Source organism: Rhinolophus ferrumequinum, chromosome 22 (assembly GCF_004115265.2).
Source record: "Rhinolophus ferrumequinum isolate MPI-CBG mRhiFer1 chromosome 22, mRhiFer1_v1.p, whole genome shotgun sequence".
Classification (NCBI taxonomy): Eukaryota; Metazoa; Chordata; class Mammalia; order Chiroptera; family Rhinolophidae; genus Rhinolophus; species Rhinolophus ferrumequinum.
Genome location: NC_046305.1, coordinates 45,785,672 through 45,857,578, shown reverse-complemented (window position 1 = coordinate 45,857,578; position 71,907 = coordinate 45,785,672). Strand labels below are relative to the sequence as shown.

General features: G+C 47.8%; 1 protein-coding gene across 1 annotated transcript; it reads left to right on the top strand.

Annotated features, from left to right (window-relative positions):
• The first annotated feature begins 19,753 nt into the window (after positions 1-19,753).
• On the top strand, positions 19,754-70,992 carry NGF (nerve growth factor). The gene is made up of 3 exons (XM_033093056.1): positions 19,754-19,811; positions 63,319-63,442; positions 70,099-70,992. The coding sequence occupies exon 3, from the start codon at positions 70,111-70,113 to the stop codon at positions 70,834-70,836; it is 726 nt and encodes a 241-aa protein (XP_032948947.1). The 5' UTR covers positions 19,754-19,811; positions 63,319-63,442; positions 70,099-70,110; the 3' UTR covers positions 70,837-70,992.
• The last annotated feature ends 915 nt before the right edge of the window (positions 70,993-71,907 follow it).

The window sequence follows — 71,907 nt, the reverse complement described above, 5'->3', positions numbered from 1 at the left end:
ATTCTGTGAGGCAGAAAGGAAATGACTAGGCTCCACAGACCATTCAGCTCATTGAAGACAGGGACTATTTTGTTCATCATTGGAACCTAAACACTTAATATGCTGCCTGGTACAAAGCAGATACTCAGCTAAACACTTGCTCAATAAAGGAATGGATGGATGGATGGATGTGGATGGATGGAGGGAGGGTGGACAAATGGATGAAATTTGCCTCCATTTTCAAGATGGATTTAATTCCCCATTCTATTTACTAGTGTGTGGCTTTATCCAAGTTTCTAAAACCTTATTTTCCCCACCTGAAAAATAGCACTAATGATATCGTTTCTGCCACAATAAGAAAAAGAAAAACAGTCTTGCTCAGTGTCATGGTTTTGGGAATAGAGCCAAGGCTTGAGCTAGGATCTCCTGATTCCTAGACCACTGTTTGTCCCATTGTGTTATGGTGGAAGGAGGAAGGAAACTATGTGTGTTTATATGTCAGGCTCTGTAGTAGAAACTTTAAAATCCTCATAAAAGCTCTAGCGATAAGTAGTACTATTATTTATTATTCCCAATTCACAGAGAAGTGAAGTGACTTGTCAAACGTTTGTTTCACAGTGGAGTTGGGACTGGAACCCAGGTCTATCTGACTTCAAACTCCAATTTCTTCACCACCTGCCAAATTTTCTTTTTAGCTTACACCAAGTCCATGATTGGAGGCCGCCCAGGTTCCCCCTCCTCCCTGGAAACAAGACTGGCAATGGCTTCCAGAGACTCTAAAACTGCAGTGGGGGCAGACACCTGAGGGACTGCCACAGCTTTAATTACTGACCAATATATACAAACAACCCTGCAAAGTCGGAATATTTTGGCCAAAAACGTGGCTGTCCACTACCACACTCTAGATCATCAAACTGCTCTCGGTTGCCCAGATTTTTTTTTATTCCAGACAGTCTGGAAACACAGCAGGTAATGGTAACGTTTTATGAGACTGGTGCTATGGAACCATTTATGGCCCAAAATAAACTCAAAGTATATGGAGATTTATTATGGAATTCACAGTGTAGGAAAAACCTGGAAGAAAATGAAGAGAGAGCTTAGTCTAAATCTTGTCATACACTTTTTTATGAGAGTAATGGGTTGCATTACTTTCCAGCCAGGAAGCAGGTATACAGAGAAACTTAGGATCTACAACTTGATTCTGAATGTTCCAGTATGGGGCACACCTGTGCGCAGGTGGAGGAGAAATAGTTTTAATCCTGGAACTAATGGAAACTCTTAATGGGCGGGGCTTGAACATGTCTGTCTACAAGATGTATTTCTCCATCAGTTAAGGCTTAGCTATAAGTGACAAAGAACCCAGCCTAAATTAGTGTAAAGCAATATATTAATTTATAGGTCTACATAACTTACAAGTCTACAGGCAGGTTGTTATAGAATAAATGTTTGGGTCCTCCCCAGATTCTGTGTTGAAACCCTACTCCAAATACTTGTGATGGTATTTGGAGGTGGAGCCTTTGGGATAATTAAGTTTAGATGAGGTCTTGAGGGTGGGGTCCACAGGTGGGATTAGTGCCCTTATAAGTGGAGACCAGAGAGCGAGCTTGTTCTCTCCCTCCCTCCTTCCTTCTCCCCTCTCACTTTTTCCTCCCCCCAGCCTCCTACCCCCATTTGAGAAGCTAGCAAGAAGGCAGCCATATGCAAGCCAGGAAGAGAGCTCTCACCAGAAGCCAACTATGACGTGAGAAATAAAATTCTGTTCTTTAAGCCACCTAATCTGTGGTATTTTGTGACAACAGCCCAAGCTGGGAAGACAGGGGTCTAGCTTCAGGCATGGCTGGCTACAGGTGTTCAGAGATGTCCTTATCATCTTGTTTCTCTCTCCCAGTATCGCACTTCTCCTTAGTCTCATATTGCTCCATTCTCAGGAAAGCTCATGCGCCAGTGAAATAAAAATGGCTCTCAGGTTCAAGTTGGGAGGGCAGCCTAGATGGAGGCATATCCTTTGGTCCCAGAATCCCCAGCTAAATGCCATGATATTTCGTCGGCTCTGTGCCCACTCCCGAACCAATCTCTCTGGTCAGAGAATGTGACCTGCTAAGTGCCTTTGGCCCAGGCCACACGTTTCACCCTGATTCTGCAGTGTGGCCCCGCTTTAAGGACCCTGAATGACGAAGGGGCTATGGATGCTGAAGATACAAAGAACACATCTGACCACAGTAAGTGAGTGGAGCCTGGGTGGGGGCCGGGCTACATCTCAAAAACAAGCCCCTAGAACAAGAAGAAAGCAACACAGCAAGCGAGAAGAAAAAACCAGCAAACAAAAGGTTGATTTGTCTCAGTAACCTTGTACACTGAATTTATGAATAGGCCATAAAATATGTTAACCCAAATAATAAATTAAAAGGTAGAGTTTGTTCAGGTGAAAACTCATACCTTATGTAATTTAAGCTGCAAAAGCTACTACACAGGATTCTGCAAAAAGATGGGTTTGTCATATAGAAATGTTTTCTATTTAAATAAGCACAGGTGTGCCTTACTGTCCACTATGTGTTCATTCCTGAAATAATGTGTATAAGCTGAATTGGAGACCAATGGACTGTGTTTTCAAATTTGGGGCACTAAGCGGCCTGGCAAAATGCATTTATGGTGTGAAAAGCCTCCCTTATTTTCTCTATAAGTTTGGGTTGTAATCTATTGGCCTTTTGTAAAGTGAGGCCTTGGTAGTATCCTTAAAACACACACACACACACACACACACACACACACACAACTTCAAACTCCATACACCACATAGCAGTACCTGCAGAAAGAGCTTAAAATTTTTTCCCAACAATCTTTTTCCATATGAGTCCATCCTTGTAGGACTAAATGTCTTTAAATTCACCTCCCCAAACAGACTATGTTCCTCCATGGATAACAAATGCCATAAATAAATGGCCCTTCAGTGATTTGACAGCAGAAAGACGCCAGGAGCCAATTCTCCACAAGCCAACAATCAGAATTCTGGTTCGGTAGTGTTTCCACTGCATCAAAGGTCAGGCCCCCATGTAGCTCGGTGGCACCAATTAGCACACAGTCCAGTCTCACTGGCAGCACCCACCCCACACTGGGAGACAGATGCCAAAGTCAGATGTTCTGTGTGAATTGTTCTGATTCGTTGATTTGGAAATGTTATTTGAACTGTTGGTAAGAGCTGATATTTAATCGGCACTAGAACTAAAGTTGTGCTTATTAGGAATTGTCTCTTGCATAGGCTGGGAACTCAGAGGCTTCCTCCAGCCAGGGGCATGCAAGGCAGTCTTTTAAGAACCATCTCGTCCACCTAAAAAGCTCTAGGATTTATGAATACGATCCTGACATAAACATCTAAAAGTAGGACAGCAAGGGAAAAGAGGACATATTTTCGGCCTTTGTATAATAAGAGTCTTCTTTTCAAGCGTAAAAGGGGGGAGGGGCAGCTTGCCAAGGACATACGAGGGCTTGTTCATCCTGTTTCACCACCCCCTGCACCTTCTCAGGCAGGCAGCAGAGAGCATCTGTCCTGGAAGAAGAAGGTACCTCTCCTCCTAGTGTGGTTTCCAGGGGCATTTGGGCCTCATGACCCCAAGGAGCGTCTCCCCCAGGTACTCTCCTGACACCAAAGCTTTCCACAGCAGTCACACTGTTGGTTTCCCAAGTTCAAAGGCAACTGTTCTGGGAAATGCTGGTTTAAATCCATTAACACATACCTTAGTGGTGTCAGAGCCTTGCCTGAGAGGCAGGATATCAGACATTTATTTGGGGACCTACCTCATTGAATCCTCCAAGTAACTTTATGGACAGGCAGACTATCATTCGTACCATTTTACAGATGACAAAATGGACATTTAAAAAAATTCAGGAACTTGCCTGGGCCTCCTAGGATTTTCAGAAGCGAAGGGTTGAGAGTGGATAGAAAAGTCTGAGCACAGGTAAACTTTATCTGCTTCACAATTGTTCCAAGGGCCAAGCCCCCAAACAAGTTACAGCACAGCTCTGTCTGTTTTCCCAGTAAGAAAACAGGGGCCAGACCAGGCACGGGGTCGGGTGAGGGCAGGAGTCCCCAAAAAGGAAGGTACAAGCAATGCACCCATCTGAGCAAACACATCCATCATCATTTTCCGGAAAGAAAGGATCCGAGTGATTCTCCCTTCTTATCTTCTGTCAATCATGAACATGTGCCCATCCCACTGATGGTTCACACTTGGGGCCTGAAGACTGAGATAACCGTAGCTGCGAACAGGAAAGAGCTTCCCCACAGGCCTCTCTCAGAATCAGATATGGGCCACAGGAGTCAAGCCCAGAATGAAGAACTACGATACCTGATACTTTCTCTGCATCTCCCTCACCACGCGACTCCTCAAAGACTGCCAGATGTAATATATTCAAAAAACATGCAACACCGTCAGTATCTACTCTTTGCTTTGTAATCCTAAGCTGGTTCTACCGCAGAAAGCCCCAGTGCATCCTGTGATGGGACAAACCAGGAAATGGCTGATTTTGCTCTGCGTTCCCTCAGGCAGCTGACCCACCTGGGAAGGTCTGAGATACTAGAAAGCGATACCACGTCCAAGACTCCACATGCTTCTTATTAAGATATTTCGAGTCTGTGCTGTTAAATTAAGTTTGTCCAATTACAAGAAAAAATTAGGCTCTGATAACTCTCTTGGCAATTTCCTACACTTCGGGGATCAAAATTCTCTCCAACATACTGGAGAGAATGTGAACAGTGTGACTTTTACTTAGTGGGTTTCTGAATCTGTCGACTCATTCATTTAACCAACCTATACTGAGCACCTACTGTATGCCTGGCCCAGTGACAGTGGCTGGAACTTCGGAGTTCCCCACCGGAGACAAATTAGGATAATGGCAAGTGACCAATTTGCAAGAGGAACAGAATGTCCGTCACCATGGGAGCAGAGTGCAGTGAAAGCCACACCTGAGGCTGATTGGGTGCTGGAGTGTTTGCCATTAGAGAGCAGACTCAGGTTCAAACTGCAGCAGGACGCCTCCTGATAAAATGAATCCATGCCACCCATCACACATCACCAAGGAAGTGGCAAGTGTTTCAGGGACCCTGAGCCTGTGCAGTCCGGCCTGGCAGAGGGAGCTGGCCCTCTGCAGTGCTCCCCATGCTAAGGCCTGGGGACCCAGAGGGTAATGGAGGGGACAGAGTAGAGTGGGTGCCTGCCAGCTTGCACAATGTCAGTCATTCAAGCAGTCACTCACTCATATTTATACTGTGCCAATTGTTACCAGACACTGCTGTGGGGGCCAGGGCTGAAAAAGGACAAAACTCACTGCTCTATGGAATTGACAGCCTACGGCAGCCAACCAGACAAAAAGAAGAATAGCAAATGTCACTACTGTGTGCCAGTCCCTATTCTAAGTGCTTTACATATTTTGTCTTCACCACCACCCTATGAGGTAGGCACCATTAATAAACCCAATTTACAGACAAGGAAACTGAGGCACAGAGAGGTCACCTGGAGGAGTCATGGATTAGAACCCATGCTTCCAACAATTACACTCTGCCGCAAAACAAATGTCAGTCACATATTAGGTTAGGAGGTGATATGTTCAGTAGGAATGAAAACTAGGAAGCAGGCTAGAAAGTGCGGGGGTGTCTGTGTGGGAGAGGGTGGTTTGTATTTTTGATTACGGTGGTCAGGTATACGTACTACAAGTCCACTCAGTTCTGACACCATCTACCCAGAGGTTGCGACAGATTCCATAGGTTAAGAGTTCAGTCCTACAGGTAACCCTGCCACACTTCAAACGCTAAGAGCAAATCCAGGTTGTCACCTGAGCTTCTGGCCGACCAGCTACAGATTAAAGATTTCAAGGACCCCTTTCTTGGGTTTGATACATTTGCTAGAGTGGCTCACAGAATTCACAGACTATTTTACCTACTGGATCACCAGCTTATTGTAAAAGCATATAACTCAGGAATAGCCAGATGGAAGAGGCGCACCAGGCAAGGTATGGGAAAAGTGTGCAGAGCATACATGCTCTCGGAGCGCGCCACTCTGCCCGGATCTCTGAGTGTTTGCCAACTAGGCAGCTCTTTGAGCCTGGCCTTTTGGGTTTTTATGGAGGCTTCATTATATAAACGTGGTGGATGAAATCATTGGCCACTGGCAATCAATTCAAACTCCAGCCCCTCTCTCTTCCTCAGAGGTCAGGGGACTGAACGCTCCACCCCTCTAATCACAAGGTGGGCTCCTCCATCAAGGGTACCCCATCCTTAGGTGGGGGCCCAAAGTCACCTCATTAATATAACAAAAGACACGTTTACTGCTCTTATCACAGGAAATTCCAAGGGTTTTAGGAGCTCTGTGCCAGAAATGGGTTGAAGACCAAATAGATTTATTATAAATCACAATATCACAAGGGACCAGCCTGGAATATGAAGCAGCTAGAGGGGAGGGAAGCGGAAAGTAGAACGAGATGAGACAAAGAGCTAAGGGGGTTGGGAAGTCATAGCAGGACGCTGGGCGGTGTGATGAGGACCTGGGATAGGTTCTGCGTGAGACAGGGAGCTGTGGCCACCATTATGCTTTCTGTGAAATATTCCCCTCTGGCCACTTCATTGGATTGCCCTTCCCTGTCCCTTTGAAACTACGTGTGGCCATGTGACTTCTCAGTCCACAAAAAGGAGCCCGCTGTGATGTGGTCGCTTTTAGGCAGAAGCTTCAAATGAGAAACAAGCTTTGCTGGGTTAGGCCACTGAGATTTCGGTGGTGTTTGGTACCTCAGCAGAATCTAGCCCAAACTCACTGATACAGATTCCAAGACAGGGTTTGGGAAAGGGGGCTTTTGGCACCATCATTCTGGCAGCAGCTGGTGTTCAGACAAAAGAGAGAGGCAAAACTGGAAGCAGAGAGAGCAGGTAATAGTATTGCTGTAATCTAAGTAAGAGATGAAGGTGATGGCCTACTGATTATGGGTAATGCTGGAGATCATGGAAAGGGATCAGATTGTAGATACATGAAGCTGAATCACTAAGATTTTCTAATGAATTGGACATTGCATGGAAAAGAAAAGAGTCAAAGGCGACCCCAAGGTTTTGGCATGGGCAACTAGATGAATGAAAAAGTTCTCAACCCTCCAAACCAACACCTCCATGTAACACACACACACACACACACACACACACACACACACACACACTTCAAAACAAAGACAGCACTCTTTTTCATTTAGCAGGCAGAATACCTGAAATTTCACCATGACAGAGTCATTCCTCTTAGAGAAGCGTTGCCCTTTTCAGGCAGCTAATTTCACAATGGAAATGCCCACTAGCGTGATTGCTTAAGGTGAAGGGATTTATTTTAGCAACTTGCAATTCAAAGACAGCCTTGAAATCATCTCGTCAAGCCTCTTGTTTCGTTTGAAGAAACCGAGGTCCAGAGAGGTAAGGGATCTTGCCCAAGGTCATGTAGAAAATTAGAGTCGAGCTGAGATCCAAACAGGACTCCTGCCTCCCAGGGCATTGCTGTCTCCTCTGCCTCTGGTCCAGTCTGGGCAGCAGGCTCCTGGCTGTGGATGGGCCTTAGAGGAGATGCAGGCAGGAGAGCGGGGGAGCCATGTAAAGGAGCTTTGCCTCCTTCACTATTTTCTATGAGCCAGACATGAGCAGGGCTCCAGTGCGTGTTCCTTCCAGGTTGCAAATCCTTCCATCACATTAACCTTGACTTTGCTTGTCCTGAGCCAAAGACCAAACCCAAGAAGAAAAACTATTTTAAAAAGTGAATAAAATACAGTTCAACTGTGTGTGTGTGTGTGTGTGTGTTTGACACTACCAAGCATGGAGCACATTCAAGTCCCTTCTTCCCTCTGTCTTATTTGGTGTTTTCCTGCCCTGCCAGCTTTGTGCCATTCTTCTTGTAAAGCACTCTTTGAGCTGCTCCCTATGGGTCGGGCACAGCTAAAAACAGCACCAACACGCCTCTTCATATCCTAGCACACCAACCAGAATCGTTTGTATTATGCATTTTTCTGTCATGCCTCCAATTTACAAAGCTCCTGACTGTAATTTTTATTAGATTTTTATTATTGGTTGTACCTTCTAAAAAAGCTATTTGAAACATTTAACACTGAAACCCCTCTCTGACTTTTGCAAATCTTGAACAACGGCCATTTGTAGTGACTTTTGTCTTAGGTAGTTAGTGATCAGAAATTTCCTGTGAGCGGCAGAGTGGAAAGTGGCAACAAGGAGGTTTAGACCTGCATCTCCTCTTCTAAGAAGAAGGCAAAGAACAACCGGAAGAGAAAAACATTGCAAAAGAGATTCACGGTCCCAGAGGCCAAATAGCAACTTTCACAGCCAATGGTAGCCAAGGGACAGCTTGTAATGTTTACCAGGCCCTAGTATTGGAAAAATGTGTAGAATAAACTGAAATCATGTTAGCTTTTCCTTCTGAACTTTAAATGAATATTTTGCATTATACAAAAGTGCCAAAAAGTATACCAAAGCCTATAAAAATGTTAACCAAGACAGAGTGTTTCTAATGATTTTGCTTTCATTGGAAAAGAAGTGTCCCCATAAAAAGGCATAATCCCTGCCTCATTCCTCTGTTGAGAGATCTGCAAATATTGTCTTTGATGTACTGGGTCAACCTCCCTTTCTTCCAATGCAAAGTAATTTTGTCTTTCCCTACACATGTGCGAGGAGTTTGGAAAGATGGTTAACTCCATACCTGGAACAATGTGACACTGTGCACTGGTTTTGGACACGGGGCCTGTTTCATTTATTAATAGCCTTCTAAATTCCATTAATGATGATGCCATATGGGCTGTCTTCATTTTAGCCCCATTTATACATTATTCCACCCTAACAGATCCCAGCTGTTCTGAAGAGTGGTGTTCACGTCTCATTACAACAAAGATTTCTCTGTAACAAATGATCTCCAACAATGGCCCATTTCTTGGAATAATTTTCCTTGATTCACATTGACGACTATTACTGAAGACAAGGTCTTCCAGGTACTGTGGGTATTCTGATCTGCGGCTGCAGAGATGAGAAAGGCTACACAGGTGATCGCGGAGGGCTCAATGTTTGAAACGATGAAGTTCCAAGACAACGAGACAATTGTGGTTCTCCCTGGAACTTGATTCTGATGGGATCTCATCGAGAATTCCAAGTCGGGATGGTAATTTTACCCAATGGGAATTTTAGGTAATGTTTTTCTTCGTTTCTGCAGCTCTTTGGTCGGGGGCCTGACAGCTCCTAGGTTCTGTCACAGAAATGAAGTCCCTCTGCCATGCCTCTGTGACAACCCCAATCCCAGCAATCAGGTCTGACATTGACACCATATAGCTGAGTGGGGACTTATGTGCACCAAGGCACACGTCAGATGCAGAGCCGAAGACCGGGGCAGCAGAATGGCTGGCTCTTCTTTTCATCTCAGTCCAGTGGAGAGACATCAAATGCAAGGGCTTTTCTTCTCAGGCCTCTTGTGCAGGCTTTTTTTTTTTTTCCCCTCACCACAAAATGCTTTTCTTTTCTAAAAAAAAAAATGAACTTGTTGCTCCAACCAGGGCTTGGTATCTGGCTCTGGGTCCAGAACTTGAGGGTAATGGTTGAAACTGAAATGTGTTTCTGGATTCTGCGGTTTCAATGTGGTGACTCTTTCCAAACCAGGGGAGGCCCTCTGCAAAATTGTCAAGCAGGCAAAGTCAGCCTCTCCCTATCTCTCATCACCCCTAACTTTACCTGAGCAGGAGGAGATGCATCTGTGGAGTCGAACAATGAGCCCCACGGAGCCCAAAGTGCGTTACCTACGTCGTCATGTTTGCACCTCTCCCCCAGGTTCCATTACTTATGTCTCTTGTTTAAACGTCTTCCCCAGGTCCCATGTGCATTGCTGACGGGGCCTTTCCTCCTCTGAGAAATCTGTCGCTCAGAGAGGTTAAGTAAGTTGCCAAAGGTCACACAGGTAGTAAATGGCTGAGGCAGGTTGAACTCAAACTTAGGATAAAGGGACTTTGAAGACCACAGGCCCAATCTCTAAGCCTATACAGCCTCATTCTTTATGCCGCAAAATACAAAGGCTTTCTAAAACAGGCAAAGAAGAACGTTTCTTGGAAAAATGTATCCCTAGGCTTCAGCTGAGGAATTCTCAGTCCTCCCATCACATCGTATGAGGCCAGGATGCCCTCCCTCCATGGGCTGCGACTCAAGCTCTTTGCTGGGGACGTTGCCATCGGAGGCAGCAGGGCGTACACCTGCCAGGCCGCCAGAGAAGCCTGTCTGTCAGGAAACCGTCTTCCCCTAGTGTACTTCCTTCTTAATGAAAATAACATTTTGAAAGTAAAATTATACACAGTGTAGAATAAACAGTACAACAATAGCTGTGATTAATCTGTCAGCGATTGTATAATGTGCTGCTAATAGGAAGAAATAAACTCCTGCTGAAGAGCAAATTCATCTCGGCACATGGGGAACTTTTAAAATTAGCATGCCGATAAATGGATCTGCATCCTGGAAAAAAAACGCTGCAGGCTGGCAGAGTGAGGGAGGAAAGACAGCCTGAGGACATCCCAGTGCCCAGAAGAGCTGGAGGCCTGAAGAAGAGCTCCGGTCCTCAGCCTTGCCTCCCACTGTCCCCAAGTGTCTGGAGACCCCTCTTTCTCTATCCTTGCGATGGTCACTCCAGCCTCTCTCGGTCCACCCATGTACTGCTCAGGCCATGACAGGGCACTGGGCGGGGGGTGCCGTGGGGGAAGGGAGGCACTCAGTTTTGTGTTGAGCGCCCCTAAACAGAGCCCCTCCAACGCCTTGCCGCTGGCATCATTTTAACTGACACGTGTTGGGCTTCATAAGCCAAGGAACTGGAATTAGGAGCCCGGGTCTTTCGGGTGCTAAAGCTTGGGATTTTTGTTTGTTTTGTTTGTTTGTTTCCTCTGGGAAAGGTATAAGCTAAGAAAAAATATATGATTATGCATGTTTTACTTACATCCACAGAAAGGCGAATAAAGAATTGACGAGCACGGGTGTAAACACGCAGTTGAACAACAATTAAGAATGGGGTACCTACTGTATGCAGGTATGGTGTTAGGGGCTGGGGATGCCGTAGCCCCTGTCACCTCGGAGGAAAGCTTGCTGGGGAGAGAGGACGCCAAACAAGCAGACAGGCCTTTGTCAGAGGGGACGATGGGGCCACAGAGGAGGCCTTGACCCAGACTTGGGCAGTCGGGCGGCTGCCGCCGGAAGTCACATCAGCACTGAGGCCTCAGAGATGAGATGGGGTCAACTTAACGAAGGGGACACAGAGCAGGGAAAATACCCCAGAAAGAGGCCAGAGCATGTGCAAAGGCCCTGAGACACGAGAGAGCATAATGCATGGAAGTCCAAACAATTTGTGAACAAATGAGAAAAGATCCCAGGGGCCCCCACAGGCCCTGTGTTTCCCTAAATACTTCCTTCACTCAATTTAACAGTTAGTTCTTCCGTATTTTGAGTCAGCCCACTGAAATGCAGACAGCCCTGAGAGAACCAATGGATCTCAGTTCATTTCATCTCAGAGCCAGCAGATATCCCAGACCATTTCCTGAGAGTAGGATTTGAGGCCCGAGGGTGATCATAGTTCCCTGAGAGGGACACCGTTTTTGCCAGACTCACAGTTGGGCCGAAGGTAAGACATGCTTGAACAAAGGCTCTTGTCAAAATATTGGTATCTGCAGGGGGTATGAGTATCTCCTATCTGCTACACCTGCGCCCTCACCACCTGTAGTTCTGCACCGAGGAGACACACCTCTGGGACCTGAGAGGGGTCCCAGCAGCTCCCTGCTGGTCCCAAACTGCAGCTTCCCTAACAGGAATGCAGCCCGGGCTGAGTGAGGCCAAAGGATCAGAACCACAGTCTCAGTGGAATTAAACTAGCCAGCATACCTGAGTGGCATACTGTCTTCTTGGCGTCGACCAGACTAACACAAAATGATTTTAGAGACCTACGACTGGGCTGTTTAACAGTTTTCCCCAAATATTGGTAAGGTGTAGTAATGAAGGCATGGCTTTGTCGGCCAACAGACTCAGTTATTTGCTAGTTGTGTGACCTCAGCCTGCTTCTTCAGACTCTCTGAGCTTCAATTCCTTGATTCATATAATACACACTTATTGAGGACCTGCTATACTCCAGGTGTTGACAGGTACTAGGAACTTAAAGTTCCCAGGATTTCAGTTTAGTGGGAGAGTAGACTGCAGCCTGTAGTATGAATGAAATAGGATATGGATCTATATTCTCTTTTGCATTTCCGCCCCTCTCCGCATTCTGCCAGAGGCGTGTGGTTTTCATAGGAGACCTTTGGACTGTTGCAGTTGGAATGCACAGAGAAAAGAAAGAGTCAATATTCAGCTTTCCACTTCCCAAAGAGTAGTTTGGAGCCCAGACCAAGGCAATGGTTTGGAAAGCCAGGCATTCTCAGGAGAAAAAAAAAAAGGGTTTCCTGAATTCTTTAAGCTCCCATTAAAATAGCAAGAGCCAGGCTTGGAGGACCTGATTAGAGTCTCATTAGAAGGCTGGGGTAGACAGAGCTCGGGATGTACCAGAGAGGAAAGGAAGAGGAAAACGCATTCCCCTTCTGTCCCCGACAGGAGACTAGGATTCGGAGAGGTAGCATAAGCCAGGTGACAACTAGCAGGGGTCCTTGATATCCCTCCCTCTTGGGCCTGCACCTGAAGGTGGGGGGAGGGGCATAATTTAAACAAGTAGGAGGAGAGAACCAGAGAAAGCTGGCGGGGCGACCTGTTTCCTGGGCTCAGGCCTCTCGGAGATGGCCCACAGTTGGCTGGGTGCCAATATGGCGCAAGAAAGAGAGTATGACAGCGAGAAGTGGAGTCCTGTGCAGAGACTTGGAGACCGTGCCCCCGGATCCCTTCAGCCCACGTGCAGCGTGTAGAGCTCTCTGGCCCTAACAGCTTTCCTGACCTCAGACTTTAGGGGTGCATACATGCCCTCGAATGTTCTAGAGGCCCCCACAAAAGCCTAAACTGAAGGTCTCTGCTTCCCAGCCCACCACTCTGGCTCTACTTTCAGACACCCCATCTCCGTCGTCGGTACCACCCTTTACCTGTCAGGCACATCGGGAGTCCAGGGGACCTCCAGGAGTCCCCTTCCTCTCCATCATCCCCCCCATCCAGCTATTGACCCGTCTTGACACGTTTACCCCCTGAATTTATTTTGACTGTGTCTCCTCCCTACGCTGAGCTCCCAGTGCCCCTCTCAGGCTGTCATGATCGTTGTTCACTTGGATGCAAACTTTATGTTTCAATCCAAGTAAAGCAACCTGGGAGGAGACAGTGGAAGACTCGGGGGCATCAGGCTAAGACTGCGTAACATAAGGGGTCGGGGCCCCTGCCCAGATCCCCTCAGACCCCATAGTACTGCACGCTGCTGGCTTTTTTCTGCCAGCACCTGGTGGCCTTCTCTGGTGGCAGGAGTGTGTTCAACAGGTATAGGAGGCAGACTACTAGTGGTGGGGGATTATTCTCCCCACCCCCTAAAGAGTCTTCAGCCAATTTTGAAAGGGAATTTGTGGACAAAACCCCCCAGCTCCCTCACTTCCCACGAGATAGACACTGAGGAGTGACCATCCGCCTGGAGGGGCTGAATGACGATCGAACTCAGGTAGTTTCCCTGCACTAGGTCCTACCCTCCGTAATCCAGGCCCTCTTTGACCTCGCCCGTGACGGCTCCAGCTAGATCTCCTGCCACTTCCTGGCCCATTAATTTTGAACTGCCTTCGAGCACGCACCACGCTGTTTCTCTCTTGCACGCTTGGTTCAAGCTGTTCCCTCTGTCTGAAACGATGCCCTTCCCAACATTCTTTCCTGGGTCTTACTCATGCTTCAAAGCTTAACTATGGCAATAAATACCTCATTTACAAACATTTATCAAGCATTTGCTCTGTGCAACACAGAGTTGGACAGAAGCACCTAGAAAGGGTATCCAGTCTTGATTTGGGGGATCAGAGAAAGCACCCCATCAGAAGTGGCATCTAAGATTCAAAGAGAAGAATGTCAAAGGAAGAGGGATGCGCCAGATTGAGAGGGACGGAGGAAGGAGGGTGGTACTTTTTGAGGCACTAGAAATGGCACAGAGAGCCCAGAGGTGCCAACACAGCTTGTTTAATGGGGAAAAAAATGACCAAGGCTGGAGCTAGAGCAAAGAAAACAGAGTAGCCAGAGGGGAAAACGAAGGGGTATGAGGGGCCAGATGACACGGGGCTGCATAAGTCACCTTAAGGGATATGGAACTTGTGCTGGTGCCAGGGACAGCAGTGAGGAGACCCAGCAGCTGCACGCGGGGCACGTGCTCCATCCCGAGCTTACTTTTTGGGATACGTCTCATCAGTTGATCTGTCTGCTTCCCCATTGGATAGCAAATTCCTATGTGGCAGGAAACATGTCTTCTTGCTCCCGTTTCCTTGTACCTAACACAGATCCTGCCCAGGACTGTAACCGGGGCCTGGAGTTGGACAGAAAGCCACCCAGGATGCGGCAGAGCCCACCGAGCCCAGACTCCTCCAGAGAAGCCTTGCCAAGGAAGGCGTGAGGCTCCTGCCCACCTCAGCACCACAGAACCCTAATTGTTCCACACGGTACCCAGTGACAGGAAAGAGCCGCTGTGATGCTCTACGGGCAGAATTTGATCATTGTGAACCTTGAGCCAGCGGTATCTCTGGGATGGGCCCAAGAAGAAAGCCCCATGCCAGGGGCAGTGCGAGCCATGGAGGGAGGACCTGGAGGAAGATTCTAGAATGGCAGCAGGGCTGTGGAGCCTCATGAGGAGCACTGAGGATTTGTTCTAGTGCTGGAGGAGGGGAGAAACACAGAGGTGTCTGAAGACAGCACCCATGAAGACCTGACCTGGGCTGTCCGCGTGGTGGCCGGGGGCCATTGGAGGCCTTTGTGGGGACAGAGTTAGACCAGTCTGGAAGTTGGAGGCTCGCCGCTGTTTGGGTCAGGAGAGCAGAGGCTACACCAAAACGCCAGGAGGCCGGCTCCATGCCCCTTGCACCCAGGAGCTTGGCGCCTGCAGCACCAGTGCCGGTTTCTGAATCCGTCTCATCCTCCTTTCCAAACCATGCTCACTGAAATCACAATTTGTTTTTTATGGGCCTGGCCTATAATATGCACTAAATAAATGTTTATTAAATGGGTGAAGTCACTTCATAGAATTTAGGTTGCACATGACTAGAGGCTGTTTCGCTCCCTTGAGGAACACCTAATACCTCCAAGAGGACTGGCATATTGCAGGGGCTCAGCCATCGTGTATTTAACACCATTCGTGATATCCTTGTAAGTAATTACCGTTATTATGGCTGCAAGAGGACAGCTCTTCCTCCCAAGGTCACACCACCTTAGCGGATAGATGGAGTAGGTGAGCTACATCTTTCTACTTCCAAGCAGTTGGCGTTCCTGGGCTGCGGTGCCCCCGCTGGAGAAGAGCTGAACTGCGCTGGGCCCAAGGAGATACCTGAGCTGTCCCAGGGCTGAGATCTAAGGGCTGCTGCCGGCTGAGCCACGACCAAGGGCTTTGGATGGAGGCCCTGAGGGTCGGAGGTGAGATGGCAGCACCGTCCTTGCTAGCACCCACGCAGGCCGCGGTCCGAAACAAGAACCCAGGTAGCACTTTGCACATATGAACTCTCCAACTGTTAGTGACTGAAGGAGCAGGTGTGGGGTCAGAGCTGAAGCGAGGGGATCAGTATGGTAGGAGGGATGGCCTGGGAGGCTGAGAGTGGAGAAGAATGTCGCGCCCCAGGACTGAGCCATGGGAGGCACAGGCATTCGAGGGCCGACGGAGAAATCAGAGCGGTAGATGGCAAACCAGGAAGAGCACAGTCACAGAAACTCGAAAGGAAAGTGTTCCATGCAGGAGGTCCTCGGGGAGGAGGCTGAGGACCGGCAAAGTCTGATGAACTGCGCGGAAAGAAGGAGAAGGTACGGTGTTTGACAGCCAGTGCTCCACTGGCGTGGTTCAAATCTCTACCGGCCATTTCATGGGCTATGAGTGACTTACGCTGAGCAAGAGACTTACCTCGTAGGGCTTCAGCTTCCTTATTAATAAGTGGGTGATACCTACTTATAGGGCCCATAAAAATGCCTTGCCCAGGACCCCAAAACAAGGAAAGCAGCCAATAAATGCTACGATTGTTCTGTTGGTGGCAGTGTTGTTATTGCAACTGGTGACCTTTAAGAAGAAAATATCAGGTCAGTGGGGAGAAGGGGTGGGGAGGGGAAGAAGATGGGAACCAGACCGCAGGAAGTTGAGAGGAGCCAAAGAACAGGTGGGTCACTTTGCTGAGGCATTTAGTGGTGCAAGAAGTTGCGAGTCCAGAGACTGGGTGTCAGGAGGGCTAGCAGTTTCCTTAGGAGAGACAGGCAAGTGAATGCAGACAAGCCAAAGGGAGATGGAGAAACTGAAGTTATCAGAGAGAGGGTGAAAGCCAGGAGCAGCTCCCGGGAGGAGGCAGGGATGGCCCCCAAGAGGAGGAGGGGAGCCCAGCCGTTGCCATCCCCAGTGTTCTCTGCACCCTGGTCTGTCTTTGCTCCTTTACCAGTCTCCCCACTAAGGCCAGGGCCCAGAGGTTTTTCCCTCAGCCTCTTTCAGAGAGTGTGAGAGAAAGCAGACTCGCCTAGAAATCAAGAGGCCTGAGTTCTGGCCTGACCCGGCCCATTTATACTCAGCTAAGACCCCGTCCTTCCTGAGCCCTGAGTCCTCCTCCATAACTGAGGTGGCTGGAGTGATGTTCTCGGTGATTCTGTAACCATGCCATCACACTAAGCATTATAAAACATTTCCTCTTCTAAAGGTGTTCTCCACTCTGATGAGAAAGAAGGGGGAAGCAAGTCTTTGAGCTGACGCTATCACTTCCTCCCGCAATTGGGACAATATTTCTGTTTGGCACATATTGCCAGCAGATCCAGCAATGCCATCCGTACTGGCAGATCTCGGCCGAGCCTCCTGGTGTTTTAAATAGCACATGTACTTTGCCTTGCCCTTCTGGGATGAAGCAAGAGAGAGGCAGGAGCTTTGTGCCAGGCTGAGTGTTGCTGTGGACGAGGCACTCAGTGGCTGCAAACTTCTGAATCCTCAGAAATAACAACAATTACTGTGCACACACTACACTCTCCTCCACGGCAGCAAATACATCAGCTGCTGGTTATTTTGATACCCGGGTGAAAAAGCTCTTTCGAGAAAATCTAGTACAAAAAAACATTCTTATCCTCTACTTGTCTGCACCATTCCTTCTGCCCGCTGCCCTCTCAGCTGCTTTCCATTCCTATAAATGTAACTGGTCCAGGCTTTAAAGTCCTTCTCTCAGTGACCCAGGAGAAGGAAGTGGAAGAGGCAAGAGAAGAAACGCTGACTATGGTCTCTGTGTCAAGGCCAGTCTGACCTGGAACCTACTGGAAACCAATTCAGTGTGGATGGGTGTTATCTGACAGCCGCAAATGTCTCTGACTGTTGTAGGATTCAACAAGCATTTACTGAGCACCTACTGTGTGCCAGACTCTGTGCTAGGACCTGGGGAGACTGTGATACACATGGCCGGGCCTAAAAATCCAGTCCCCATCAAAATGTGAATTCTCTGAGAACAGGTAGGTACCTCAGCCATCTCACAGCGCCTGGCAGGCACATAGTAGGCACTCATAATTAATCTTTGGAGTATTTGTTTGTTGCTTACACGTTCTTATTTACTCAAGATCCTTTAAGTTCAGGGACAGAAACAGAGCTAGACAAGGATGGAAAGGAGCTCTTATTAAACCAACATGTGCCATCAGAATATGATGAAGAATTGGGGGGGGTGGCATCTAGCCTTACATTCTGCTTACATCATTTTTACATTTCCCTCTTACACACCACATAAAACAAATAAACAAACAAACAAAACAAAACCACAAGTCCGCCAAATCCTTTTGTCCTTCTGGGTGACGCCACAAGAACACATGCAAAGGTTCTGCATGCAACTACCAAATTTGATTCTAAAATTTTCAACTTTATCCCTAACTTCTCAGGCAGCTATTTTGTAAAGGCTTAGGGCTGGTGCTTTCAAACAAGTTTATACACGACATGATTGATGAATGAATTTGCCCTATTGTATGGAAATTCCTTTGTTTAATTGACAACGATAAATGTCCTAATGGATAGCCCTGACTCTGGCGCTAAGTCTGCAGAAAAGGCCATCTATGGTGGGCCCAGCAGCTAGCACTCTCCTCCAAAGTGTGTTCATCCAACCTGTTTGTACAACTCAGAACAACTCAGAAGTGGACAAGCCCTCCCTGGGAGATGAAGAGGCCACACGAAGGCTAAAGCTGACTTCCAATTCTGGGGATTTCTTCCTACCTCATCCTTCTCACAGCAGACAGCTATGCAAAGCAGCAGGGCAAAGGTGAAAAGACCACCAAGTGGACACCTCAGGCCAATCTGTGTAAAGGGAGCTGGAAATGCCGAAGAAGGGCTTCAGCTCGCCAGTGCCTCCCCTGGGGCGCGGGGGTGGGGCAAAGGGCCACCCTTGGACTTAAAACAGGAACCCCTCCCTGTACCTCATTAAATCAGGGCGCCTGAATTGTGCTGGCATGTCTTCACCAACAAAGGGATTCAGTGCCCTCCCCTCCCGTGCCCCATCCCTTCCTCCCATGTGGCACCAGGGACAGGGTAGGGGCTCAGCAGACGGTTTACTCAGGGAAGAAGTGTAGACTGAGTTTAACACCAGGGAAAGTGGGTGTGAATTTTGAAAGACGTGTGAACCCCCAGAACATTATTATAATTAATGACGCACATTTGCTGAAAAATCTGGCTTCAGGGGTATTTCTGCTACCGTGGGGCTGAGGTGGGAAGGGCAGGCAAGCTTCCCTGTCAGCCTCTGAATCCATGGAACACAAGAAATGCTGGAGGGCCCGGCCAGCCAGGAGGTCACACCTCCCTTAAAGTCTGCAGCATGCGGATAAAGAGGAATTGGGGCAGGTCCTGGGGTGGCCAAGGAGTCTTGCTGTCTGGGTCAGTTTAGAGTCACAGATCCCTTGCAAAGCTGATAAAAGCTGCTGACCCTCTACCCAGAAAAATGCACGCAATGCACACAGATGTACAGATTTACCTACAATTTCAGGGACCCCAGGAAACTTCCAGAACTTAAGTTAAAGCCCTGAGTCCAGGTCCAGACGCCTAACGCCTCTGTCTCTGTCCCCACGCCAGACTTGCCCCTGCCCAGGGGCCTTCTAGATGGTTCTGGCTCTCAGAGCCGCAGCTCTGCCTCCTATCAGAGGAGCGCCAGCACCTGCGTCTTCCAGGGCTCCCCTGGGTGCTCGCTTCTTCAGGGGTGACAGGAAGCATCCCAGGCGAAAAGTTCCCTTGGCCTTTCTCTCTAGGCTGTGAGGGGCAGCCATGCCTAAAGCACGGGAGAGTCGTGCTGGGAGGACGGGGTGGGGACGGGGTGGGGTGGGGGGGGGTAGGGAAAGGGGACACAGATAGCGGTGCCCCAGAAAATCCCTGCCTGTGCTGGGCTCGCACAGTCCCTCCGACCTGTGTGGTTCCCTTTGACTTCTGGGGCTTTGAACCCTTCCCTGACTGGGGAGACTCAGCCCTCCTGGGAGCTGATCGCTAATCCCCAGGACCCCCGACAGCCGGGCACCTCAGTCCAGCACCAGCAGGTGTGGGCCTGGGGCGGGCCGTGCCCGGGGCAGACTGAAGTGAGGAGGAGTCCGGGAGGAGGGGCTAAGAATTCCAGAAGCCAGTGTTGAAGCCGTTCGGAGCTCCTGCACCGCAGAGTGCGCCGGGAGCCGGAGAGGAGCGCAGCGCTGGGTGAGTCCTGCAGCCTGGAGCGGAGCCCCGAGAGGGGCGCAGCGTGGGCAGGGGTGCTGGCGGGCGGGGAGGAGCTCCCGGGAGACAGTGCCTGGCTCCCAGCCTGGTAAGATCTCCGGGCACCCCCGAGGATCCCACGGGCTGAGGTGCAGTGGTGAGAGGAGTGTCCCGAGTGGGCGCAGGAGTGCGGGAGCCTTGGCAGGCGAGCCGGCGAGCAGGGGGAAGCAGCGCGCTCTCTGGTCTTGAAGTTCCCGGTCTCCCCGTGGCCCGAAGTCCCGGAGGCCACCCTGGCGCCTGCAGTAGTCCCGCGCGGTGCCAGACACTACTAGCTCGAGTGCTAGAAAGGGACAGCGCGCAAGTGAGGGAGAGCAGATGAGCGTGGAGAGAGGGATGCGCGGGCCAGAGGGTGGGCTGCACCGCGGAGGGCGAGAGCATCGCGCGCGAGGTCTGGGCTGTGCGCCTAGTCCGGAAAGTGCTACGCTGCCCCCCAGGTAAGGGGACCAGCGAGGCAGGGCACGCTGAATCTGATGCCAGGAATGGAGGCAGGGTCTTTGGGGTCTTCTCCTCATTGCTGGAGGGCTGAGAGTTCGAAATGAAGGCCCCCGGGGCTTAATGGAGGAACCTTGCACACCAAGAGACCTCCACGGATCCGGGTGGACCGAAGTCGCTGGGCTACTTGGGTCACACGCCTCACCGCCAGCTGTCTGCTGCCAGTTGTGGGAGAAGCTGGCGTGGAGGGCTGAGGTGGGCAGCGCCTTAGGTCCTGGAGGCAAAGACCCAGGGCAGAGAGGACTCAGGGGTGAGGGGACGGCACCTTTGAGCCAGCAGAAACCACAGAGGCTTTGCTCTGTTTGATTACAACTCTTCTTACTCTCTCAAAAAGAAAAAGAAAAAAAAAGAAATCCCTGAGATTCTCATGGAAGGTGTTTTCTGCTTGAACTTTCTCTTCTCTTGTGACTTGAGCGATTAAAAAAGAGCCTGCTTGCTAGGCTGGTTTTTCCAAGTTGTTCCAGGTTGGAAGTTGTAACTGTTTGAAGGATAATTTATGGGTGTTTCATGCATTAAAGTGCATTACAGCAAAGCCTTTGGGGTGCTGTGGGTATTAAGGAAAACTTCGTGCACGTTCCCAGCTGGAAACCAAAATAGTGCTCTCCTGGGTGTCTCTGCCCTGTCAATCATCTGAGGCTAGTGGAAATCCTGGAGTAAAGGCATTTGATTAATTATCCTGGCTCCATCCGCTGGGCGTACCCACTGCCAATTCCGGGCCCCTCCTCCCCCACATGCACAGCCAGTTGCATTCTGCAAACTCAGAAATGGTGGTGGAGGGCCTACCAATAACTTTTCTCCAGGGTCTTCAGACTCTTGAAGCTGTCAGTTAAGTCTGCCAGCAGGGAATATTTCTTGCGACGTGTTTACAGCTTCCTACCGAATGTCTGAAACTTTCTCCCTCTGCAGAGCCGCAGAGGAAAGTCTAGAAAGTCTGCATTAGACCTGCATGGGTCTCTTCTGTGGCATAAGTCATATATGTCAGCCTGGGCAACCCAAATGTCAATCCATGATGGGCAGTGTTCCAGAGGTTCAGAGGGCACCCAGGACTGGCGAGTGAGTGGTCTGGGGGCTGAAACCTGCCCTGCTGGCACTGACTCACAGAAGAAATCACTGTTCCTCCTACTTGGGTCATTGGAGGGCCCTGGGGCTAACTTCATGTGCTGCTAAACCTCTCCCCCTATCTCTCTCCAACATTTTTATGTAGGTGAAAAAACCGGCAGCCTTGAAGGGAAAAATGTTAGGAGTCACCACAAATGGGAAACTAAGGTCTCTGAGGCGCGGGGACACGTGTTTTGAAAGAACTGTAGGAGTGTCTCAGAGGATTTTGGAACCGGCTCTGGTGCCAGCCCTTCCCTGAGCCCAGGCCCACTAAGAGCATTTGGAAACTGGGTCCTCTCAGGGCAGTCATCCTACTATTGGTGACTTTCTGTATCCTTAGCCTTTCTCAAGGAGTGAGGGTCTCACCTTCTCCCACTGGCCACCCAGAGTACCAGAGGGAGGAGGTGCTAAAGCTTCACACTCCGCTTCTCTTATGTGGAGAAACCTGTGCCTTGGCCAGGAAGGGGGCCCCAGCTGCCGACATCAGCAGGGAGGGTAGGGCAGGGCAGGGCTGCAGCCCGAGGGAAGTTTCTCATCGTCACTGAGATTAAACGACTGAGAAAATCGCACAACTTCACTTTTAAATCAGTGCTGAGCAGACTTCTGCACATTCAAAGAGTGTCCAGTTGTAGTGGCAGCAGCTTTGGGACCACAGAGAAACTGCAAAGAACACATGGCTGCTGTTCTTCCCTGCTCTGCATGGAGCAGGGGCCAGGCCCGGGCCCCCAGGCACACATCACTGTCACACCAGGGACTAGAGGCCCAGCCATTTGTCTTCTCCCTATAAGGCCTCATAGAGACTTCGGGGTTCAGAGCAGGTGGGTCTTGGAGACCTTTGCTGGCAGCAAATACTTTCTGCTCTCAGGAGGCCGAGGAAGGCTTGCTGAAGATTCACTTAAAGTCTCTCAGCAAACAACTCATATCCCCAGAGGGTTTCTCTTTCTTTGGCCCCTCTGATCTTGCAAACCATCAGCTACACCATCAGCCCTCAGGCTTAGCCGTCCCGAGAAATCAACTCTGTGATGGACCAGTTTCACAGAACAGCATACGGGGCATCAGGCAAATACATGGAGATGGACGACCCTCCCCAACACATGCCCAGCGACCTGCTTCCTGACAGTGGGCACCCTCACTCTAAATAGCAGTAAAACCGGGATGGCCCTAAGGCAGAAATGCAGCTGGAGAAACTGAGGATTGGGGGTGACTGGCCTTTCCGTTGGGTGTACACAGGATTGTCACTGTTTGAGCCAAGGAGGAATAGCCCTTCAGACACAAAGTTTGGCCAAGACCAGATCATGAAAGCTTACAATAAAGAAGACATTCTCAGGCTTTGTGATGTTTTCATGGTTCCTCTGTGGGCTACTTGACATGTTTTTGAGGTGTCCCCAGGGACTGTTGGCCTCAGACTATGACACAGTCAGAATCAGATTGAAACGTTACGATGATCTCTTGACATTTTTCTCCAGTATTTTGGGTAAACTTCCGATGGTAGTTTCCCAAGCTCTGAGACAGGAGGGAAAGTGGCTTTGTGACCTTAAGCAAGTCACTAAACTTCTCGGGTTTAATTTTTCCTAATTTATAGGACAAGTGCATTGAATTAATAATGTTTCTTGATGGGCTACTGGCAGTTGGGGACAATTCTTGGTGAAGTATGACCTATTGACATAATGCAGGATGCTTAGTATCTCCTCCTTGCCTACTAAATGCCAGACGTCATGGTGACAACCAAACCCACCCCCCCCCCAACACCATTTTTGGCTCACTGCTTATTAAAAGGATAATACTGTTTCGCGGTGAGAACGCCCTTGGAAATCACCAGTAAGGCCCCTTCTTCCAGGCCCTCATGGGGGGTCTCTATTTAATCACTGAGTTGGGCTTCAGAAGGCCAGCCCTGGGCTTGACCTTTAAGAACCAGCATTTCCGACTCCAGGAAGTCATTGATGGGGCCTTCCGTGCTGTGGTCCCAGCAGGTGTCATGCTTTGTCTTTTGTCAATGGAGTGTGACTACAAATGACCCACCTGAAAAGGAAACCAGAATGAGTGGGGAAAGGGACAGGTGGTATTAGAGCATGGCAGCTTCCTTCTGGGCCATATGTTATTGAAAACACAGGCAGGTTGCTTGCCCCAGGTGTCCACGGCCCTGGGGGGAGATCCCTCCCTCCTATACTAAGTGGACCACACTCTGACACCAGGAGGTCCCTTCCCTGAATGAGAGGACAAGGAAGTAGAACCCTTCCCAGCACTGACAGCACTTAATACAACATGGGTACGTGTTGGTATCAAATTAATACAACTGTGCCAAGCTGTGAGAATGATGTGACACTTGATTGAAAACAAAATAGGCCAGCAATGCTAGCCTGAAGGGTTGGTGTTTGTAGTAGCAGTGGGTTTATTCTCAAGGAGAACAGCTCATGTCATCTTTACCTTTTCCCCAAGGTCTCACTGGAGGACAAAAAAGAGAACCGTTTGGTTATTCATAGTGCACAGGGCTAAAATGAGTATCTTTGGAGGCTATTACAGGAACACCCACTTGCCACTTACCCCCAGGTAGAGAGAAAATTACCGAAGCAGGAGGGCTGGTCGAGTTTGGAGTTGATTTCCGATGAGGCAGGAAAAAAAATAAATAAATAAGACCAGGAGACCTAAGGAGATCTCTCTGAGGTTGAGACGAGTCTGATAACACAGTCTGTCAGGGGGGATGAGCAAACGCTTTTTGAATGGCCCAAGAGTTTGGCCAACCTCTTTCACTTGTGGAAAACCTTTTTATTAGCAGTATTAGTCAGAGCCAGTTTGCAAGACCAGAGGAGTTTCCCTGAAAATTCACCACCAGGCTCAGCAGATGGAGATGTTTTGGCACCGCCGGTGGTGGCTTTTGCAGGTGGAGAGCCCTGCAGATGGAGGGATCTGGTCTGAAGTCGGTGGGAATGAACCGCCCAAGCTTCCCACCAAAGCCGTTCCACGTGGAGGGCCGTTACAATCCACTACTACTGAGCACTTTCCCGGGAACCACAGAGTATTTGCTATTTGGGACAGACGGGCTGATTTTCCCATTTTCTTTGACTTTTCCGTCAGTAGCCAGGGTTCGTTATGTGTCATCTGTCGGCTTGCTGCGTGCTGTTCCGGAGGGAGCCCAGGGAGGACCACCCGGGGGAAGCCGTGATGAGAGCTCAGCTCAGGTTGGGGGTGCAGGGAGGTCTTGTCTCAGCCCCTCATCGCTGTGGATCTGAGATGCAGTTACAGCGACTTGCATGTCTCTCTTGCCCCGCCTGGTGAGACGCCATCCCATGTTTGGACCTGAGGAGACCTGGCTGGGAGGTGAACACACTGGGGCACCGTCTTATCTCTGTCAATAACCTTGTAAGGAACCCCCACGGTGTGTGGGAGATGCCAAGAGAGGCAGGCCCGCTTGGCACTGTGATTTTGAAGGGAGGGACAGTCATGCTGGGCTCCAGCTGCCTGAAGGATGCTGAACTAGGTAAGCAGAGAGGAAGGAGATGCAGGAGGACATCTCCTGTACCCGTTCTTCCGTAAAACAGAGAGAACAGTAGTATCTCCTCTGCTGGGCTATTGTACACAGTAGGTGGTATGATGTCGGGCGAACACCAGCATAGGCCAGCACACAGTAGGCACCTCACAGACATGATGAGTTCCTTTCCCTCATGTTCTCCCCCAGTGGGACTGATCTGAGAGGGTCCTCTCTTCATGCTTTCCCACTTCAGATCAGACAATATCATCTCTCTTTTTTTTATGTCTATATTTCGACCTTCTGTAATTAACATTCTCATGTCGATAGACTTTTAACCAGTCTCTTCCTCTTCTGAATTTTCTTTGCCTCATCATATCCTGGTAAAAAGAGAGTCGTGGAGATCCGCCTATAATTTTCTTTCAGAGGCAAACGTCTCCTCAGACTTTTATTTTAGAAATGTTATGCAATGCTCTCTAAATAAGGCATTTCGTGAGAATGGCCACTTGTACTGGCAGCTTTCAGAGTGTTTTGGTCCCTCACCCCACGTAACAACTCCTCCTCCTCCAACAATTGGTGTCTTTAGCATTTTTTGTATCTGATCAAGTTTACAAGAGAAGGAGGCTGTGAATTTTTCTATGGTAGCAGGGCGCCCAGAGGATCCGGCGCTGAACAGCTGTGGCTGAATTGAATATGACCTGTGGTTAAAGTGGGGACAGTCCCCACGCCACTGGCTACCAGGCCACTGAACTGATTTTCCTTCTCCCAATTAACATCTTTATTAATATGCTAACTAGGGGACTGAGTACTGTGGGAGAATCATTATAAACATAAATCATGATCCTGCCCAAGGAGCTTGCTCAAGCGCCACGATGAAAATGGCTTTAGAGGCTTATCCGATAATGCGCATGAGATAAGGCCATGACCTGGGGGGGGTCTGTGGTAAACTACAGTGGATTGGCCCCATCGAAAGGGACAGGCTGTGGTAAACTACAGTGGACTGGCCCCGTCGAAAGGGACAGGCCGCATGCTGCTTTGCAGGGTTGTAGGTCCAACTTTTCAAGAAAAGGCAAAACTTTGCATTTGAATGTACAATTTCTTCACTTGCAAAACATTCGTGCAGACCCAACAAAAATCTGTGAGCAGGCTTTTTCACCTCCTCATCTCGATGAACACATTTGGAGCCATTGAGAGCAGTATCAGAAGGGCTAGAAATGGACAAAGTGCTAGAACTGCAAGAAGGGAGAGGGCTGAATGATGTGGTGCTCTCCGGGGAGGCTTCCTGGAGGAAGGGATGTCCTTTGGGCTGGTAGATTTTCTAGAAGAAGCCCTGTCACAAATCAGACAGAATTAGCTTCAGCTCGAAGCTCCGCCTCTTATTTGTTCTATGACAACATTCTTGAATCCCTCTAAGCCTCAGTTTCCTTATCTGTAAAAGGGAATCATAATGCCAGAGGGTAGCTGTGAGGATAAGGGAGGATGCTGGAACACCCTTACTTTGCCTGGAGTGTACCAAGTGCCTGGTAAGCCTGAGCTCTGTTCCCAGTGCTAGAATGGGTGGGGTTTAGCTGCCCCATGGGTTTTATGAATGAAGGGGCAGAGGCTAGGAAGGGTCCCTCACTGAGCTTCGAAGAAAGTTGCTTTACAAGAACTTGGGTCTCAATTGCTTTTGTTCTTTTTATTTTTTTTTATTTTTTATTAAATGTATTGGGGTGACATTGGTTAGTAAAATTATATAGGTTTCAAATGTACAGTTCTGTAATACATCCTCTATCTATCTCATTGTGTGTTCACCACCCAGAGGCAGTTCTCCTTCCATCACCGTATATTTGATCCCCTTTTCCCTCTTCTACGACTCCCCTCCCGCTCAATGGCATTTTTTCTGCCCCAGGAAAAGGACAGAAGATGCAGGTTATTTTTCTCCTCTCCTGCCCTCTTCCTGCATCTCCCCAAGGCCTGCGTCCGTGTGCCCACTCGTCAGAATCCCACCCTTTAAAAAATCTGACGTGAGCCACAGCAGAAAAACAGCTCTGCTCCGTCAGAAGGAAAAGTACTCCGGGAGGCTGTATAGACACGCACGGCAAATATTCAAGGAATTCTTAGGAATTAAAAAAAAAAAAGAAAGAAAGAAAGAAAAATTGTAAATCTGGATTTTTGCATGAGGCCATCACTGGAACATGTTTTCTCAATTAGTGAGCGCATGGCTTGGGATGAAGTCACCTCGTCGGCGGCTCACCAGGGCTGACTCGCGCTGAGCCTCCTGATCTGCACTTCACTTTCCATGACCTAAATCTGATTCAACCAACCCGGTCACTGCCCCTAGCTGTTGAAACAAAACCATACCCCAAATCCCAAACCAGGGTGGAGACAGACACACGCCCCGGCAAAGCAATCTGATTTCAGATCCTGGGTGTACGCATCCCAAATCGAAAAAGACAACCCTACTTTTGATGGTGGACCGATCGAGTCCCCACAACCCCCTGTATTTTTATCTTCCTTTGGCATTTATTGTTAGATGGTGACTGTGCATTGCCCGGTCAGAGCAGACAAGACCTTTAGGTTCTGAAAACAGTGAAAATCATTGCCTTCGTGAAAGTATGAATCAACTGCTTAAAATATTACTGGTCAGTGCCTGAGATCAGCGATTATGCTTTCTGGATGGTTTCCTAGGCTGACTCTTTTCCAAACGAACGGCTTTGTCAGATATTTGTAATTTCTGAAATATTTGATTAACGGTGGCCCCTCACCAGAGGGATGGTCCAGAGGACATAATTATCAGCATACCTCAGAAGCAACGCTGCTGCTCAGCATTCAACAAGATCAAGCAGGAAGTTGCAAACATTTCAAATATCGACAGCCATAGACTAAAGGAAAGGAAAATGTTTCGCCAAGTACAGATCAGATTGAGACCCATTATGAAAATGTGAGATGAATTTACTGCTACAACTCTCTCTCGCTCTCGCTCTCTTTCTCTCTCTCGCTTTCTTTCTCTCTCTCTCTCTCTCTCTCCCTCTCTTCCTCCCTCCCTTCCTCCTTTTTAAAAGGAGAGTCAAGGTTTTTGTTTTTTTTTTAAATCAATGTACCAAGAGAAAGTATTCATGAAACTTCTGATTTAGTTATATACGTTTACACATGTACATGTGCAAACTGGATCATGATGGAAAATGTATTTCTTCACTGTGAGTCATGGTTTAAAAAGCTTAACAACTCCTGGTATAGATGACAGCATGGTTTAGAGAAGGACATAGCTCCGAAGGCAGACACACTTGGGGTGAAATGCCAGCTCTGTGATTCCTCGCTGTATGATCTCGGGTAACTTAAGCTTTCTTAGATTCAATGTCCTGTTCGATAAGGTCAGATTGCTCACCCCCTCGAGGGACGGTTGTGACAATGAGGTACAAAGTGCCTGGTACGCAGCCTGCCACCTAGGAGCCTCTCAGCAAGTGACAGCTGATATCATCGTCTGTCTTCTCCTTCTTCCTCCTCTCCTGCTCCTTTCCTTTCTTCTCCTCCTCCTCCTCTTTCTCTATCTTCTTCTTTGAGACTCCTCAACCTCATCAGAACTGTGACTTCCCTACATGTTTTTATCCCTGAGGTTTGCTGTTTCTCTGGCAAAAACCCAGCAAAGAAACACTAACAATCCCATCTTATCTTTGTTCCCACCTTCTGTTCCATCTTTCTCCCACTTCATGCTTGCAGAACCACCTCTCTGTGATTCTGTTCTCCGGACACGACCATGACAGCAGGTGTCCAAGGGGCACAAGACATCCTTGTCCTGTCACTGGGCACCATCACAGCGGTATCGCTGCCCTTCTGGCGTTGTGAGCAGGGGAAATGCTTTGGTCCTCGTTGGGGGCGGTCGCTCTGGAACGAGCTTCTGTTCCCACAAATCACATCCTTTCCCCCCATATATTTTTATAAGGACAACGGGGCTAAGATACCATTAAAATGTTGACATTGTCAAATTCTTAAGAAGCCCTGCCTGGAGCAGGGAGCCTAACATTTTCTCATGAGCGAGGCTGCCAGGCTGCCCCGAGGCGGAGGATTTAAGTTTTTCCCCTGGTAGAAACAGCTTAAAGGCTCCCAGTGTGGAACTGGAGCTGACACCTTCAGGGAAACCAAACCCTCAATCCTCACTCCAGCCCTCAACCCAGCCCGCAATCTGTCAATGACTCCAGACCTCTCTTCCCTTCCCAGTGGAGGAGGGTATATGAGTGACCCACACCAAGATTCTACTCTGGAGCCACAAAGGTGACATGTCCTAATTTTCTTGAGAGCCTAGCTAATGCCGCCCCTGAGGACAGATCAACAATGACAAACTGCCTGCCTCTTTTTTCATGAGGAAGCTTCACCTTTTCCCCTTTTCTGTATTTCCCATGCTCCCCTGGGGCTCATTCCAACTCTCTGCCCTCCCTCTGGGCCCCGTTTTCACCACTGAGACTCAAAAAGGATTATTAGTGACATCTCCTCAAATGTGGAGTTCCTGTCAAGACCAAAGATTTAACGCTCCTCTCTAGGCAGTTAAGACATCTCTATTTTGAGGTTGCTAAGCAGAGGGGCAGAAGGGGAGCAGAAGGGAGAAAATGGACTTGGTTCCAGGATAATTTTCATCTCTCTGAGTGTCCTTCTCTCCTCTCCACCACTCATGCTATCATTCCCTGTAAAATTAATGTCACCCGGCCAGTTGCACATTGTAAATAACATTTATAACAGAAGAGAGACATTTGTCACATCATACCCAGCTTCTTCTCACCCAGGCGGGTGGACAACATTGAGCCAAGCAGGGCAGCCAAGAGGCTATCTAAATTCATCGCTATTGCACCTGGGGTTTTTTGGGGTTATTTTTGTCTGTTTGTTTTGTTTTGTTTTTAAGGACAAAGCAAATGCTGACTTACTTCTTCTGGGCCCAAAAGGAAAACTAAAAAGGCATTTTTCTACCCTATGTGAAACGTGCAGTGACAAATGGAATCAATTGTCCCAGGACATGACACACCACCAAGAATGTTTCCTAGGCATGAAATGATTACCTTTCTTTTCATCTGGGTTCAAGAGGGTTGTGTCTGTTCTTTGATGGAGAAAGTGTGAACACTTAGAAATGTTTTCCTTTTCCTTTTTGACGAAGTCAGACACCAAAACCTGACTCCAGATTTCATGGCCATGTGTCAGCATCTCTGTATCTTGGAAATGAAAGACAATATTTTGGGGGTGGGGCTTTTCATTAAGCTTTGTTCTTTTGCAGTTTTCTAAAAAAAGATTGGGACATATCAGAAAGCGGAGGGCTTCATAAAGCAACAAATATGTTTCAAAGCACCTTTTTCTTTTTCAAGTACCCAATGATTAAGAAAAGAAGTAATTTAAAAATGTTTAAATATCCACCTTCTAGTCATTTCAACTTCTTAAATGATTATGGACAGACGTCAGACTGGCCATACTTGTGCTTGGGGAAATTCCACAAACCTTATTTATGAAGTTTATTTATTTTATGGATTGGAAAAGTGGTTATGTAAGAAAAAAAATCATGGTTAAGTCAGGTAGAGATTATTTATTTCAACTCAGTAATACTGCAGTTCGGGACACCCGGGATTTATTCCTGGCTCAGGCTTCTCCTCGCTGTGTAACATGGCCAAATCACAGAACGTCTCTGGGCCTCTGTTTCTTAATCTGTAAAATGAGAATAATATCGCCCCTATGTACTGGAAAGGGCTGTTGCATTGAATATGGTTGCCAGCTGGGGAAACAGTTTGGCTGTAGGTGTAAGAGGTAAGATGTGAGAGCCCCAAACACAGAGTGTCAGACTGCAGGTACCCGTGCCCGCTGTGCTTTTGGTGGGTGAGGGACCGCGACAGCCGCTTGCCCTACATGCTCCCATCTGCCCATCCCACGCAGGAGCAGATGTGAAAGCACTTCACCGAAGCCTGGGCAGAAATGAGCAGCTCCCACCACGGTGGGAATGGAAGCCTGGGCCAGGCCCCTGTGAAGCAGAGGCCAAAGGCCAAAAGAATGAAAGTGGAATCAGACTCTCCAAGGCCCACGAGTGGGGCTGAAAACACATGACTAGGACGAACAGCACTTACTTCTTAGTGTCAGGATTAAACGAGGTGACTTCTGCTACGTCACTGGGTTGTTCAGAACCGGGCTTTGGAAGGGTCATTGACATAGAACGCAAATGAATACCTCAGGCGCTCCCCGACTAACTGGTGACTGGCTGAGGCTGGTCTAAAGCAGATGGAGTTACAGGGCCAGCTTTCCTCATGTCCCTTCTTTGTCTTGGGCCTCTTCCTCTGCCTCCTTTGCCAGCCTCTTCTCCTGACCTCTAAATATGGGAGCGCCCTGGGGCTCAGTCCAGCTTCCTTGCTTTTCTGTGTCACTGTCTTTGTAGGTGATCTCATGCTCCCTAGGCATTAAATATGATCTATGACTTCTGGATGTTTACTTTCAATTTGGACCTCTTCCCTGGGCTCCAGGCTCTTATATTGTACTGCCATGTCCACTTGGATATCTAATGGACATGTCAAATTTAGAATCTCTGACCCCCAAACTTCGTGCTCTTCTTCAAGTCTTCCTGTAGGCATCCCTCCCCATTTTAGTGAACGACATCATTATTCGCACGTTGGTCAGACCCCAAATCTAGAAAGCATCCTTGATTCTGCCTTCCTCATCACCTTTCATATTTAATTCACCAGCAAGTCCTACTAGCTTGAAAATGAATTCTGAATCTAACCACTTCTCACCATCTCACTACACCCTCTTCGTCCAAACCACTATCCCCTCTCCCCCAGACGACTACAGAAACTTCCTCACGGTCTCCCTGCCTCCACTCTTGTTTCCTTACAGCCTTTTAACCCAACAACAGTCACAGTGCCCTTTTAAAAATGTAAATCATGTCACGTTACTTCCCAGTTCTCAACCCTCCGTTACATGTAGAATAAAATCCATACTCTTTCCATGGCCTGGTTTCAGTGGTTCTTAACTGGGAGTGATTTTTCTCCCAGGGGACATTTGGCAATGCCTGGAGACATTTTTAATTGTCACAAGTGTGTGTGTGTGTTGTGTTTGTGTGGTGGGGTGATACAGGCAGCTAGTGAGTAGGTGCCAAGGATGAAGCTTAACATTCCACAATGCACAGAGCAGCCCCCCACAACAGAGAATTATCTGGCTCAAAATGGCAACAGGATTGAGGTGGAGAAACCCTGCCTTCATAGGATCTGGCGCTGACTCTCTCTCCAACATGCTGTCACTCCTTGTCTGCTATGTGGCAGCCACACTGACCTTCTTGCTATGTCTTCAACACATTGATCTCAGGGCCTTTGCACTTGCCGTTTCCTCTGTTTGGGACACTCTGACCCACAGATCTTCTTCACATAGTTAGCTTTTGTTCATCATTTAGGTCCGTTCAGGTGACACCTTCATTTACAATATCTATCCCAACCCCCACCAAACCCTGCCACCAGTAGACTCTATCCCCTAGCCAAAGGTATTTCATAATACTTCATTCTAGTGTTTGTTTTCTTGTTAATTATCTCTCGCTTCCATAGGCATGTAAGAATGAGGGCAGAAACTTTTGTGCCCATCAAGTGCTTTATCACATAGTAGGAGCTCAAGGAGTGTTGGTTGAATGGATGAATAGTTCATAAGTGTGGCACACACATGTTTACTACAGAAGGTTAGGAAAGGAGGAGATCAGTGGGATGCAGCACTTTGGGGAAGGCTTCCTGGAGTAGGTGTGACACAGGCTGCAATGCAAGTTTCTGGAGTCTCCACTCCTGCAGCTAAGCTGGCCCAAGGTGGAACAGGGATTTGGAGGCTCAGCCTCCTCTCAAGCGTGAATGTACCTAGCGGCCCTCGTGTAGATTACAGCCAGTTGTGAAGTTTAATATTCAATAGGATAGAGAGCAAAGCTGGAGGGCTCAGGGGCCCGAGATGTGTGACTGAAGAAAGGAGCCAGGACAGAGAGGTGAGTGGGGGAAAAGCAGGAGCAGGAAGGAGAAATCGAAGCTCTAGTTGGTTCGGCTCAGGAGCAGAACACAGTGTAGAGGGACGGAGGCGCCTGGGAGGGAAGAGCAGGCATCTCCAGGGGAGAATCTCTGAATCAGCTCATCTTGAGGGCTGATAGTAGTTTCTAGAGAAGGAACTGGAAGTTCTTCCACCATCAATTTTCCAGGAGTCAAGTGACGGGGCTGAAGCTGGAGCTGGGGCACTGGAAAGACCAGTGAGTGGCAAAACCAAACCTCCCAGGCAGCCAGGCAGTAGACACAACTGACGTGTATCTAGTTGGTACTCTGTGAGATAATTATGAGAATCATGGTTCCAGGAGGATCTTGGTTCCAAACATGGACCCATTTTCAAACACTGGTCCTGTGCTTCGGATAAAAAAAGTAATTCTTGTAATGCCACACATGACGATGTATATAGTCTGTGTTTAGCACATGCCAGGTGAAGAGTGGGTGCTCCCACCACCCCAGGTTGGTCACCGGTACCACCTCACTATAAGGAGGGGGGTGTCCAGTTCTTGAGGGAAACGGGGGGGTGGGGTGCATGTCATGCATCCTCTTTCCAAGGTCTCAGATTTCCCAGGTGTGTCGATCATGGAGTCTCCCTGGGAGGGGATGCCTGGTCCCAGGTACACAGCTGTGATCATCCCCACATCTCGTCCAAGTGACACGGTATGGTCAGCGTCTGTGCCCTCAGGGCCACCTCAGGACACTTACTCATAACTGCTTCATTTTGCTGCCTGGATACTCCTGAGTATATGACTACAAGAGATTAGCTGGCCAGTACCTCATTTTATTAGTCTATAAATGTAGGTTTAAAATAATACACCTCAGATGTAGACAGCTTACCCCTACCTACCAAAAATATCATTATAAACATTTACAAGGCCTGAAGAATGATATAATGACGATGAAATTCGGATGTGCTGGATTACCTTTATGTCTAATTTCGCCCTGACTCAGTTGCTAGAAATAGGGATTTTTTCCCTCACACATCATCTCCTAGCTGCCTGGGCCCCGTGTGCCTCGTGGGCCTACGGTGACGAGTCTGTCTGTCACACAGCCTCGGAAGCCATAAAACATGCAGAGCTGACCATCCCTCTTCTGCTCCCTCAGAGAACCACTGACACACCCCTTTGACTTTTTTGTTCACAAAACCTGTCTGCCAACTTGTCATTGGGGCCTCCTTCTTGGTATACAAAGGTTTGATCCTTTCAAACTTCTACTCCATCAAAAGGTGATCTTGGACCTTTCATTCATACTAAGAAATACATGGCTGATAAAGACTCAGGGTGCTGCTTTCCTGGGAGCAAATGCTTTCAGCAGCCGTCACATTCGGTCAGAAGGCCATGGACTACTCCGCAAGATAACCAAGCCCGTACAAGTTCCTTTCTTCCCACCGATTGTGTGACTTTAAATACATTATATGAACTCCTTCTGATTCTGGCTCCTGAACTGCAAAATTGGACTAATAACACCACCTCTCTATAAAGCAGTGGTTAAATGAGACAATATATGGAACAGCATGTAAAAGCTGTTTGACAAATGGCAGCTATTTTCATTATATTATTAAAATCTTGGCAAGTAAAATTTCAGGTGTCAGTTAGGACTCCTGGAAAAATTTTGGAATTTGAGGTCTTTGTAAAGTGAGAAGGAAAGGGAATGGAGTTTCTTGTTGTTGTTTTGTTTTTCAATTAAAGTTTATTGGGGTGACAATGGTTAGTAAAGTTACATAGGTTTCAGGTGTACAATTCTGTGATACGTCTATAGATCACATTGTGTGTTCACCATCCAGAGTCAGCTCTCCTTCCATCGCCATATATTTGATCCCTTTAAAAAGGGAATGGATGGGCCCTGGAGAAACACACTGTTCCCCAATATTCCCCAATAAAATTTATTTTAAAAAAAAGGGGGAATGGAGTTTAAAACACTGGGAGGAAATCCCTAGACAAGGAAGGCAGAAGTTCAGTGTCATGGTGTCACTGTGATTTACTGCTCATTTGTGGGGTTAGCTTCAATTAAGCCATCTGTAAATTGCGGGTAATAATGAATTTGCTGTATGATTAAAGAGAATAACGCTTATAAAATGGCTAACATAGCACCAGGTACATAAGCCTCAAAAAGTTTAGTGTCACTGTTGTTACTGTTTTGTTACAACCTACCTTCCCCGTCCTAGTTCTGCCATCAACTCTTTACTCAAGTTTCTCCACAGACAGGTCCAAACTGGGTTCCTGAGCACTATTCCACAAGATAGGCTAGGACAGCTCTCCCCCACCCCCAGGGGTCCATTCCTGTCACAGGCCGTTTACAGGCAGCTATCAGTCACTCCCACAGATTTCTGGGATCCACTGCTTGCTGCCTCCATGTGGCTTTGTCCCATGTAAAGGCAATGGTATGCTGTGCCTACATAGGGAACAGCTCCTTTCCTTTCTGGAGGGGCCTGGAGGTCGTCCCACTTGGCTCTCCCCTCTCATTCCCGGGATGGTCACAAAAGCAAGAAAGCCAGGGTCCTTGAAATGAATTTATTCAGCAACCAGCAAAAGGGAAAGGGACCCAGAACTTAGCTTTTGCCATTGCCCCCGCCAGAAAGTTCTTGACTGGGACAGAAAAGAAATCCCAGAGACGTCGGCCCTCTAGCTCCCTCGGACTCAGGGAGAAGTAAATTGTGGTGTTGTCTCATTTATGATCAAAGCTCCCAACACTCATAAAATGTTCTACAGGCTGTTTCTGCTCATGTGTCCCCAAGCAAACACATAAAAATGGAGGAACGTTTCTTTCCACCCAAATTGTTAATGAGGACCAGTTCTTGCTGCCAAGGTGAGCTGTGTCTTAAAGCTAACTATTCAGCAGGGATTCCTGGCTTCTCCCTGCCCTGCACTATCCTGGGCTTTCGCTGCATAAGGATGTTTAAGACTTCGACCTGTCCACAAGGGACCTACGAGCTGATTGGCACTTTTTACTTGCATTTTAATACCAAGGGAGCCTTTAGCCTTTTTGGGAAAAGAATCACTGGGATGAATCTAATCCCACAGGACTGGCTGTCAGATGGATTCTTCTATAACTTGGTCGCCTTGGACACGGAAAGGAAATAAAAACCTTTTCTTAAAAGATTTTCTTCTCCCCTTCTGCATGCATCTGCCATCTGCCCCTGTCTACCCTCTAACACACACACACACTAAAGTGCATACATCACCCAGGCAGCTACAAATATTCAAAACCTCACTACCTTTTCTGACTCAAAGATCCATAGAATCTTAGCATTGAAAGACTTAGGAGAAATCACAGTCCTTTTTAAAAAATATGTGATGGGCGTGAGGGGAAAGAAGGAAAAAAAACCAAAACGCTAGTGGATGAAATGCCTTGTCTAAAATTACAGGGTTTGTAGCAAAGCCCCGCTCAGGTCTCAGTTCCTTTCTTTCTTCTTTCATCAGCTATTTATGAAGCACCATCTTGGTGCCAGGGGTTGTGCTGGGCACCAGTGATACAAGGGTGGACAAAAACCATATACAGTTCTGTCCTGCATGGGGCTTACAGATTAGTCAGGAAGACAGTGATCCACAGCCACACAAAGGAAGAAGTCTCCACTCTGGTCAGTGCTGTGAGAGACCCACATGTTGCTCGAGAGGGTATATTAGGAAGGCACGGAAGGCTTCCTGGAGGAAGGTGTGATTCATTTGAGATCTAAAAGGCAGACAGGAGGAGGAGAGATGCTCCAAAGGTAAACGGAGGTCCTTCTTCTTCATCCCATAAAATGGTGCAGACAGTGGGGTGCTGGAGCCGGCTCATACGGGCTCCATCATCAACTTTTCTTCGCAATTCCACACTCAGTGAGGTCACACTGAGCTGGATATTGGCCATGGTGGGAGTACTTAAACTTCGGAAAGCAGTAGATGCTACAAATCAGGGCGCCCCCTCCCCTCTTTGGAGAGTCAGTTTTACCACACAACACAGCCTGCATATATTCCACCTGCTTCCCAGCTCTGGGCAGCACAGACCCTTCCGTTTAAGCCAAATGCCTAATCCCCTTCCTGCAGAAACTCTACCAAGAGCCTATTCCCAGAAAGGCATTGTCAACAAGTGACTTGGGCCTTGGGGCTGTTTATTTCAGACCCTGGGCCATCTGGCTTCTCCAGGGATCCAGGACATCCTAGCAAGTGAGTAGCAAGCAACTAAGAAAGGGCCCTTTCTTGCAGTCTTCCTCACCCCTTGCCATCTAATGATATTTATCAACCGCCCACGCCTGCCCAGCGCTGTATGAGACACTCAGCCAGGCAGATCTCAAGTCAGGCTTTGACCCCTCAGGAATTCAGGGCCTGGCTGAGGCTGCCAGGCTGACATTGTTCTTCCTTAATATAACTCGGGCTGCTCGGGGCACAAGAACCAGGGCGGAAAGCCCAGCCGAGAGCGTGAGATTAGGAGATGGCACCGCTGCTATTTTTCCCAGTCTGTTTCTGGGCTCAGGAAGTACCAGGTGAGCAGAGGTCAGAGCTTACCATGTGTACGATTTGATCAAGTTTAAAAACAACAGATTCTACTGCCCTTGCCCTCCCATTGCACCCTGGTTCTCTGAAGAGATTTGTCAAACAAAAAAAGTAACTTTTGAGTTCTTACAAAGACTGGCACGCAGCAAGGACGGGTGGACAGCCCAGAGACAAAGTTTCGCAATGGAAGCACCTTTGTTTCCAGGGCGCACGCGCGTGCGCTTGTGTGTGTACGTGTGTGTGTGTTGTGTGTAGTGGGCGTGTGTGCACGTGTGTGTGCGTGTGTGTGGTGTGTGGTGTATGTAGTGTGTTTGCATGCATGTGTGTGTGCATGCGTTTGTGTGTGGTGTGTGTGTGCATGCATGTGTGTGGTGTGTGCGCAAATGTGCATATGTGTGTATTGTGTGTGGTGTGTGTGTGGTGTGTTTGCATGCATGTGTGTGTGCATGCGTTTGTGTGGTGTGTGTGTGCATGCATGTGTGAGTGTGTGTGTATTGTGTGTGGTGTGTGTAGTATGTGTGTGTGGTGTGTTTGCATGCATGTGTGTGTGCATGTGTTTGTGGTGTGTGTGCACATGTGCATGTTTGTGCACATGTGTGTGCGTGAGGTGTGTATGTGTGTGTGTAGTGTCTGCTGTGCACAAAGAATATGGGGGGAACAAACAGTGGCTGTGGACAGTAGTGCAAGGAAGGTGCCAAAAGGCAGTCAGGCAATATGGTGAGATGGAGAAGCGTGAAGGAACAGCAACATGGGGTCTGGATGGGAAAAGACGTGGGGTGTCCAGATCAACAGAATTATTCCTTTCCCTCTCATCATCTCCCAGCTCCTGGATGGGGTCCAGTGTCTATCACTGACCGAGACTAGGTGTCCTGGCCGGGGAAGGTGCCCCCTGGCTATGGCAGGTCAACCACTTACTAGCTTGACCTCTAATCAGCTTTGAAATCTGGGTGACACCAGTAAGTCTCCCTGTCAGGATTCTCAGTGACAGCCAGACATGCATATGCAGGGACTGATTTAGGGGGTCCTGTGAAACTCCCCAACATTATCTGCCGATAGGCCCCCTCTAGGCACCACCACTTGGGTGACAGTGAGTTTCCAGGAGGCTTCTTTTAAAAGCAAAACCAAGAGTGATCAGGGTGACATTATCCACTTCTAACGCCTAGTCTGGAATTCACGTCTCAGGTCGTCAAGCTGCAGATTTAGAGTGGCAGGATGAGCTCCGGGAGAAAAGCTCCCCAGAGGGGCTGTGGTTGGGACGGCAGGGGCCAGCGGGTGAGCTGCCAGGATGGTGGGAGGTGGGGATGCTGGAACCCTTATTGCTTGCAGGTGCTGTGTGTTTAGCATGCGGAGGACACAACAAAGGAGAGAGGGTGGCTGGAGATGACAGGTGCGGGGAGAAAGGGTTGGCACAGGGTGAGCCACTCACAGTAATGCAGAAGAAAGGCAGGTGGACATGAAGATGGCCCCCAGCTGCTCTGCAGAGAAGCTGCATCCCCTCCCTGTTCCCTTCCTGACACTGCCTTGGAACCCATGGGTAGCTACTGACCCTTCTGGCAATGCGCAGTGATTTGGGGCCGGGGCCTGGGTACCGTGAGTCAGTGAGGCAGTCCGGAGGGCAGCCACAGGTGCAGGGACTCTGGGCAGTCCCGTGGCGTTGGTGCAGGTTGTATCCCTGTCTAGGGCATCTAGCCGAGGGGATGAGTCAGCGCTCTGCTCACCATCCCATCCCCTGGCACCGGGCTGCATCTGCCACCTTCTGCTAATTAGCACAAAGGCTCTGTTGGCCCAGCTGCATCCTGACACTGGGAAGCCCCCATGGGCCCTAGGAGGAAGGTTCCAGAGGGGATGGGAAGGGAGGGGCAGCTTTGGGGGAGGCCAAAGTGAAGACCCACGTTGCCCACCTAACCAGGTCTCAAGTCAGCACAGGGTTACCCATTGACTCCACTGAAATGCATGTGGTCCGAAGATGAAGGGATGCTTTCCTTATTAACATTGAAATAATTAACTTGTTTATGTTTTTGTGTTCATTGTCTAAATATTGTTAAATAAAACATCTTACTGCTGATCATTATCCAAACATCGCAGTGAACACGGGACGCCTGCCAGGGGCAGGGGTGTGTTTCCAGTTAGTGAGCACCGAGTGTTTCTTTGGCTGCCACACAGTCACTTGACAGGGGTCTTCTGACCGCGCCTCTGCTGGGGGGTAGCTCTTTATCAGTCCCAGGTCAAGAGCACTCGGATAAAGCGCAAATTCTTCTCCGTGGCCAGATCCCCAAGGACGTGGGTGACAAACACAGTGACATTGTTTCCTTGAGTGAGTCTTGCTTTCCATATGTAGGCGGAATTCCAGACTTGAGAATTCTGCATCCAGACTTCAGAGATTAATTTTTTTCTAATCAAGACAACACCACTAATGATAAAGAACAATGCCAGCCTGGCCTCTAAGCTCCAGAAGCCTTTTGGGTCAAACCCTGACCTCTATAGGGAGGTGTTGGGCAGGATCCAACAGCAACTGCTGTCTTCTGTTGTCCAGCTGGACCACGGCTTCACGAGACCAACTTTCCGTTGGCTTCTGGAATGTGACGCAGAGCAGATGTGCCTGCCTGCTAATGTGTTATGGGATGGAACCGCTCTCTGGGCTTATTGAAATCAGGTGGTGCCCAGCCCTCAGAGCTGCCCTGCAAACAAATGGGGGCTCCCTGCAATTGCCATCACATTGGAAAATTATAAGAGCCATGACTATCCGTCTCCTCGCTGGAGGCACAACTCCATTTTTACCAACTGGGCAAAAGGAGGAAGGCCTTCCCTCCTCCATCATACCCTCTGAGGGGCCAGGCTCATGTCAAAATAAAGTACTCCTGGATAGCTCAAGTGGTGTCAAAGTTTGAATACCATAAACAAATCTAGACAAATGCGCCCTCGTTTAACAGTTATCTCTGAGAAAGTGGGACTGGAATAAAAACAAAACAAAACAGCATGGTGTATCTGGAATCGTACATACGTGTTTGGGAAAATTACACTCAATTTCCAAATAATGTTCCACTGGTCATAAACAAATCCTGAGGTTATAGGGAAATCTATCTATCTATCTATCTATCTATCTATCTATCTATCTATCTATCTATCTCTATTTCTTTGAGAAAAATTTATCTTCAAATGCTAGCTAGTTAATAAATGAGTTCAACTGCTCTAAGATTTAAAAGTTTAATCTCAGCTATATTGACCTTCTTTGAGATTTTCTAGGGTAAAATTATGTAACCTGGGTAAGACATTAAGTTAGATGGAATTTATTTGTTGGTTGGTTGATTTTTGAGATGTACCTAAGCAAATATGTGTGCGTGTGTGTGGCCTCAGTTTCCTATTCTGTACAAAAAGCAAACAACAGTATTCATAGAGCTACTATGAGCATTAAGTGAGATAATTCATTTAAAGTGCTCACCACAATTCTGGGCACATACAAGATATTTGATAAATCTTAGCTATCATTAGCCATATATATAAATGAAATATATATATTCAATTGAATGAAATGAATATATATATACACATATGTATATATATGTGTGTGTGTGTGTATATGTGTGTGTGTATGTGTGTTTATTTTTTTTTCATTTTCTTTCAAAGATGGCACCAAGATTGGCAAAAAAAAAAAAAAAAAAAGTGGGCAAATGAGCAGATAGCAATGGTCTTCTCCTCGGAATTTACCTGAGACAAATAAGTGTGATGCAAATATCCAGGGCCCAACTCAAGTCCTCCGCCTCCATCAGGTCTTCGTTCTTTTCCCAGCTGCCCCGACAAGCAACGCTTCTGTTGGCGAAGCAGGAATTAGGACTGGAAGGAGCCTTAGAGACCATCAGTCCAGACCATTGTACAAACGACCAGAGGTGAGGTGACTCACCCAGCACCACAGAGGAACAGAGATGAGACTAGACCCTAGAGCCCTGGCCATTCGCGGGTCTCTTTTCACTCTGACAGCCGGTCTCTCGGTTTCTCTGCTGGTCCCTGTATGATGACACTGACCCCCACTGGCGCCCTGTACTACCTGCAACATCACACAGCATGCAACACAAGCCTGGGCGTAGAGGAGGTGGCATGCCAACTCTACAATGGTTTGTGGCCTCTGACGTGCCAGGCGCATGCTTGGCAGCAGAAGAGACAGGAAGCTAAATCAGACAGTCTCTGCTTTCAGGAAGCTTCCAAAGACCAGGGAAGGCACATCGTGGGGGTGAGGGGGGGTCTCAAACAGGGGAGACTTGTTTGATTTCACCTACAGAAGAAGGAAGGTCGGACATGGAATCATATAATAAACCGCAGGGAGATAATTCTCCAGGCTCCTCACCCCAGACAAGATCCAAAGCTAGGTGTTTCCAAAATTTATATTTACAGCCCTTGACCTCTCTTCCTCTTAATGCCAAATTTCTGTATTAACTGCCTATTCAAACTCACCGCTTGTATGTCCAATAAGGATCTCAAATTTAACAGGTCCAAACCTAAACTGTATCCTGCCCTTGACACTGGCTCCTTTCCCAGCGTTCTCCGTCTCAGTAAATTACACCTCCATCTGGCTGGATGCTAAAAGCCTGGCATCATCCTTGGTTCTCCTCTTCCTCACTCTTCCACGTCACAATCAATCAGGGAATCCTCATCACCACACTATCCCTTCCATATATCCCAGCGACCCTGTGCTCTCACCTCCCCTGCAATGCCATCCGAGCTCCGCTCACAGCCACCTCTCCCCCAGCGTATCGCAGGAACCGCCTGACCCATCTTTTTGCTTCTGCTCTTGCTTCCCATTGTGTGGCTCTGCCAGAGTGCTCCTTTAAAGACCTATCAAGTCACGTCACTTTCCTGCTCAACACGTTTTCTTGGCTTCCTTTCTCTGTCAGAATAAAGTACAAAGCCCTCACCGGGGTCCAGAAAGTTCTACAAGAGCTGGCCCTCGTTGCCTCTCAGATCGCATCTGCCACGCTCTCCAGGGATCACTCAGCCCCAGCCATAGGGACATGGGTGCTGCTCTCTGCCAAGCATGACTTCTGCCTGAGGACCTTCACACCAGCCATCTTCTCTGCCCCGTTTCTACATGGCTGTCTTGCAGACTTCATTCAGGTCTCTTTGGAAGCAGCACCTCATTGGAAAGACTGTCCCTGTCCAAACTATCACTTCCCCACTTGTACATCCCAAACCTTCACCATGCTGAGTTTTTTCCAGTGCTTTTCACCAACTGACTTGTTTGTTTATTTGTTCTTTGTTTGCTGTCCACCCCCACTAGCATCTAAACTCTCTGAGAGCAGAGGACTTTTCTGCTCTGTTCACTACAGTATCTCCAAATCTAGAACGGCACTTGGCACATAGTAGGTGCTCCATCTGTATCTGCTAAACAAGTGAGGGGACAGTGTACTTTCATTCCGTGCTTCAGTTTAGTTGTCTGGGTACTGCCCTTATTCCCCTCGTAATTCCTGCCTGGTGTACCTACGCAGAACAGGGGCTCGTTCCCTGTTTGTTGAATTCAATTGAACAATTGCCAAGCACGAGCCACAAATGATGGGACTTAAACCAAGTTCATAGCATCTCTGAGAGGCAATGTGCCCAAAGGGTTTGTTAATTTTTCTGAGAGATGGTACCAGTGATTTATTAGAACTTAGGCAACAACGCTGAGGAGAAAGGGCAGCACAAATGGAGCTTGGTGTGACAGAGAGAACAGCAGAGCTGTGTGCAGTGACTTTCTGCCAGGCCTAGGCAGTCAGAGCCGGGCTCCGGGGACAGCAGGAGGGCTGAGCGGACCTGAGCCCTTAGGGGCACGGGGTCTGTCTTGGAGGGGAGGGTGTATCACAATCCACCACAGTACTATGCAAACACTTTGGGGAGTCAGACACACCAAGATTGTTGCTCCTGTCTCATCGTGCCATACTCTGCAGAACCTGACAACTCTGTCCCTTCACTTTGGAATTGTGTCCAATTTATTTGCAATACTGGACTGGGTGGGCCTTCCTGCAATGCCATCATCAGGACCCAAGCCCCCAGGCCTAGTTCAGGTGAGGCTATGCTAAAACCAGCTCTTTGGGAAGGGATCCAGGTACGAAAGTCATAGTTATAAGTTGGGACAGAACATGACACCATGTGCTAGGAATCGTTTCACAAATTTATCTTAAAATCAAAACTACTTGCAAAAATGGATTTAGCTCTGCCTTCAACTGTATCTTCAGGCTCCAATGTTTAAATAGAAATAATTCACAAAATGTGTCACCGTCTGCTTGTATTTGCTCCTGATTGTAATAGAATACGAGGTCTGACAATTAAGTTCGCGAACTTGTTGCAACGATGTTGCTAACCTTTTCTGAAATCAGAGGGATTATTTATTATGCATTTGTACCAACTGGACAAACAGTTAACTAAGTTTACGATTTGGAAGTGCTGAAAAGACTGCGTGAAAAAGTTAGACGACCTGAACTTTTCGCCGACAATTCATGGCTCTTGCATCACGACAATGTACCAGCTCACACGGCACTGTCTGTGAGGGAGTTTTTAGCCAGCAAACAAATAACTGTATTGGAACACCCTCCCTGCTCACCTGACCTGGCCCCCAATGACTTCTTTCTTTACCCAAAAATAAAGGAAATATTGAATGGAAAACATTTTGATGACCTTCAGGACATCAAGGGTAATACAACGACAGCTCTGATGGCCATTCCAGAAAGAGTTCCAAAATTGCATTGAATGGTGGACTAGGCACTGGTGTCAGTGCATAGCTTCCCAAGGGGAGTCCTTCGAAGGTGACTGTAGTGATACTCAGCAATGAGGTACGTAGCACTTTTTCTAGGACGACTTTGTGAACTGAATTGTTACACCTCGTATTACTCAACTCCCCAGTTGGCCATCAATGATTTTTCAACTGCTTTGTCTTTTAATAAAAACCCTTTAGGATCTGGAAGACTTGTTTCGAAAGTTGATCAGAAAGGGAAAAACAACTGTACATGTGAAAGATACATTAAAGTACAAAAAGAGAACGTTTCTAATAAAGAAACTTAATAGACCAGGTATTTTTACGTGTACCTTTTTAGTGGGTGTGCGCCCTTCGGGAGCCTCATCATTGGAAACTAGGCAAGGAAACCCACCCGAATCACAGCAAATGCAGATTTACAGCCACTGTTCCAGGTCCTCTGCTTTGCGGTCAACAGTCTGCTGAGATGTTATCACAGCCAATCGAGCAGTTCAGGGCAAAAGACATTTAAAAAATAAAAGTACAAGCCCGCTGGGACTATTTAGAAAAGACTCATCCAATTTTTTTTTCCCCCAATGTGCATCCAGGCTTAAGCCATTACGTCAGGCCAAAGCAGGGTTCTCTAAACCGAAGCAGCAAAGAGGCCATTTATGAAAGCTACTTCAGGGCAGCATAAAAAGTATCCTGGTCTTTCCTTCACACAGGCCTGGCTCCAAAGGATAGGACTTCCTTTTAACTCTCTCCCGAAAAATCCCCAAATCATAATTGAATGAGCGCCAGTATACTGGTTTTCAAAGCATTGGTCAATTCAGGAAGGTATTTTCTTTGGATAGTTCGGACGAATTATTCTCAGTGTGAATTTCATGGTAAATTTATGTTGCCAAATCTTTGGTAACAAAATGTTTCCATGATCAAATGAGTTTGACCTCAAATCAGTGAATCTTTCTATAAATTCCCAGTCCATACTGGACTATGGAAAGCTCTGATTAAAGAAAGCTGTTTCTAACCCAATGATTCCACTTGGCCATGGAACCTTTGTTTTACCAAACTTCCTTTGACATCCCAAGGGGTGGGGTGGGGAGAGGAACTGGTTGAGACATTCCTATAACGTCAAGGCCAAGATCAAGGTCAACTTCCTGTTGAGATCATCCATTCACTTATTAAGATGGTGTCCACAGGCCAGGTTTTGCCTAATCACCAAGACAGACACAAAGTAGATACAAAGTAGAAAGTGTCTAGGTCCCTGCACTCTGGTAGCTTTCAGTGTAGTGGGCGAGGTAAACACGTGGACAACTATGAACAACTTCGTGTGATACAGCCTTCTCTGAACCCCGTCATTACTGATAGCCTGTACGACACAATTTAGAATCCAGTAATTCACGAAATACTTTTCCTGTGCACTTGTCTTAACTCCTCTCCATATTGTTTATTACTTAAAGACAAAGCTCATGCTTTGCACTTGTCTAGTACTCTCTATGCCACTGAGCATGGAATTGGACACATAGTAGGTCATCCAGTGACTACTAGTTGATTGATTAAAGACTACATTAGATGATCCCTGACTCCTTTTTAGTTTTGCAGAGTTTCTCAGAGTCTTTCCCAAATACTAGTACAATACTGTGCCTACAACATTACGGTGAACCACAAAAGATTGACTAATTCATTAGCTCTAGTTTTCCAGAGGCCATCTTAATGCCACAGAAATAACAAAATTAATGTGGGCTGCCCCTCCAAATAGGCAAGCCACAGCAAACCAAAGCAACATACCCTCTGCTTACAGACACAGCTTTAGTGTTAAAACTTAGCACTTTGACCTTCTCATCGGAGAACAGCCAAGTTTCTGATTTTACATATGGGAATCCTGAGACTCAAGTGAATGTTTAGCTCTATTCATTGTAGCGTTTAACACAGATTACGGTTAGCCACAGTTGGTAACACTTGCAAAGTTGTTAATTTCTTACTGGCAAATTTCACTATAAACTCCTTCCATAAATGTCACATTTAAACTTGGCCTTGTCATCCAAATTGTATGCACATTGATTCAATTTACACATGCTGAGTGGTTCCTAATTGCGTGATCAGTAAACAGCACCTCGGATGCTTTATATTATTTGAGAATTGTTCAGAATCATAGAACCTTAAGGTGATAAGTGAACAGGAAACGAATTGAGTGGGGTAAGTTACCTTGGGTTCCATTATGATACGACAGGGTTTCTCAACCTCAACACTATTAACGTTTTGGTCCAGATGATTCTGTGTTGTGGTAGGTGGGTCTGTCGGATATTTAGCAGCATCCACAGCCTCTACCTACGAGATGCCAGTAGCAACCCCCACGCCCTTATGACACCCCAAATGTCTCCAGATGTTGCCGAAGGTCCCCTGGGGTGGGGGTGGGGATCAAAATCACCCCTGATTGAGAACCACTGATGATAAAAGAAACTCTGGCGATTAAAGTCAGCTCTAGACTAATGGTAAGGGATTGTTTTTGGATTTCCTTTTCTGTGGATTACCTGTTAGCGCATGCTTACTGTGCTTTGGGACTGGATAATTCCTTTTTCTAGCCTGTGTGCCTGGGATACGTTATTTATCGGAGTCTCAGTACCCTTGCCTATCTGATGAGTGTAAGTGAGCTACACACTGACAAGCCCCTGGGATAATGCCTAGCGATTAAATGTTAGTAGTTCCCCTCCTCCTCTTCCCACTGCTCTTCCCACTTCTCTTCCCCCAAAGCCTGGGACGAACACAACCAAACCATAAGCACTGCACATAGCTTGGTGGTTTGTTTCCAATTTCTTCCTTCCATAGAACAGATCATCAGAAGCTGACACTACATCCAAACCGTATGTGAGCTTTGGAGGATCCAACCACCTATGTCAACAAGAGATAAAGGAGAATCGGAGTCCTGAACCCTTTGCATTCATCAGTTTATGCCCGAGAACTGCCCGAGACAGGGAGTGTGTCCACACACAGCCTAGCCATTCATCAGTTTATCCTCTGTTCAAGGTGATAAAACCGTCACTTGACGCAACAAAGAGGCTGCTCGCAGGTTGAGTGTGTCCCCAGCCTCACCCACGCAAAGCCAGAGAGTAAGCCTGGTGGTGTAGCCACACTAGCCGAGTTGCTGCAGAACGAAGGAGCTGGGACTAGACAGCACGGGGGGACACCAATATGTTAGGGAGGGTGTCTGGCGTTGCCCAAAACTGGAAGGGCTTACAGAAAGAACAGCTGGAAAGGTTTATGGACTTTATTTTTATTATAAAGACATTATAACAACAATACGAACCATTTGGAAAATGGGAAAAGAAGGAGATCACCCAAAGTTCTAACACTCAATACAACTGTTTTCATTTTATATATTTACTTCCGGGCCTGGTTCCTACGCACAGGATTTCCTTTGGCTGCCATGATTTCATACATACTCTTCTCTATCCTGTTTTCCGCTCCTTTCATGCTAGATCACAAGCATTTCTCCTTGTTTTTATCATCTTCACGGTTTTCATTATCTAATGACTACAAAGAATTTTCTTGAAAAAGGTTTTCCACAAAGTAACTAATTATTCCACTATCAAAGAATACTTGACTTCTCAGTTTGCTGTCATAAATCATGTAGCAAACAGAAAAGTCGTAAGTAGAGCCTTTTCCCTTTTAGCATTAATTTCTTAGGATAAAGTCTCAACAGTGGGATGAACAGGTTAAATCTATGGTAGAAATTTAAAATTTCTACCATGTTAAATATAATAATGTCAAGTGATTTTGAAATACATTGTTCGGATTACAAAAGCTATTCATGGCTCATTGCAACAATAGAAAATACAGAAAGGTAGAAAGAATAAAGCAGAAATCACCCATACTCCTTTAACTCAACTGCTGCTACCCTTTGCTGTATTTCCTTCCAGTCATTTCCCCCATGTGTCTATCTTTAATATATGCATCTATTTAAAATTAGTTTTATTATAATATTATCAAGACTGGGCTTCCTACATGAGCAGTTAGATGGGGGACTAGCCTCAGTGAAGACAGTGATGTGAGTCAGCATATAACAGGGATCTTGTTAGAGTGTCGAGGGTGGCTCGGGGGCTGCCGTGATTGCTTCGGTGCACCTGCGGCCTCGTCCACGGCATTCACCTCTCAGAGGCCGCCTGTCTGACCTCCCTGCCCGTCGGACTCTTCCCTAGCAGAGGGAGTCTGGCTGAGCTCACGCAGGGGCTGTGTTCTTAAAGCCAATGTATGAGAGTTCTGGGAAGGGTAGCCAAGTTTACCCTCAAAAACCCCTTAGGAAGGGCCCACCTTGGACAATAACATAACGCCTCTCAGTTAAGTCCAACCGCCTAGTCCTTCCTCCAGTGTGAGAACAGATAGCTCTTTCTTCAGTTGAGGGCCAGATGAAGGAGTTGGCTTGCAAAGGGGCCACACTATTTAAAACATACAAATTTTTGACACTAAAATCACACCCTGGCTCAGAGCACGAGAGGTCAGTGGGACCTGACACTGGAGGAGAGTGGTACATGCAAGTGTCCACATCACATGCTCACTTGGTGGCAACACCCTCACGCCTTAAATGATTATTCATTCTCTCTCTTTCTCTCCTTTCCTCCCTTCCTCCCTTCTTCCCTCCCGCCCTCCCTCCTTTTCTTTATTGCTTAGAGTTGAATCTACACAAGGTTAAGATTCTTGTAAGGAGAGGCCATTATACTCGTAGTTATTCAGCCTGAATTGAACACGGCTCATGACAGGGAATTCTGCTTCGGTAGGCAGCCCACTCCTTTTGCTGGATACCCTTAGCGACCTCTCGTTGAAGTCGGGCCTGCTTCTCTTCCAGTTCCACCCATTCATCCCAATTGTGTCTCCTGGAAGCCACGGAGAGCACCTCTTCTCCCCCTCCCTTTGAAAGCTTCCCGGCTTTTGTAACCTCCCTGTTCCGTTCAGTCATTTCTGTGATGGGGAGGTTTCCAGATGTCTCACCTTCCTGGCTTGCCTCTAATGCTTGCCACACTGAGAAGAGAAGGATTGTGGGTCTGGGGCAGAGCCCACGGCTTCCCTCAGCCCGCTCACTGACTGACCGAGCAGCCGTATCACGGAAGCGGCAGGGGCACAAGCGGAATGGCAGAAGCACATCCCCAAGACAGCCTCTCTGAGGCTCCAGCGGCCTGCAGCCCCGATTTACGGATGGCACCTGGTGAAGCAATGATGCAAGCCCTATGTGAAATCCAAGTACCTCATCATTTATCTGTGTTTGGATTTGGCTTGGGGTTTCATTAATGACAGAGGATTTGATTAAACAAAGTTTACATTATAACAAACTCCAGCTGCATCTAAGCATCAATGGGAAGACTCAATTCCCCTGATGTTGTCCTTTCCACTCTCAGTTGCTTTTCCAAGGCATTTTGTCTGATTTTGATAATGGTGAGGTCATTCAATCTCGTTTATTATAAGTGTCAGTCTGGCACACCCAGCACAGCGGCTCTGTCATGGAGGGCTTTTGTGTTCAAGTTGTTGTGTACCTTGGGATGTGGCCTTGTCCTAACCTATGGAATGAAATCACTGTGTCACTCTGCCAAGGCACTGTTATCACTGGATTTGGGCTCAAATGGGATTTTTCCAGCAAAAGTCATGCTGTAATAGACAGTTAATTGAAACATGATCAGGATTATCTGGTAAGGTTACCAGAAGCCACTTCAACGAAATCTGGGTTCTTCGTGGGGAAGTTGCTGATGGCTCTGTTTACCTATTAGTTGGGCTTTTTCATTAGGGAAATCCAGGCATCACATCTCACCAGCACAAGCTGAGAGGTGTGAGTCTGTGATACGTGCAAGGGTTTGTGCCACTTCACTAAAGCAGAGGAGAGGGCATCTTCAAAGTCTTCTCCCAACTTCTGCCTTTTTCTTCTATTTCCTTCGCTCTCTGGTTTCTCTCCCTGCCCTTGCTATTCCTCCTTTGCCCTTTGGGTATCCCTCTTCACCCTCCTTTCTTTGTCCACTCCCCTTTGTCATTTTCTTGCCTTCTCTCTCTGCTCTCATTTACTGTCCTTGCTCTTTCTCCCACTCTCCTCCTCACTCAGTTGCTTCTTACTCTAGTTGCATCTTTCTCATTCGACTCCTTCACTTTCTCTCGACAATGACATCAGGTTCCCTCACAGGGGGTGTGTGGTAAATCCCAGCTCACTTAGCTTGCCCCCATGCCTGCAGGTAAGTGTTGGGCTGGTCTGATTCCATCTGTTCAGGACTCATCCATTCATGCTGCAAACACTCGTCCAGCTCCAAGCTGATAGGAAACGAGATGGGTATTTCTCGCTCTATCCCTGACCTGGACTCAGCCCCAGGCTGGCCCCTAATTAAAAGCAGCAGATCCACCACCAGCGCCAGGGCTGTCCTCAGTGCCAGCATTACTCAGATCCCCATGGTGCCCGGTGGGGACGGGGCCAAGCCACATAACTCACGGCCCAGTGTGTGTCCTTCTGACATGTCTGCTAAAATGTCACTGCTATCCTGTAGGTGATCGTCATTGCTCACTGGTGAGGAGCTTCTTATGACTTGCCCCTTCCTGCTCACACTATTCTTGAGACATTAAAAGAAGACAGTGACTCTGTCTCTTTTAAAGAGAGTTTCTAGTGGCATTAGGCTGGTGGCCTAAAGAGACTGCCAGATTTTCACCCCAAAGCTTAAAATGAAAACCACCAATACTTCACACATAGCAGCATAATTCCTCAATTCAGTATGGTAAATCAGAAGGCGATGCTTCTCTTCTGTCTAGGTGTGCTGTCTGTTTTTCATAGCATGAGATTCTCATTTCACCTGCTAACAATGACAACGTCTCTGTCTGCCTAAAAAGTCCACTGATGGTAACTCAACCTCCTCTTCTTTACCTTTGGTTCACTTCTGTTATAGGAAGGACTCACTGCTGAGAGCAAAAAGCCTGGACAATGGAACCCTGATTGAGTAATTCACACAGTTCTGGGAGATACAGTCCACAATTCACAAATTGAATTCACTTCTGAATGTTCATCCACCAAGGACCCTTGACATTCGATCTCTTTGCATTTCTGTTCAGTGTTTATTGCTTTCCTCCTATCCCTCAAACCAAAGTCATAGCTTGGTAATTTCTTGTTTTAGAAAGTGACAAACAGAGCGAGCAGAGAAAACACTGTATATTTTGGACTAAAAATGAAATCATTAGGGTACGTTTCTATTCTTGGCGACTGGAATTTTACTCTGGTTCTGATTAAGCTCAACAAAGATATTATATTCGATGTTTTCCGGTAAATGTATGAAACGGTTTTCTATTGCATGTCCATGAATGGAAATATTAACAGATGCCACTTGGCTCCACCAGCCCCTGGCTTGGTCTTTACACCCAAAAAGCCAACCAAAAGAGAATCACATCCCAACCCAGAGTGAGTAGTTCTTGTCTTGCCTGTGGAGTTTTTTTTTTTTTTTCTTCATGGTCTCACAATTAAGAGTTAAATCTTACCCAGAAAATGCATGAGAGTACATGGCATAGCCACATTCCAATGTCTACAAATTGCTCAGTAAGAAACAACTGCACATTCTAAGCTGCTATCTGCTGTGCCTACACTTCTTAGAGAAGAGTGGGTCCTTCCAGAATCTGTTTCTTGGTGGTTAGAGTATTTCAGTGAGGGGGAAGTATGGTCTGTGGGCTCCCTCAAGGGTGCAAACAAGGAGAGTCTCATGACAGACAAGTGAAGAAGTCAAGGTATTTTATAAATAGAAAATCAGCACTGGGCTTTAAAAAGAAATTAGGTAAATTCGAGAATAGAAAATAGGCAGAATCTTAACCTATACATTATTCATAGAAGCAGAAATGGACCTCAATGCAAAACACAGAGGACAGAGCTATTGCCCCTTTGCATGGTCAGATTTGGGAGCAATCTAGAGTGAGGTGAAGAGGAGTGGACCACAGAGCGAGAGACCAGGGCTCTGACTCGCTGGTCCATCATCCCATCCCCTAAGCAGTGTGACCCTGTACTTCCCCACTTCATGCTGAGTTGAAGTTTCCTTATCTGGAAAATGGGGATAATACTGACCTCAGAAGATTTTTAATAAGTATTTTAAAAGAGAATATATAGAAATCCCTTAGTATAGTGTCTGGCACAAAATACACAATAAATGTTATTCTTAGTGGTAGTAGTTGTATTTACTTCTAATCTACAGTTGGTGCTAGTGAAGTACCTTATATATTTTAATACATCATATTACATTACATTTAACTCTACACCTAAAATATAGGTCATTCTATCCTTAGCACCACCGCCTCTCAGATAGCTTCAGGGAGAGCCCTCTTTGGGGGATTTCTATCCTACCCCACCTTTTCCTCCCAAGCCCAAACTCAAACCTTCAATGTGGGCATACTCACCCTCATGGCTCAGAAAGAAGATGCTTCTTACTCAGTCTGAACAAGTGACTGAGAAAGAAGTAGGCGAGAGAGCTGGCCAGGCCTCCTCCTGGGACAGCTGCTAGGACCTTACTCCTCTTTGGACAGAAGGACCAGGGAGAGAGCCTACTGGGGAGCCTGACCTTTAACCCACAGGGAACTCCCCTCCTTCAGGCGGGAGCCAATCACTGCCCTGGAGTCAGTCTAGTCAGAGGAGTGCCTCCTTCTGGAAGCTGAGGGGAGGGGTCAGGGAGAGCTTCCCCTCTTTGCAGGTGCCTGAGCACAAAGTCTACTTATTTGCAGGGGTGAAACATAGAAAACCTCAAAAATGGTCAGCAAAAACTTTGCACTTCTTCTTAACACATCACATCAGGCAAATGGAAGAACCTGCCTCGTTTTGGAGGACCAAGGCATACGATTCCTTGTTTACCTTTTGGAGTGTGTGTGTGTCTACACATAATATCTTTGTGACAGTCCTAGATATTCCGCTTCTGAGATAATTTTGTCAAAGCCTGAACTGAATTATGTCATGTACATTATTGGAAATACAAAGTTAAAAACAACAACAACAAAAATCTCAGGAGGAAGAAAATTAAAAAAAAAAAAAAAATAGCTTCCAGAATGGGTACTGGAAAATAGTACAAGGGGATATACAGGAAAACAAGAATATCACATTCCTTTATATAGTGGTGACTAGACCCCGCTCAGTTGGGAGTTATATGGACCTAAACAATTCATATAACTATTCTGGAAGAGACTAAATGACCCCCGGGCTCGGCTCTCTTATGGTTTTGCGGATTCCATTGACAGCCTAAGAGGAGGCTTTGGGGGACAGCGGTCAGTCTTCCCTGACTCCAGGAAATTCTTCAGTACTTTGGTGGTGGCGGTGGTGGTGGTGGTGGTGGTGGTGGTATTGATGGTGGGAGTGGTAATGGTAAAATGGTGGACGTGGTTGATGCTGGTGGTGGTAATGGGTGGTGATAGGATGGTGGTGGGAAGTGTTGGAGGAGATGATGGTGGTGATGATGGTGATGGACCAGGTAGTGGTGATGATGGTGGTGGTGGAGGCCATGATGGTGATGGTGGAGGCCATGATGGTGATGGTGGAGGCCATGATGGTCATGGTGGAGGCCATGATGGTGACGGTGGACACCATGATGGTCATGGTGGAGGCCATGATGGTGATGGTGGAGACCATGATGGTCATGGTGGAGGCCATGATGGCGATGGTGGAGGCCATGATGGTGATGGAGGTGTTGAGCAGTGGTAGTGCTGCCATGCTGTAGAGATCTGAATAAGAGACCTGACTTGTGTAAATGCTGCAATAGATTTGAGAAGCGCGCAGAGAGAGGAGGGGCACTTAGGTACTATGCACAGAGCTTGTGGTACTACTGCTCTTGCCTGTCACTTCGAGGTGACTCTTCTCTCAGGGACAATGCAAGCAAAACACACATATACTGTGCTACTGGTTGTGAATTTTGGGGGGTTTGTTTGTTGAACTTTTTTCGTTTCTCTTTTAAAATTTTTACCCTAAACAATGTTTGAATCTATATTTTGGGAATATGGAAATCAGGTCTGTGCAAAGAAAGAAAAGTAGAAACAGTTAAAAAGAAAGCTGAGGCTGCAAGGCATGGACATACTGCAGGCAAAAAGGAGAGCCCTTCTTACACAAAGTAAACCAAAGTCTGGTTAGGCAGACTTTAAAAAGAACCAAGGTCAATGCATAATCATACCGGATGGGTACGTGTCCTGGGTGGGACAGAAGGTGAGCGTTGGAGACAGGCCTGGTGCCTGTGGCCCAGAGGGAGCTGGGGCAGTCACTCAAGTACCCTCCTTCCTGGGGACAAAGGGTGACATGGCAGAATGAGTCCCTGGAAAGCCTTCGGGGTGCAGCTCCCTTCACAGACAGAGGCCTGGTGCCAGCAACTCGGCTAATTCACAAAGAAAGGAGTGAAATGCTAACAAATGGTTTTCATTATCATCCCGCCGCCTCCACCCTCGTCCTGTATGTGTGTGCTCTGCTTTTTTCTTTCTTTTTTTCATCTTTTCATGGGTTGTAGCTAAACAATGAGGTGATTGCCATCCCAGTGGATTGCACAACGTTACCAGCGGCTGGGTTGGAGCACAGCTTTCTCCAAAGAAATTTTAGACAAGAAAAATAAGCAAGCTGGAAATGAGGAGTTGGTTTTGCACACCTGTGTGTGCTTTGTAGCGCTTGTGATGAAGGTGCTTGTGATAAAAGCGTCTCTCCTGAGAGCAGGGACACTGTGTTCCCCCGCAGTGTACCTGTCAGCACACCAATGGAGTATTCTCGTTCTTAAAACGCCACTTTGCCAAAGTGACAGGGGGACTCACCCAGTTATCCAGGAATATGCATCGGGACCACTTGTCATTTCCCAATATAATATGAAGTAATGATTTGCTTTGAATACACTGGCGTAGCTGTGTGGAAATTTTTCAATTTTCTTCAGTAAATATTCATGAAGTGACCGACGTGCGACAGTCCCATGGATAGAAAAACACCTGAGGCCTCGAGAAGGTAACCATCCAGCAGATGCCTAAATGTGTCCCAAATCCCTGGATCACCAAGCCTAAATTTGACCATAAGGATACCTTCCAGTTGTATAGTCCTTGTAAGGCAGCGATTACCCTAAGCCAAGATTCTATTAACTCTACAGGGCCTGGCAAGTTTTTTGTGATACCCAAAGGGCACTGGGCTCCCCAAACTAGAGTCTCAGGGGGAGCAGCTCCCTCCCTCTGACTGCCACATGCCTGAAGGAAATGGATCATTTCAAAAACAAATGTTTCAGTTCCTTACTCAGCATCACGGTTGGCAAATGATTGCAGATAATCATCCCGCAGCTGCAGACTGACTGTCCTACACTTGCTCAGAGGGGGCCGCTGAGCATGTGCACAGCCAACCATTCCAACCATGACTGGGACGCAAAGCAGGATTTCTTCCTGCAGAGACAGCCAGACGGGGACGTGGGATGGCCACGAGGCATTGCTTTCTGTTCTGCACCCAGCCTGCCAATAACTCGTGACCTGATTATAGCTGAATATCTTTAATGATATTAATAAGAATCGCTAATATTTACGCAGCACCCACTAGTTGCCAGGCACTGGGCTAAATGCTTATTCTGTTTCATCCTCTCAACAAACCAATGTGGAAGATATATTATAATTATTCCGATTTTTGAGGGGAGACACTGAGGCACAGAGAGATTACATCACTCGCTAAAGGTTGCCCAGCTGATAACTGCTGAGGCTGACATGCAACCGGCCCCAGGCCTCGTGGCCTCAGTTGGCCCACCTGTCAAGGGAAGCAGCTGGACTGCACAGTCATGCACAGTGGCCCTTTTTTTACGGCTCCAATTGTCTATAATTATGTAAAATAAAATCTGAGATTCTAAAATTAATTAGTGTCTATTTCTCTATAACTTAAACATCCAAACTTACATCTTTAGGAGAAGCAAGATGAGTGGCTGGTATCTCCCCGCCCTCCCCCACCCCACCCCCCGCCCGTGTGTGTGCCTGTGTGTGTGTGTGTGTGTGTGTGTGTGTGTGTGTGTGTGTGTGGTGATTAAGCAGGAGGAAACTGTCTGCCCTCATCTCTGAATGTCTAATTACCCACAGTGTTCTGGGTCCCTGGGGACAGATGTACTCTGTGCCTCTTGTTAGCTCTGGAGTGCATTTCCCCAGTGCAGACTTTTTCTTTTGTTTGTGATGTCATGGTCAAGTAACACCTAAAAGGAGAAACACTAGAAGATTGGGAATGTACTGAAATATCATATGAGACTCAAGTGACTTTAGGAGGGATGGCAGGTTTTCGTCTCCCCTGACCTTTCCTCCTGAGATAATGAAAGAGCTAGAGGAAACTTCTTAAAATAAGCTTAAAAATTCCCATCACATAACCCTTCATTATATTTACCCATCTCGATGACATTCCGACATTCCCCATCAGGCATATGTGTTATTGTGGGGTAGGAGCCCATTTGGGGCTGGGATAGTTAAAACCGTACACAGGAAGTAGCTAAAACAGCACAAAGCCCCCTGACAAACACACACAGAAGTCAAGTCTTTTTTTCCAGCTCGTATCTTAGCCTCGGGTTACCTAGAATTTGCCTGTGCTGCATGCCTGAGCAAAGCTGGGCTGAGTTATCTCTTTCATGCTTTGAGTCAGATTTTGTGGGTGTGAAGTCAGCAGACAAGCCAGGAAATGTCAGCACAGAAGAACAAGGGAGCTGGAGATATCGTGGCAGCTGTCACTCCAGAGTGGTGTGGAATGAGAAGGCATCTGATGTGTCCTTGGGACTCAGTTTCCCCTGGGTGGCTGGTGCTAGCTACTGTGTTTCCCTGAAAATAAAACCAGGTCTTATGTCAAGTGTTGCTCTGAAAGACACATTAGGGCTTATGTTCAGGGGATGTCCTCCTGAAAAATCATGCTAGGGCTTATTTTCCAGTTAGGTCTTATTTTCGGGGAAACACGGCACTGGTGATCTATGTTTTCTTGGATGCAAGCTGGTTGAGATGCAGCGGTTTCTTTGCCATGAAACTGAAGTCTAGCTGCTCCTACAGAAATGGCTTTGTCTCATTGACATTTTAACAAGTGAGGGTGGCTTTTTACTGGGATCCTTACATTCGAGTCCCATAACTTGTCCCTTATTCCTCTTTCATTGAAGGATGAACTGCCTGCCATTTTAAAAAGCCTGGAACACTGTACCTCTGTTAAGCCACGATTTTTCCTGGTGTTTTTCAGGGCTATGGATCTTTAGCTTGTCTGATTTTCTGAAGTTACATCTGAATTGCATTATAGACTTATATGTCGTAACATTGCTTGACCCGTTGCTTGGAAAACATACCACACACTGAGACGAAAAGGTTAGCTCGAGAAGAGCTGAGGACATTTAATCCCATAAAGCAAATAGAATAAAGAGCTTGGATCTTAGTTTGCATTTACTGGCAACGTTTTGTTTTCATTCACGTACTTATCCCATCCCAGGTGGTCACCCAAGGTCTGCAGTGGGCCGGAGGCCGCGATGGCATTATTGGATATAAACTTTGACTCCAACCAACCTGAGAGTCCCCCTTTCCCCACAATACTTCTGTCTGCTCTTAGTCCCAAATATGGGAAGAACAGGCAGGCAGAAGCCGAAAGCAGAGCTGAAATGGTTCTTTTTCTTGTGGTTTAAGGATCAGCCAGTTGGAACCAACGAGATGTTTTCTTAGGGTCGCAGAAAAGTTTGAAAAACTAGTAGATTGTTTTTGGCACTCAAATGTAGATCGTAGATATATCACTAGTATTTCCCAAGCTGGTGGGCTATACTACAGGGACAGCTATTTAACAGTATATCCTTGCAAAAATATACTGCCCTCAGTTCTATGACAGAAGGCTGCTGTGGGTCGGAGTTACCCACGCTCTGAAGATCCCTCTGTGGTGTTGGCATCACACAACTCATGAATCCACTCAGGTAAATACCACACAGACTGTGGCCCACCACGCATACCAGAAGGTCACGGGCGTTCATAGCAAATGCGCTTTGCTTCTAAAACTCAAGGTCAACCAACCACAATGGTCTCTTCCTTGAATGCCTCACTCTCCCAGGAAATGCAACGAAGCGTTTTGTAATTTACCCCAGAATCTCCAAAGGAGACACAGGACCATTTCTCTTTAGGAAACATTTCTCATAGGAAACGTGGCAAGGCACTTTAGAATTGTCAGTATTGAAACTTTCAGTCAAAAAGAAGAGCGGTTTAGCTGAACCTTAACGTCTTCCTACGTCCTTGATGCCAGATGCACTATTTTCCTCTTGGATGTGCCAAACCCACTAAACAGTTAAAACACATCAAATCATCTTGAAATGGCCAAAATTGAATTTTTTTTCCCCAAAAAAAAGAGCTCCTAGTCAGCAAACCTCACAGTCATAATCCATAATAGAAAACTTCTGATTAGGCTAAAAATTAGGAAAACAAACTTGCGACGCAAAAGACTCCAAATTTTCTCTTTGTGTACAGGCCCAGAGTAAGAACCAATGGAGAGAAGAGAGAATTAAGGGGACCGGTTACAGCAATGAAAACCACAGCAACAGCACCAACCATTAGATTAGGCCCCCAGCAACGTGTTCTGATGCTCGGCATATTTAGTGAGTTTTCCCAACTCGCAGAACGCTAGAGGGTGGAAGCTAGGAGAAGGGAGGCTGCGGCTCACGCCGACGGTTCTCACATCTTTGATGGGGTGTAAGCTGCCCTTGGGATTAGCTCGTGTGAGGAGCTGTCAAAGACATCTCTTGGTCAAGCATCACCAAATCTTTGGTGTGAAACATGTCAGCCAGGTATCCTTGGGCTTAATCATAAGCTTACCATAGCTCCAACACCAAAGAACATTTTAAGTGGCATGCCAGGGGTAAAAAGAAAACCTTCTGATTCACACATGTCAATTATATCTAGACAATGGGGGGGATGGGGTGGGTAGGGGACATAGGGACAATGTCCCCCAGAGAGTCTGCAAGCTATACCCTCACCCCTTCTTATTACCTCTAATGTGGCCACACCTGCACCTTACATTTTCTGAGATACATTAATTTCTTGACAATTTTTCTTAGTTCCTAGCTCATCAAAGCCAATGTCAAGTGTCCCCTTCATCCTGTACAGCCGTGGTTCTCAGCCCAGGCTTTTCCATGGGAGCCTTATAAAACACTGAGACTCAGGCGGCACTTCAGACCAGCTAAATCAGAATCTCTGGAGGTGGGACAGGTGTCAGGAGCTAGTAAAGCTCCCCAGGTAATACTAGGGTGTGTCCACAGTACAGGATTTGGGAGGGAGGGATGGAGGGCAGCAGAAAGTGGGAGCCAGGAGGTAGGAGGTGGGATGCAGCAGGGAGGGCTTTGAAGGATGCTGACTGGTTAGCGAGACGCCTTCACTCACGATGAACCATCAGCACAGGCTGTTTCTTAAACTACATATTGATTCGAATTTGAACGATTTGCCGTTAATCAAAGCTTCTTGGCTGCAATTGACCAAAATCTCGTTGAGACCTTAAGAAAGTAAAGGGGACATGAAGGCAAGCATTTATCGGACAGGCCATACAACCAGTCTTACCTTCAGGCTGTCTGCAGAAGAACCTCTAGCTCTAGCTGACTCAAGGCTGGTTGGTCACGGGTTCTGAGAGCATGGTCTCGACATAATGTTGACTGTAACGTGGAAACTTACGCTCTAGCAGACAGTCCATAGCAGTAGATTGGCTCCGGGTTGGCGCTCTCCCTTGGCCCAGGATCCCATGGGGTGGTTGCAGTTGAGGAGGCTCAGAGTGACACCCTCTAAAGCAGTGGTTCTCAGGCTTAGGGATGCATTAGAGTCACCTGCAGGGAGTATTAAAACACACGTTGTTGGGTGTCACTCAGCACCTATTGCTAGGTCTATGGTAGAGCCTAAGGATTTGCATTTCTAACAAGTTCTGAGCTATTGCTGATAGATACCCTTAAGGCTCATACTTTGAGAATCGCTGCTTTAAAATACGAGACCCAGGCCAGGCCAGGGCTGTCCGGGTCCAGAAGAGGCACACCAGACTTCAATAGCATCCTTTCATGCCCTACAAGACGGACTAGAACGTGGTCCTGAGATGGGCTGTGATTTATTTCCATGTATAAAAGTGCGAGAGGCTTCTGATGAAGTGATTACCCAATGAGAACAAACAGGATTATAAAAATAGGTATGCATTTTGGTTCTTTGTTCCTAATATTTTTGCATTAGAAACTGGTAACATTTAGGTGAGATTTAATTTACTAGCATGAGTCTTTACTAGCATGAGTCTTTACTAGCATGAGTCTAAAAACAATGACAGCAATATCTGTGAAAAGCGTTTAGTGTATCAGTATTCTAGACCATGAATTGCTCTCTCCAGCAGCAAGCTACTGTACCTACACTGAACAAGAGAAGGCCAAAGGCACAGGCGATACTAGACAGGGTCTCCAATGTAGCAATCAGGCATCGAGATGTGGTTGGCAGGGGACCCGGGCTTGCACCAAGGTGGCTTGAGCCAGAGGTTGCAGATACGGGACAGAGAACCTTTAGTGGTTGGTCTAGAGTCGATCCCCAAGAAGGCAGGTCTGCCTACAGGTTGTGGAGTTTTTTTATTTAGATTGAACTTCTCTCTCCTTCTAATCACCTACATTGGAGGCGATCCTGGCTTACCGTGGAATATCCAGAATATTTCCAGAAAGAGTCACTCTTACTTCTCTGGTTGTTCCGTAGATTAAAATTGGAGGCTTTGAGTGTCATCTAAGAAGTTATGTCAGCTGGCAGGGTCCCAGCAGTGAGCAGGTGCAAACTCCTAGGCACCTGTTGCTATACAAGGCCCATCACGTACTCCTCTCACCTCTCCCAGACCCACTAAGTCATGTGGGATCTCTTGCTAGTTCGTGAACTCCGGGGCTCTGGGATGCCTTTCCTTCCCTTCTTCCCTGATGAACTCCTATTCATCCTTCAGAACCTTGCTTAGCTGTTACTTCCTCTGTGCACGTAGGTCTCTGGCCAGACTGGCCAGATGAAACTAATTCCTCCTTCCGCTAAGTTTCCATATCACGTTCAATACGCATCATACTTATCATGTGGTACTTTCAGTGCTTGTTCCTGTGTTTGTCTTTCCTCACCTCTAGGTTATTTGCTCCTGGCAGTTGTGTTATTATGTCTTATTCTTCATGTCCCTGGCACCTAACACAGTGGCTGGCGCAGCGCCTGCAAGTTTAGTGTTCCATTAATGAAATAAATGAATTCCAGTGTTTGGATGGGGAAAGTATTTCTTACGGATCCAGCAGGGATGTGGGCTGGAAAACATTAAATGCTCGTAGAGTCACAGACGATCAGAGCTGGAGGGGACCTTAGCTATCACCGGGGCCAGTTCCTAATCTTGTGAAGGAGGAAACTCAGAGAGGCTTAAAGATACGGAGTGATTTACCCAAGACTGAGAGTGAACTGGACCGGGATTCAGCGCTGTGGGTTCCAGCCTAGCGATCAGTCAGGTGATTTAGCCAAACACCTAGATGAAGCGTTTGTGGACGAGATCAGATCGTCTTCCCCACGAGTGATGGAAACAGACCCCAGGATGCCCACTTCTTACCCTGGGGGACAGGCCTTCCTCTCCTGTGCTAAACCCAACCCTGAGAGGGAATGAAAATGTGCTTTGCCATAGAATCTAATCTATTTTAGGGTGTTCGAGTAAGTATTCATCTCTGGCTTGAACCCCAATGGAGTATTGGAAGGTTTTGCTGGCACTTCTGAAGCAGAAAGGATATTTCGAGCAGAGTGTGTAAAGAAGGATGGAAACACCTCAGTTCTTAATTTCATGATTTCCAGCAGCAGGACAACTCTGGGGGCCCTTTCTGCCTCCAGCTTCTCTATGTGAGGGACATGGGGCCATGGTAGCTTCACTGACATTTGTTTCTGTGGCACAAGATAAGAGGGGGTGGAAGGAAGATAATTGGTGGGGGTCCACACTGGAAACAGACATGATGGGGAAAGGAGCTTGAAGAGCTAGAAAGAGAATATAGACAGGAAGGATAACGATGTCATTCCAGAACTTGTTTTGGGGGCAAGGGTGGTGCTACCCCACCCTACTACAAGTTCTACAAAGGACGTAATAGTTCATTCATTCATTCATTCATTAAAAATGTCACATCACTCTCCTGCTGAAAACACTTTGCCTTTAGGAGGAAACCATAGCTCCCAGCTATGTCCCTGCAGACCGGGCTCCTTCTACCTCTCCAACTTATTTCCTAGGACTCTTCCCTACATGTTCAGTAATTTTGACTCGTTTCTGCCTCAGGACCTTTGCACTTACCATGCCTGGAATGCTCTCTCTCTCGTTCCTGCTCATCCTTCAGATCTCAACTTGCAGGCCCCTTCCTCAGAGAACTCTTCTTCACAGAGCATTCTGTACATAGTAGGGCCTCACGACACCCTGCAGTCGCCCTCTGTCATCGTACCCCACTTATTTCCTTCACGGCATATGAAGAGTCTGACGGTATCTTTATTTATACAAGACTATAAGCTCCATGAGAACTGAGATCTGTCTGTCTTAGTCACTGCTATGTTCTCAACACTGAAAACAGTTCTTGACACATAGTGGGTGCTCAAGAAATATTGCTAAATAAGTGAATAACACACACACTCACACACGAGGTTTATACAAGTGAGAGAACAGAAGCTTCCCACTGCTTCTAGGAACTACAACCTAAAACTGAGTAGAATTTTTTTCTCTTTGTATGATCCCCACAGCTTCTGATTCCTGAAAATTGACTTTTAGTATGGTTCTCAAGATTCCTGTGCTAGCTCTGTAAGAGCTCTCTGTTGTCGGTCAAGTGGTCAGATTGTCTTATTTGCCATCATTACTCATCTGGATTCTCATCAAAACACCAGCTTACTCCCAATTGTCAGCACTTGTTCTTCTGTAGAATGTTACCTTAGGGTGGTCCAGAGTTGAGTCTGCTACATCTGCGTGTGTGTAATGTACACAGTGATTTCCATTTTGTTGCTAGATTAGGGGTCTGTTGGAGCAGGACTCTGGTGTGAGACTGTGGCATGTGATTAGCCACAGACTGTGTTGTCCAGGCAGAAACCAAGAGCTTAGGCGTAACAGTGAAAGGCAGATGCCACCGGAGGTCTGTGTAAGCTCAGGTCCTGGGCAGTTTCGGTGGCTGGGCCCTGAGGCTGGTAAAATCCCAGAACTCAGGAAAATGGGGTTTGTCCTGTCGGCACATCCCTCCTCTCCTGTCTGCTAGAGAATGTGAAGTGCCCACCTAATGCCAGCTCTCTCCTCTCACAGAGTCCTGGCCCGTGGTGGTGCAGTCCAGGCGGCTGGATGGTATGCTGGACCCAAGCTCAGCTCAGCGTCCGGGCCCAATAACGGCTTTTCCAAGGAAGCAGCTTTCCGTCCTGGCCACACTGAGGTGAGCACCTGAGAGCACGTGTCTCATCAAGGTTCCTGGCTCTGGAGCTGCCGGGATAGCTGGAAATGAGCCCCAGGCTGAGGACGGGGCATCCGCAGGGGCCTGGGGTGGCTCCTAGTGATCCAGCACACGTGATTCTCCTAGCCCGTCTGCGAGAGGAAGTCCTTATGCTCTCAGGCTGGCCCCACGGCTACTAGGAGTCTGAGTCGCCCACCTCGAAAGTAACGGAACACAGGGCCTTGAACAGACAGTCAGTCAGAGCTTCCACACAGCTCCGGGTCTGCTGAGTAGGCAGCCTTGTGAGACAGGAGGTCCCTGATCACTCCTATGCTTGTGGCCGTGGAATAGAGGGTGGGGAGAGCTCCGGATCTGAAGACAGGGCCCGGCTCTGAGCTCCACTTCCTCAGGTGTACGCCCGCCTCGAGGTATTTACGCTTACTGCATCTGTTTCCTCCTCTATACAATGGGAACCATAAGGCCTACCTGCCAGACTTGTTGTGATGGTGAACGAGATGGTAATCATGACCTCCCCTCATTCATTTTAAGATGGGTCTCGAAAAATGAGGACCCCTCGAGTTTGTTCCATTCTGCCAGGGAGTAAACCAATAAATCCTCAGGTGCCTGCCCCCTGCTAGTGCTTTCTGGCTGCCTAGTGCCATCGTGGGCATTTTGAGTGCTTTTTGGATCAAGTCTACGGGAGGCCCAGAAACCTGACAAACTAGATTTAAAAATGATTAAATAACCAAATGGTCCCCGGTGTCTGGATTTGTGGCCTAAGGATGGTAAGACTTACAGTCTGTGGAATGGAATTTTCATTTTGAGTAAACACAGCCCAGGCCCCATCAGTTACAACGTGTGTGTCTGCGGGGAGGGGTGTCTCGGGCCTCTGTCCCTGCGAAGGTGCTGAGCCTGCCACTCATTAGCTGCGTCGCCCCGGGTCCTTTAGCCTCTCAAGGTCCATTTCTCTCCTCTGTGAAGTCCAAGGACTGGAGGACTAGGTTCGCGGTTCCCAAAATGGGGTCCCCAGGTCAGCAGCATCAGTGTCACCTGGGAACTTAAGAGAAATGCAGATTCTCAGGCCCGACCCCAGACTTCCTGAATGAGCCGCTCTGGGGGGCAATCTGGTTTAACAGGTTCTCCAGGGGAGCACAATGCGCTGCACCTCTGACATCTCTTCCAGTCCATGCTGCCCCCTGGGAAATGCGTGCAGAGGCGCTGGCTTCTATGCCGCCTTTCTCCGCTGCAGCCTCAGGGCTCCTTCCCCCGGGGGAGCTGAGAAGCCACAGCCTCCCTCTCACACTCCACAACTGCGAGTGGAGGAGTCTTTACAACTGAAGACAGCAGCCAGTTTACATTTAGAGCGGAGGCCAAGTGTAAAACAAGAGATGACCCTTGACCCACTCTCCTAATGTGGCGAGTGAGATGGAAGAGGAGGAAAGGCTGGATTTCCTCAACCACAAGAATTTCCTCTCTCGCCAGCCCGAGTGACCCTGGTTCACTGATCCAATCTCTAGCCGGAGAATCACTGAGAGCCCTTGGCGTCACTCCCTTGAAGGGAGGAAAGCTCTTACTCCCCTCCTACGACACACCTCCAAAGGCAGGTTGCCCAGCCTCCCGGTGCCATCAGCCACCCCAGACACAACGTGGGTCAGTTGCTTAGCGCTGTCCAGCAGCTTCATCACCTATTCCGAGGACACCAGAATCTGCGTCAAGATCGTTCACCGGGTGCAGGACATTTCTCTTATTACTGGAGTGTGTGGAATTACGACTGGAGATTCACAGTGTGTACCACCGGCCTGGGAGACGGTGAGAGACCTGGGCAGCCTGTTAGTAGCTGGACAAAAGGCACCTGATGGGCTCCCCCAGTCTTAGTCGTTTGTCATCCATGTTGGTAGGAGGAGGACAATGACGGACCACTCACACATTACACGACCATGTTTCTTCCGGTGAGTCGCTAGTTGCGTCCTCCCCAGCTAATCGTTCAGTTTACAGGGCTTTGCTTAGTGAAGCCTCCACAAGGACAGTCATCTCTTCAGGAGATAAGGCTTCAAAGGTTGTTTTTAAAAATAATTAAATGAAAGTCCTCCCCAGGTTCACTTTGGCCAAGGAAAGACTGTTCATTTGTAAACTGTGTGTTGTGCATTATATCACCAGAAGAGAAAACACATTCATTCTCTTTTTCTATGTACTGGTGGATTTTTAAAAGAAAGATTTTTTTTTTTAATGTAAAAAGATGATAGGGACACCCTATTATAAGTCAAATATTTTTTTAAATAACACCTTTTCATCTGAAACCCAAATGAGAGCTGTACTTGCAACGTTTTCAAATCTTAGTGAAACAACCGTCCATGAAGCAAATCTCCACTTAGTGATTAAATGCCGCCAGGCTCCATGTGTTATGTCCTGACGGTGACCTGAGAAGTAGCAATAGACTTTAAGAGCTGTGTGAAGACAGTTCAGTAAAACCAGCAGACTGCTGGGCAGAGTAGAAAACGTTATGCAGGTATACCGCGTTTTTATCACTCTTCGTTCTATTTTGCTTCGCAATTATTGCATTTTCATCAGCATTGAGGCAGGCAGGACCCTCCACCAGCAAAGTATTACGACTCGCTAAAGGCTCAGAGGATGGTTAGCGTTTTTAGCAATAAAGTATTTTTAATTAAGGCATATACATGTTTTGATATAATGCTATTGCACATTTAATAGATTACAGCACAGTATAAACAAAACTTACATGCACTGGGAAACCAAAAAAATTCATGTGACTCACTTTATTGCGGTGGTCTGTAACCAAAGCCACAATATCTCCGAGGCATGCCTGTAATTTCTTAAACTCAAAGAAGGTCAGCGTTGGAAGATACCTTAAATGTTACCGCTCGGCTGGAGAAATTAAGGAGCACAGAAGGAAGAAGACTTGTCCACACATTCACTGACTCTTAGAGATGGCGTTACCTGCGCGTGCTAGGTCAGCTGGACACCAGAAAGACGAAGGAGGCTTTTCTGCCTCCAGGGAGCTTGCCCTCAAGAAGGGAGGATAAGAGGAGGACACAATTATAGTAAGAGAGCCTGAGGGAAATGCTTTTAGAGATGGGGAGGGGAGAGAGTTTGTCTCTTTGGAAATAGGAAAAGCTCCTCCGTGGAACTGGCATTTCCGTTGTGTGTTAAAATAGAACAGGAAGGGCTCCAACCTGCAGAGGCGGAGAGCAGAAAAGGCACATGGAGGGCCGGGGGGATGATGCCCCTAGCACAGAAGAGTCTGAGCCAGAGCCAGAGGTGGGGGTGGGGGCAAGAACAGAGTGAGCCTGTGACGAGTTCTGAAATGCAAAACACACAAGGAGAGCAGACAGAGGGCAGGGACTGTTGACTCACTAGACAGCCAGCTCATCACTGGGTCCTATAAGTGGGGTGACGTGATCATAGCTTTGCTCTAAGAAGTTCAGGGGGCAGCCTGGGATGGAAGGCACTGGGAGAAGAGAGATGACGGCCCAGGACATCACGTGGGAAACTGTTGCATGATCTGAACTGGCAGCATGGAGGTGAGAATGGAAGTTACAGTTTCAAGAGATGCTGTTGAGCCATAGCCTCAAGGGCTGAATGGGGGAGCGGGGGGTATGGACGAAAGAGCGGGGTCCGGTGCTGAGCTGAGGTCTGGAGCTGGTGAATGAAGCAGTCGTGGTCCCAGTAACAGGAAAAAGGAAAATATGGAGAAACGCGTTTAGGGGGATGGGGAGAAATGTGCGTAGAGAGAGGAGTTGTGGAACTGCCTCGTAAATCAGTAAGTGGCCCCAAATGGGCTGCTGCTATTGAGCGAGGAAGAGCAAAAGGGATGTGGTGATACTGACGAGGATTGTGAGTGTGAAGATTTTTGTTTCCCATGTCTTGCTTTTAAAATGTCAGAGTCCATGGAGAGTTGCCCATCAGGCAGCTGGACTTTCAGAACTGGCTTTCAAAAGAGCAGTGGGGCTGGACATCCTGGTACCGGCCTCAACTGCCCAGGAATGTCAGTTTCCTTAGAAGAGGACGCACTCACCAAAGGGGAGACTTTAGAATGAGGTGGGGACCTCTGGAAATGGGAAACAGGGAGCAATCTGGCCCGTATTCCCCCCAAAACCCTGCCTTTTAGTCTTTTTAAAATGTATTTTCTCTATCTAAATTCTAAGTGTTACTAATTTGGATACAAAGGGATGAGTATCAGTTTTATTTCTTCTCCCTGCATCTACCTGATAAGAGACACCGAGAAGCAGCAAGAAATGAAACAAGAAAAGGAGTAAAAGCAAAGGGCTTGAATTCACGGCCCACTGAATAACAAGTTCTCTGACAGTTGGCTGGACGTTTGTCTGCAAGGCCATCGGCCGACAGATCCAGTGGTGGTCAAAAACCCAGATGTGCCACCGCCTGCTCTGTGTGGCCTGAAGAATTGGAACAAACACCAACATTTTCAAAGTAACCAAAGAGAAAAGAATGTGGCGGTTTTATTCTTGGTATCTCACCAAAGAGCTGTCTATCGCCAGCTGCAGAAAAGCACAGTACTGAGAAGAATGTGTCACTTTAAAATATTCGGAATGCAGCGTTTGGCCATAGGCACGAAATCCAAAAGAAGCCATGCTCTGTGGTGGCAAGAGGGCAGACGGAGAGCCTCCCTGGCCATCCCGGTTCACCCTTCCATCCACTCTCCTCGGAGTTGTTGAGGACCTACCTGGCCCCAGAAATATTGAAATGCAAACGGCACAGCTTGCCAAGCTCTCAGGGGGACAGGCATGGAAACGATTATCCATGACACTAGAAGGGGGAGGGTGACAGGGTTACATACCTGAGACAAGGGAGGTGCACGCCCAGGGATGGAGTGACTAGCTGCTCTGCTCTCCAAGACTTCACAGTCAGTGGGGAGACAGGCTCAATTCGTTATGCTTTGAAAGAAGCCTGACAGAGGCAAAACAAGGTGCGGTGAAAAGACGTGGCTGGAGTGTGCTCGGGGAGTGAATAAGCCACAACAACTGAAGCAGACCAAAGCCTTTGATGACAGCAATGACTCAGAAGTAACTCAGATTTTGTGGGTGCCTATTTAATCCCATCAACAACCTGGTGAAATGATGTTTATTGCCCGGTTTTGATCAAGGAGGAAAGAAAGACTTAAGTGACTTCCCTTTGCTAACAAGTAGCCGATCTAGGAATCCAAGCAAAGTTTTCTAACTCCAGATCCAATGACGAGTTCTTTTCATTACATTGATTTAGTAGGTGGGGACACACACACACACACTTACTGAAGCTGAGAATGGAAAGAGATCATTTTTGATTGGGGTTGTCTGAGAAGGCCTCAAAAAGAAGTTGGTATCTGTGCCAGGCTGGACAAGTGGGCAGGGAGCAGAATGACCTGTGGGAGTGGGGGTGGGGAAGGATGGAGGAAGGGACAGAACTGGAAGTTTGAACACCCTCTATAGGGAATGCCCCTAACCCTACAAGAAGATCCGGGGAAGCTCCACAGAGGAGGTAACATTTGATATCCATCTATGAGTGTGAATAGGAGCTCACCACAAGTGAGCTCAAGGACAGAGCTAGTTCCACAGTGACTTGACCCAGCGGGTGGCCACTGGTGGGCAGCTATATGCAGTGTGGAATCCTGTCACATGCTCAAGAGGGGCTTGTACTGCCTCTTGGGGACAGATATTATAGATCTATGCCATTTGGTTTATACTCACATGAAAACGAGTAATAAAAAGATAAGACATGTTTAGGAATGAAAGACAGAGTGAGGGAGGGAGGAAAGAAGGATGGAAGGGTGGACCCCTCAGTAAAGGGTCAGGTTTGGATTCTCTCTCTGTTCTAGTGTTTGCTAGAGATTAATAGTGTTTGCCTATTATTTAATTTTCTGTGGCCCACTTTCCTTGTATATGAGAGATGATAAACCCTAACCTAACTCACAGACTAATGAAGCTAGAAATGAACACGTTTGAAATGTTTTAAAATGTCACACAAGGAGGACAGGTTATCACTGTTATGTTTATATGTGAGGGCTGCTGACTAATCAAGATGGTCCCGGAACTGGACACTTTTGGGCCAAACAAGATGCTTCATGGATTCGTAACAAGGGTTCAGTCACCGGATGTCAGAGCTGAGGCAGGGCTGCTGTCTGAAAAGGGCATGTCGGTGCTAAGGCTTCCAGACAAGTCCCAGGCAGCTCTTCCCACTGCTCTCCGGGGGACTCCAGCCATTGGGCAGGACGCAGTGGTGGGGAGAAGTGGCCGACACCCCACTTGCCTCTCCGATGCACACACATGCACACAAGCGGCCTGCTCACTGCTGCTCAAGCTGGCAGACAGAGAACTCCGAGGATTCTGGAAGTGATGCCCCAAGTTCCTACCAGGCCACAGGGCAGACTTTCGGGGTCTCTGTCCCCTTCCTGGAAAAGCCCACCCCTCAGATGGGACGGCCCTGTTGACGCCTATCGTCCCCAGTCCCCATGTCATTGTTGCCAGCACCCCCTTCCACTGTCCAAAGTGTCCGGGTTTGAATGGTAAATTCCAGGGTCGCCTTGGCTGGAGACGACCAGGTGCGGCCTCCTGGCGGTCCTCCTGGAAGGCCAGCGCTGAGCCCCCCAGAACCTGCCCGCGGGACCGCACAGCCCTCCGTGAATAACCCTCGTTTCTGTTTCATTCCAGGTGCATAGCGTAATGTCCATGTTGTTCTACACTCTGATTACAGCTCTTCTGATCGGCACCCAGGCAGAACCGCGCGCAGAGAGCCATGTCCCAGCAGGACGCGCCCTCCCCCCAGCCCACTGGACTAGCCTCCAGCATTCCCTTGACACCGCCCTCCGCCGAGCCCGCAGCGTCCCAGCTGGGGCGATAGCTGCCAGGGTGGCAGGGCAGACCCGCAATATCACTGTGGACCCCAAACTTTTTAAAAAGCGGCGCCTGCGTTCCCCGCGCGTGCTGTTCAGCACCCAGCCCCCGCCCGTCACGGCGGACGCGCAGCCCCTGGACTTGGAGGCCGGCGGCAGCGCCTCCTTCAACAGGACTCACAGGAACAAGCGGTCCACGTCCCACCCCGTCTTCCACAAGGGGGAGTTCTCCGTGTGCGACAGCATCAGCGTGTGGGTGGGGGACAAGACCACGGCCACGGACATCAAGGGCAAGGAGGTGATGGTCTTGGGCGAGGTGAACATCAACAACAGCGTGTTCAAACAGTACTTTTTTGAGACCAAGTGCCGGGACCCCAATCCCGTGGACAGCGGGTGCCGGGGCATCGACGCGAAGCACTGGAACTCGTATTGTACCACAACTCACACCTTCGTCAAGGCGCTGACCATGGACGGGAAGCAGGCTGCCTGGCGGTTTATCCGGATAGACACGGCCTGCGTGTGTGTGCTCAGCAGGAAGACGGGGAGGAGAGTCTGACCGCACGCGCGCCCCCACCCTCCCCAGCGCCCCTCCACACGCTCCTGGGCCCCTCCCTACCTCAACCTGTAAATTATTTTAAATTATAAGGACTGCATGGTAATTTATAGTTTATACAGTTTTAAAAAATCATTATTTATTAAATTTTTGGAAGCATCCTGTGTACCGGCACTCGGGTCATTTTCCCCAGGGTGACCATCTGGGGACGACACGGGGTGGATTGTCTACAGTACCCCCTGGCTCCCTCTCCGTGGGGCCTGTAACCCCCAGCCCACCCCAGCCGGCACTGCCAGTTCCGGGAAGGCGAACTAGTTTCAGATATCAGCCTAAGCGGGCTGATTAGGAGGGGAAGCCTGCTGGGTGGCAACTTTGCTCTGCATTCGACAGCCCAAACTACCCAAGCCGTGGGTTCCCTGCCACCCACCCCCAGCCCCCCACCCCCAGCCTGGATCCATGAGCCTTGATTGTTCCACTCTGTAAGTTTGTGGGGTCTCATCAGAAGACTCCATCCTGGAGGGACCCGCTCACTCTGCAGGGAGGAGACGTGTACCAAGGACCTGTGAGACCAGGACCTGGCTCTCTTCTAGGGGGAGACCTGTTTGTGGTTGAAAAGCTGTCTGGCAGAACCGTAACAAAAGAATGTCTGAGGCCTGTCACGGTCTATCTGATTTCATGGCAAGATTGCCTGGGCACTAATGGCTGGTCCTCCAGTGGCTTTCTGCAGAAAGACTCGATTACCCGAGGAAATATTAGGGCCTCCAATACACCTGCCGCCACTCACAGCCCCACAGCAACTTCCAACGGCCCAACAAGGGCCTATACTCAGGGCAGCCAGAGACCTGCCGGGAAAGGACTTTTGAAACACTGCTTATTCTAATTGGGTGATTTCCAACAGGTGACCAAAGGTGGACAGGTGGACTGGTCACGGGCCCCTCAGGGAGGATGGTGGGGGGAGAAAGGCAAAGAGAAATGGAGTGAAAACCAACACAAATAAATCAGGCAAGGTGGGTCAAGCCAGAAGGGAACAATGGCTTTTGGCTCCTCCCTGACAGGGGAACCAAACAGGAGAAG

Excerpts from the sequence above, each read along its gene's own strand:
- NGF (XM_033093056.1), top strand. The coding sequence starts at position 70,111 with ATGTCCATGTTGTTCTACACTCTGATTACAGCTCTTCTGATCGGCACC.